The 52,527-nt window shown below is 45.3% G+C and overlaps 3 protein-coding genes across 4 annotated transcripts in view; 2 read left to right on the plus strand and 1 right to left on the minus strand.

Moving 5' to 3' along the window:
* Nucleotides 1-6,173: 6,173 nt before the first annotated feature.
* On the plus strand, nucleotides 6,174-6,613 carry LOC139009835 (thymosin beta-10-like). The gene has a single exon (XM_070413956.1). It carries the CDS (start codon nucleotides 6,223-6,225, stop codon nucleotides 6,352-6,354), a length of 132 nt encoding a protein of 43 aa, XP_070270057.1. The 5' UTR covers nucleotides 6,174-6,222; the 3' UTR covers nucleotides 6,355-6,613.
* A 6,959-nt stretch (nucleotides 6,614-13,572) lies between these two features.
* On the minus strand, nucleotides 13,573-31,825 carry LOC139010976 (zinc finger protein 709-like). Its single transcript, XM_070416113.1, is given in 5 exon segments — nucleotides 13,573-13,687; nucleotides 13,690-15,100; nucleotides 15,473-15,533; nucleotides 15,789-15,915; nucleotides 31,710-31,825. Coding segments are annotated over 5 exon segments (1,620 nt in total). The 5' UTR covers nucleotides 31,713-31,825; the 3' UTR covers nucleotides 13,573-13,669.
* Nucleotides 31,826-41,557: 9,732 nt separating this feature from the next.
* LOC139010973 (zinc finger protein 14-like) overlaps nucleotides 41,558-52,527 on the plus strand; it is a 25,040-nt gene continuing 14,070 nt past the window's right edge. Inside the window, exon 1 of one of the 2 annotated variants that reach the window (XM_070416109.1) lies at nucleotides 41,558-41,693. In XM_070416109.1, coding sequence (XP_070272210.1) covers nucleotides 41,691-41,693 — 3 coding nt within the window. In that variant the 5' untranslated portion in view covers nucleotides 41,558-41,690. The remainder of the gene's footprint in view (nucleotides 41,694-52,527) is intronic. The other variant, XM_070416110.1, reaches the window with a different exon arrangement.

Raw genomic sequence — 52,527 nt, forward strand, 5'->3', positions numbered from 1 at the left:
CCTGTCCCCATGCTGTGAGCATGAAGGTGACTCCAATTTAATAAGAATTCTCCCACCCCCTGACTCCGCTCACAGTCCCAGCCTGGCTGGAAGCCAGTGCACTCAGAGTATTTAAGTCTGGCTTCTCACCTCTTTACCAGTCTCCTCATTTTATTGGACCCATTCTGTTCTGGCCCCAGGGATCTCAAGGCACCTCCCTAGGCATCCCATTTATTGTCATCTCCTGTACCGACCTTCCTTAGGCCCAAGGATGATGGGACAGCCACCAGAGTGGCCCCAGTCTGCACCCTCCACTCTGACCCCGTGGTCCCCAGGCTGGACAGGGAGTGGCTGTACTGTGAGCTAAGCCAGCTGACCCGTATTGTGTCAGTCAGCTGGGCCCATAGTTTGGGCCAGGACAGTCTCTACATTATCGGTGAGAATCTGCCATCTCATTTAGCATCTCAGCAGGTCACACATCCTGCTTCTTTCACTTCTCCCTTTCCCCCACCCCTTCCCCTCCTCATCCTAACTCCCTCTACCTCTGTAAGTTTTATCCACCAGACCCTGACCACACCCCCTCCCCCAGCAGTGAGTATTCTAAGGCTTTAGAAGTCTCTAGGACTCTGTAGGTCCCAGCTCATAGTAATGGAAGAGGGAAGGAGCCCAATGCCTCAGGTACCCACCCGGCCTCCCTCCAGCCTCGGGAAACTGTGCCAATTCCCATAAAACCCTAGACAGAGTCACTGCTCTTTGCCAGCTTTGGGATGATGAGTTCCTTAACCCAAGCAATTGGGTGTTTTCTTCACAGCTTCTATGATGTCAGCGTCTACATCATTGGTGAGGGGCTGTGAGGGGTGGGTGGGCCTCCTCCTTCCCACGGAATGGGCTCCATGGGAGCAGGTTCTGGCTGGACTTCAGACTCTCCTTGGGCCCTCCCATCACAGAGTCCTTTGAGAAAGGCTTTTGCCTCTCTGCCGCTGGGAGTGTGGATTTTGTGTCTGCCGGAGGAGCACTCTGTCTTTTAATGAATCCCAGCTGTGCCGGTCTAGTTGCCATCTTTCCAATGGCTGAGTTGCCCCCCAGCGCTCGCCCTGATGCCAGAGAACTCAGTTCTGTAGGTCTCTCACTCCTTTCGAGCTGCTGCCCCCATGCTGGAACTCAGAGGCAGTGAGTCCGAGTAAGTCCAGGCAGAAGGTCCTTTAAGACAAACTGCCTACACCCTCAGAAGGCCTCCGTCTCCCTCAGCCACAATCCACGCTGGTTTTTATAGCCAGAAGCGATTGGGACTTCTCCTCCTGCCCTGGAACACAGGGCTGGGGGGCCTGGAACACCTCACTCCTCAGGGGGGACCTCCACAGGGGAGATATCCCTCCCAATTTTTAGCTGCCACATGTGGGTGTAGGACCAACCCGTTCCGCATCTCTGCCCCTCTAACTAGTCTCAGTGTGATTTCTTTTTTAAATCCCTAGTTGTAGGACTTCCATTCAGCTATATTTCAGGTCGTTCTAAATGATGGTTGTTCTATAGTTTAGTTGGAATTTTTAAAAATAATTTTTTAAATTTAAATTCTTTATTGTTTAAAGTATTACATGAGTCTCCTTCCCCCCCTTTCTCCCTGGTCGCTCCCATCCCCCATAAATTAAATTTTTTATTTATTTTAGAGAGGGAGGGAGAGAGCGATAGAAACATTAATGATGAGAGAGAATCAATCATTGGTCGGCTGCCTCCTGCACACCACCCACTGGGGATCACAACCCGGGCATGTGCCCTTGTCCGGAATCGAACCCAGGACCCTTCAGTCCACAGGCTGAGGATCTATCCACTAAGCCAAACCGGCTAGGGCTAGTTGAAATTTTGATGTGGTTGTGGGAGTACTGTGTTTACCTATGTCTTCATCTTGAGTGGTCAGAGCAACTTATTCATTTTCTTGATTTACCCAATAACCAAACTACTTTACCTGCATCTGAAAAACAATCCCTGCATAGAAACAACTGCACATACACACCCAAATCTCTTCTCACAGATCTCCTGTTCCTAAAAATGAATACAGATAACCTTCCAAAACATCATTTTTAGGCTGGGAGGGCTCTGAGGACATCCCTGGTCACTCTCATAAACTAAGGGCAGAGAAGAGAGACTGAAAAAGAGAAAGAGCCCTGGACGGTGTGGCTCAGTTGGTTGAGCATCATCCCATGCACCAAGAGGTCCCAGGTTTGATTCCCCGTCAGGTCACATGCCCAGGATTCCGGCTCCATCCCCAGTGGGAGACGTGCAGGAGGCAGCCAATTGATGTTTCTCCCTCACATCAATGTTTCTCTCTCACTCTACCTCTCCCTTCCTCTGTAGAAAAAAGAAAAAAAACTTAAAAAAAAGAAAAGTGAGAGAACTCAAGGAAGTGAATAAGGAAAGTGACAAATTATTGCACGTAACATCCCATCCCCTTGGTTGTATTCTGTTCTTCAGAAGCCAGTTGCTGAGTCCTTAGTGACGGCACAAAGATATGCATACCAGGAAACTAGGACCATTGGAGCCTTTGTGGAGACTCCCACCACGTAGGCCCACCTGAGGCACAGATCTGATTCATAGACGGTACGGATGACAACAACTAAATTTTACTAACTTTAACCCCTTAAAGGTGAAGGCCTTAAAATATTGCCTAACTGGCTGGTGCTTCTGAGAGGTTAAGCATTGACCTATGAACCAGGAGGTCATGGTTCGATTCTTGGTCAGGGCACATGCCCGGGTTGTGGGCTCGATCCTTGGTATGGGGCATGCAGGAGGCAGCCAATGGATTCTCCCTCATCATTGATATTTTTTTTTTCTCTCTCTCTCCCTTTCTCTCTGAAATCAATAAAAATATATTTAAAAAATATTGCCCAGAGGGGTATGACTTTCCAAGATTACATGGCTGAAACCCAGGCCTGATTTAAGTGGTATTCCAGGTTCCACCCCACGTTTCTTGTAATTCTGCCGTCTCTGAAATTTTGCATCAAACACATGTGCCACCAGTCCACAGATGTTGTAGGTTTTATGTCATATACTAGAGGCCTGATGCATGAAATCCGTGCATGGGTAGGGTCCTTAGGCTTGGCTGGTGATTAGGGCCGATCTGTGGGACGACTGGTGGGGCAATCGGGGGTGGGGTGGGTGCCCTCCCTGGCACTCGCCTTGGCTGGCCTGGGGTCTGTGGGCTGGGGGCAGCTCCTGCATTGAGTGTCTGCCCCCTGGTGGTCAGTGTGCATCATAGCAACCAGTCATTCCACTGGTCGTTCTGCTGTTGGGTTGATTTGTGTATTAGGCTTTTATTCTTTAGGATACCTGCTAATGTCCCTAGGAAGTAGTTTCCAGCATCATCCCCACTGTGCATGTTGGAGACAGGGGAGGCCCTGAGGTGGCAAAGGCTTTTCCAGGACACAGAACTGGAAAAAAACAAAAAGTGTGAACTCAATTCTATCTCCTCAAAGCTGACCCTGGTTACATTCCCAGGGAGTTGTGGGGAGGGCTGTGTTGGATATCTGTGTACCCTTATGAAGATTACATGGGTAAGGAGTGTGAGCAGCCGACAGCCCAGTAAGAGCTTTTAGTGGGTCTGATTGACGGAAGGAGCCCACGTAATGGAACCTTGAAGAAGTGACCTCACTTCCTTGGTGACAGAACAAAACAGAAGTTAGAGCTCTGGTTACCAGGTACCCGCGTTCTAGAGACAGGCCCCTGGAGGCAGCTGAGAGAGAAGGATGTTCCCCAGTTCTCTCCTGACTTTCTGAAGCTGTGGCTTTGCAAAGCCTATAAGGAAAGTTGTGTTACTCATTGCAGACAGTGGCTTCGACCTCCCCTCCAACGCTTATAGTCATTGGGCCGTGTGTAGCCTCAGGTAACTTTATGACAGCCCAGGGCAGGCCAGTCCAGGCAAGGCCACAACTGTGATCGCAGGTGGGCAGCCTTTCACCCCTGTCCCTTCTCGTGTGTGTATGGGAGTTGGGTGAATAGCAGGAGTGCAGGGGGGCCCTGCATGGGCAGGAACCGTTGTTAGATGTTGGGAGTGGTGGGTCTGTTGTGTGTACTCCAGGCCACAGCTGGCAGGATAAGTGAGTGAGGGGCACCATATTTCCTTGGGACCTTGATGTGTCATTTTGTTCCCTCACTGGCTGGAGGTCTATGCAGATGCCCCTCTATACCAGATTGGAGGATCAGAATTTATGGTGGGGTTCCGCCCCTGTGGTGATGCCCAGGCAGGCACTTGATGTCTTTTGGCCTGATTACTGGGCACTGTCTATACAGAGCTTCACCCAGGAGATCATGGAGGAGCAGGCGGACAGGTATAACTTCTTCACATCCTTGGACAGGGGCAGGTGCACAGGCCACCAACAGTCTGAGCTGGTCAAAGGTGAGAGTAAGCACAGAGAGGTCTGTACCCCCAGGACCCCAAGAGGACCTGGGCAGGCCAAGACCTGGCCTCCAATCGTGGAACTCCATGGCTTTCCCACTAGTGTCCCACTGTCCCACTCCCCAAGGAATCCGGACCTCCATTCTCCCCACCACCAGCTACATGAGAGTCAGTCCTCACATATTTGTGGGAATATTAGAGAAAAGCGTATGTTGTTTGACTTCACACTAGGCCATGAGCATCTTGTATTTTGCTGTGTTTTTTAAAAAAAGAGTAGTTTATTGATTTTTTTAGAGAGAGGAAGGGGACGGGAGAGAGAGAAACATCAATGTGAAAGCACAACATTAATTGGCTGCCTACTGCATGCTCCTTTCTGGGAATCCAACTGATAACCATCTGGTGCACAGGATAATGCTCAACCAACTGAGCCACACCAGCCAGGGCTTGCTGTTGTTTTGGTTGGTTGAACTACCTGCCCCAGGTATCTTGTGTAGCAGTCAGATCCACTGTCTCTCTAGACCAGGGGTGGGCAAACTTTTTGACTTGAGGGCCACAATGGGTTCTTAAACTGGACCAGAGGGACGGAACAAAAGCACGGATGGAGTGTTTGTGTGAACTAATATAAATTCAAAGTAAACATCATTACATAAAAGGGTATGGTCTTTTTTTTTTTTTTAGTTTTATTCATTTCAAACGGGCCGGATTCGGCCCGTGGGCCATAGTTTGCCCACGGCTGCTCTAGACCAAACATGTCAAACTCATGGCCAGTAGGTCACATGCCGAGGCCGCAAGTTTGACATGTTTGCTCTAGACCTTACCCATTATCACACTTAATAGGATGGTTTATACACAGAAAGGGGGGATGAGATTAAGTCATCCTGCAGGTTTCCATGCAACTTGTCACCTCACAAACCAGGACTCCCCAGATCAGGACCTAGGGTTCACTTGTTTTCACAATGTCCCATAAGGAAAGCCATTTGCCAAAGTGATGCAATTTTTCTTTCTTTTTCTATTTTTTTTTAAAAAATTATTTATTGATTTTAGAGAGTGAGAGAAACATCATTTGTTGTTCCACTTGTTTATGCATTCACTGGTTGATTCTTATATGTGCCCTGACCAGGGATCAAACCTGAAACCTTGGCATATAGGGACGATGCTCTAACCAACTGAGCTACCCAGCCAGGGCGATGCAATATTTCAATGCAGTTGGACCTCGACATGATTCAATTGAGTTGCCATGTGAGCAGTTCTGTCCGTTCTGTCAGGAACATCTTAAGTGTGTCCTGATAGATGGTATTAGTTTTCTTGTACTTCCAAAACATGGTGTCACATTAAGGTGGTGTAAACAGACATTTATTTTCTCACAATTCTGGTAGCTAGAAGTTTGGGATCAGGGTCTGGGCAGGATTGGTTTCTCCTTAGTCTCCTTTCTCTGGTTTGTAAGTGATAGTCTTTTTAAAAATTTTTTTTATTGATTTCAGAGAGGAAGGGAGAGGGATAGAGAGATAAAAACATCAATGATGAGAGAGAACAACTGAGTGGCTGCCTCCTGCTCGGCCCCCACTGGGGGTGGCGGCGAGGAGGGGGATCGAGCCCGCAACCCAAGCATGTGTCCTTGGCTGGAATCGAACCCGGGACCCCCCCAGTCCACAGGCTGACACTCCATCCACTGAGCCAAACCAGCCAGGGCAGTAGGTGATAGTCTTTTATCTTTGTCTTCACCTGTGCTTCCTCTGTGCTTCTCTGTGACCTGACTTCTTCATGTAAGAATACCAATCACGGTCTCTTGCTGCAGCGACGTGAGTGGGATCCAGGGACCCCGTCTGGGAGCGAAGGCCTAGGGTTGTTTCAAGAAAATGGCAGACAAGCCAGACATGGGGGAAGTCGCCAGCTTCGATAAGGCGAAGCTGAAGAAGACGGAGACGCAAGAGAACACCCTGCCGACCAAAGAGACCATTGAGCAGAAGAAGCGGAGTGAGATGTCCTAAGACCCCGAGGATTCCCACCCTGGCGTCTTCGGGATCCCCTTGCGATGTGGAGGAAAAGGCCACCTGCAAGGACACGAGCCACAAACTGCACTGTGAACCCGGACACTCCGCGCCCATGCCATCGACCTGTGTGTGGGTCCCTCGGGGGACCCCCCCCCCCCATCGGACTGCCAAATTCTCCAGTTTGCCCTGGGATATTGTTAGAACATTATTTGTATGGTTAATGAAATAAAACACACCTCGTGGCAAAAAAAAGAAAAAAAAAGAAGAATACCATTCACATTAGGTAGGACCCACCCCATGAACTCACCTAACCTTAATTATTTTTTTAAAGACCATTAATCCAAATACAGGCACATTCTGATGTAATGTGTTTTTATTTTTTAAAAAAATATATAGTTATTTATTTCAGAGGGGAAGGGAGTAAGAAACATCCATGCTGAGAGAGAATCACTGAGTAGAACAGGTCAATGGGAGAAAAAAGTGGGAGACCTATAATACTTTTAACAATAAAGGTAAATTTAAAAATCCTATCTAATAAAAGAGAAACATGTAATTAACCATAACTTCGCTACCCTTCCCATTGGCTAATCAGGTTGATATGCAAATTAACTGCCAACCAAGATGGTGGCCAGCAGCCAGGCAGCTGAAGTGAACAGGGAGGCTTGCTTGCTCCAGTGACGGAGGAAGCCAAGGTTCCCTGCAAGCCTCTGAGCTTGCTCTCTAAGAAACATTGTTGCAAATATAGAAGCTAAACAAAACTCCAGAAACCTGCTTTCAGCCATCAGAGCTGGAGCGAGCAGGACCAAAACAGTGTTACAATTATAGAACCCAAACAAACCCAGATCCCTGCTTTCAGCAGCCGAGGCCTCAAGCTGGAGCCGGCCTCAGAGCTAAAGCCAGCTCTCAGCTCCAGTGACAGCTATAGAAGGTAAATAAATCCCAGAATAAAAAAAGAAAAGAAAAAAGGAGAGGTTGGGAGCTTCAGTCGCCTGTCAGCCTGAAAACGGCCCTCAGCCCCTCACCCAGACTGGCCAGGCACCCCAGTGGGGACCCCCACCCTGAAGGGGGTGTGACCAGCTGCCAACAGCCATCATCCCCTCACCCAGGCTTGGCCAGGCAACCCAGTGGGGACCCCCACCCTGAAGGGGGTGTGACCAGCTGCAAACAGCCATCATCCCCTCATCCAGGCTGGCCAGGCACCCAAGCGGGACCCCCACCCTGATCCAGGACACCCTTCAGGGCAAACCAGCCAGCCCGCACCCGTGCACCAGGCCTCTATCCTATATAGTAAAAGGGTAATATGCCTCCCAGCACCAGGATCAGCAGAGCCTCGAGGCCTCCCGAACCCAGGATCAGCAGAGCTGTGAGGCCTCCTGGCCCCTGGAGCAGCATGACAGGGGGCAGCACCCAAACCCCCTGATCGCCCTGCGGCTCTGTGTATGACAGGGGGCAGGGCCACAACCTCCCTATCCGCTCTGCTCTGTTCCTGACAGGGGAAGGAGCCCCAACCCCTGATCGGCCCTGCTCTGTGCCTGATAGGGGGGAGCTTCCCAACCCCCTGATTAGCCCTGACCACCAGGGGCAGATGCTCTGTGTGTGACAGGGGAAGGCGCCCTAACCACCCCATGGGCCCTGCTCTGTGTGTGACAGGGTAGAGCTGCAACCTCCCCATCGGCCCTGCCCTGAGTGTGACAGCAGCGGCGCCCCAACCCCCTGATCGGCCCTGCTCTGTGGGTGACAGGGGTCAGTGCCCCAACTCCCCTATCGGCCCTACTCTGTGCGTGACAGGGGGTAGCTCCCCAACCCCCTGATCCACTCTGCTCTGTGTGTGACGGGGGAGCTCCCCAACCCCCTGATGGGCCGTGCTCTGTGCATGACAGGGTATGGAGCCCCAAACCCCCTAATGGGCCCTGCTCTGTGAGCGACAGGGGGCGGTGCCCCAACCCCCCAATCGGACCTACCCTGAGTGTGACTCAGGGTGGCATTGCAACCTCCCGATCCGCCCTGCTCTGTGCATGACAGGGGGTGGCGTCCCAACTCCCCAATCAGCCCTGCTTTGAGCCCGACCAGGGGCTGCACCTAGGGATTGGGCCTGCCCTCTGCCACCTGGGAACAGGCCTAAGCCAGCAGGTCAGTTATTTCCAGAGGGGTCCCAGACTGTGAGAGGGCACAAGTGGGGCTGAGGGACACTCCCCCACCCCCCCACCAGTGCACAAATTTTTGTGCACCAGGCCTCTAGTAAAATAATAAAACATAAAGAGAACTTGTTATCTAAAGAAGAAAAAGAAAAACTGAAGCAGAATCAGCAATGTGGGCATTATTGAAATTTGCCAAAGTGTTTTGAATTGTGCAGATATTAAAGGATAAAATTATGAAACACAATCCTCAGGTAAAGCACATCTTTAAAATCACCTGTATGATCACCAAAGATCACAACCTCTGAAGCAACACTTTGATGAGTTAAGAAAAAGACACCAACTTCTGAATACACTGTTCTTTCAAAAGACATTAGTCAAAACCCCCCCACAAAACAAACCAATACCCCTCTCCCCACAAAAATATCCCCTTCATCATCATCTTCTTCTGCTCCTGACACCCAACCATCAAACTATCATGGTTTGATAATCCAGGATCACCCGAAGCAGGTGATTCTCCTGACATGTCATAAGATTAGAAGTAGTCTAATGCAATACAATGCCTGCATCATTCACCTCACTTCATGTCTTCATGTAGGCATTTTGTCACCCACATCATCACAAGAAGAGTCACTACAGTACAATAAAATATTTAGAGAGATAGACCTCATTCACATAACTTTTTTTTTTTTTAATCCTCACCTGAGGATATTTCTTCCATTGCTTTTCAGACAGAGTGGAGGGGAGAGAGGGAGGGAGAGAGAAACATTGATGTGAAAGAGACACATTGACTGGATGCTTTTTGTAGGTGCTCTGACTGAGGGTGGGGAGGGAACTGCAACCCAGGTATGTGCCCTTGACTAGGAATTAAATCCAATACCCTTCTGTGGGTGGGCTGATGCTCTAACCACTGAGCCACGACCAGAGCTCACATAACTTTTATTACAGTATCTATATATATAAAAGCCTAAGCAACCAAACAACTGAACAACTGAATGACCCTTTGACCAGTTGCAATGACGCACACTGACCACCAGGGGCAAATGCTCAACACAGAATCTGTCCCCTGGTGGTAAGTGCACTCCCACAGTGGGAGCAATGCTCAGCTGTCTGATGGGCACCAGACGCTGGGATCACGGCTGGGGAGCACAGCTGCAGCTGCAGAAGCCTCTCCTGCCTCCACGGCAGCACGTTACTGAGCAGCAGCGGCAAGTGAAGTGGGGCCGGGATGAGCAGGAGCAGCGTGGCACCTGGTCCGGGCTCCTCCCCGGCCGCCTACCACTTCACACACTACTACATCCCTTGGGGGATGTCGGACTGCCGGTTTCAGTGGGATCCCTGCAGGCCCTCAGGTTGAAACTGGCAGTCACATCCCCTGAGGGGTCCTGGATTGCGAGAGGGTGTAGGCCAGGCTGAGGGACCCCACTGGTGCACGAATCCATGCACCAGGCCTCTAGTATTCCTATAATTGTTCTAGTTTATTATTAGTTGTTCCTGTCTTACTATGCCTAATTTATAAACAAACTTATTAAAGGTATATATGTACAGAAAAACATTAGTAAAAAAAAAAAATATATATATATATATATATATATATATATATATATATATATATATATGTAGTTTGGTATTATCCATGGTTTGGTATATCCACTGGGGGTCTTGGAACATCCATCTCAAAGATAAGGGGGACTACTCATACTAAAACTCAAACACCTCTCAACTACAGATGTGATCTGGTGGTCTTTGGCAGGAGGGGATCGAAACAATTATGGTTTAATATTTTGGTATTATGAATAAGTAAGAAACTGGCCTTGTGACAAAAATTATAACAATAAAAATAATTTGTTTGAGGGAAAATACCTGAATTTGTATGCAAATTATAATATTGATTCAGAATATATAAAGGTTAAATAGATTAAATTACACATCGACCTAAAAATCCATAATTACAATGGAATTTTAATGTATACACTCAGGAAATAAAAAACACAATCATATGTCTTAGCATATGAATGTTAAAAAGTTAGTAAAATGTCTTTAAGAAAAGCTACAGAAGCATTCACTGGAGAAAAAAAGCACAAACTTTTTGTTTGTTTCTTTGTTAAGTCTCACCAGAGGACACTTTCCCATTGATTTTTAGAGAGTGGAAGGAAGGAACGGGGAGAGATAGGGAGAGAAAAACATCAATGTGAGAGACACATTGATTGGTTGCCTCTTGTCGAGCCTGCAACTGAGGTACATGCCTTTGGAATGTAACCCGGGACCTTTCAGTCTGCAAGCTGATGCTCTATCCACTGAGCCAAACCAGATAGGGCAAAAGCACAGACTTTCTCTCAATCATGTACAATAAAAATAATTGAATGGCCCTAACTGGAGTGGAGTTAGTGTTTCAGAGAACACTCCCAATGATGAAAGTCTACATTTATTGCCTTATAAAAAAATGAGGGCTTGTAGGAGAATCCAAATGCATTGGATCTTTGATTTTGAACTTTGGAGACAACTGTAGAAGCCAAAAGCTGAAATCAAATGGAAGTCAAGTGGCCACTGGTGGTTTTGAGGATATTCTTTTCCCCCCCAACTAGTCTATACTCAATGCTAGAGGCCCGGTGCATGAAATTTGTGCATGGGGGAAGGGGTGTCCCTCAGCCTGGTCTGCACCCTTTCCAAACTGGGACCCCTCAGGGGATGTCCCACAGGGATCAGGCCTAAACGGCAATCGGACATCCCTCTCACAATTTGGGACCGCTGGCACCTAACCACTCACCTACCTTCCTACCTGATTGCCCCTAACCGCTTCTGCCTGCCAGCTTGATCGGCCCCTAAATGCTTCCCTGCTGGCCTGATTGACACCTAACTGCTCTTCTGTCAGCCTGATCGCCCACAACTGCCCACCCCTGCTGCAACCCACCTCCTCTGCCGGGCCCTGCCTCTGCTATGCGCATGGCCATCTTGTGACCATGTTAGGGTGTGATGCGTAAGGGTGTGCCGTCTACCTAGGCTGCTATTGTAGATTATTTTGTATTGGTTTCAGGTGTACAGCACAGTGGTTAGACCAGGAGTGGGCAAACTTTTTGACTCAAGGGCCACAATGGGTTCTTAAACTGGACCAGAGGGCTGGAACAAAAGCATGAATGGAGTGTTTGTGTGAACTAATATAAATTCAAAGTAAACATTATTACATAAAAGGGTACGGCTTTTTTTTTTTAGTTTTATTCATTTCAAACGGGCCGGATCCGGCCTGCGGGCCATAGTTTGCCCACGGCTGGGTTAGACAGTCATATACTTTGTCATATACAGTGTCTCCCCCAGTATTTCCAGTACCCACCTGGCACCATACATAATCATTACAATATTATTGACTATATTCCTTATGCTGTACTTTATATCCCCATGCTATTCTGTAACTACCGATTTGTTCTTAACCCCATTATCTTTTTCACCCAGATCCCCAATTCCCCTTCCTTCTGGCTACAATTAGTCTATTCTATCTAGAGTCTGCTTCAATATTGTTTGTTTCTTTTGTTCTTTAGATTCCACCTATCAGTAAAATCATATAATATTTATCTTTCTCTGACTGACTTACTTCATTTAACAAATTACCCTGTAGGTCCCTCCATTTTTTATAGCAAATGGTATCAATTCATTCCTTTTTATGGCCAAGGAGGATATTCTTGATTGGCAGAGCAAAGAATGAAGAAAATGGTCTAGAAGCAAGTGTTCACAAAGGCCCTATGCATCTGTCTGTCTTATCTATACAGGTGCCTCCAAAACCTGCCTAATCCTATTTCGCTTCTGTGTTCCAAGTTGCATCTTCGGAGAATTCTAACATGGAACCAGAAAGGCAACATTTGTATTTCACAACATTACTCATGTTGTTATAACAGTTAAGAAGGCTTATTTCAAAGTCTAGATTTTATTGTCTTATCACAGATCTCTCTTCTTTTTTTAAAAAATATATTTTATTGATTTTTCACAGAGAGGAAGGGAGAGAGATAGAGAGTTAGAAACATCGATGAGAGAGAAACATCGCTCAGCTGCCTCCTGCACACTCCCTACTGGGGATGTGCCCGCAACCCAGGTACATGCCCTTGACCGGTATCGAACCCAGGATCTTTCAGTCCGCAGGCCAACGCTCTATCCACTGAGCCAAACCGATTTTGGCAGATCTCTCTTCTTAATGCACACTCCATAGTCCAAACAGAAGGAATCATAAAGAACGAGGAACAACAGATGAAAATAATTCATGAGACTATACTCCATGATGAACTTTGCACACTTACAAATGTATTTATTGGCAAGAAAAACAATAAGGCTCTTCAGGCAAATGAAAAAGTAGTTTTCTATTAAGAAAGAAAGGTAGAATACACACGTATATAAAGGGTAAAACATATCCAGTACTTGTCACCATTGGCCAGTAGGAAAACAAAAAACAAATACCAAATGTCATTTTTTCAATGGTCCCTTTCTTATGGATCAATTACAAAATTATATAAAAATTAAACCTACTTGCATGCTAGAAATACACTTCAATTCACCCACAGATCTACAGAATTACCTCACTTCAATATTTACTTACACAAGTAGGACCCCATACTACAGAAAATTACTTAAAGAATAAGTCAGTAATAATAAGACCATATATCTATAACCTTTATAATATTTCATTCATATCATGAAAATTTTATAGTAACCTCATTTTCAACAGGTTACCCATATTAGTTACATTAATAGGATTTATTTCCAATGCAATTTTCACACCACTTTGAAAATATATTAAAATTAAAAATTATGTTTTTTTCACTTATACAGTTTCTACTCAGTATTCATTCTCACATGGTTTTGTAGGGATTTGAGACAAGTGAAGGTTTTCCTATATTGTTTACTTTTAGAACTTTTTCCACTGTGAGGTTTTTGTTTGTCTGTTCTTGGGTGTGGCTTCCCAAGGAAATGAGATAGCTAAAGGCTTGCCACATAGGGTATCTCTTCAGTGTGCATTCTTATGTGTCCACAAAAGGTTCTCACACATTCCTTATATTCAGACTTTTTCTTAGTTATGAGCTCTTTCATGACTTCGTAAAGAACTGGCACGACTGAAGGCTTTACCACACTTTTTACACTGATAGGGTTTCTCTCCAGTGTGAGTTCTTTCATGTGTTCGTAATGAACTAGGACAATCAAAGGCTTTCCCACATTCCTCACATTTACAAGGCCCATCTCCAGTGTGCTTTATCATATGTCTTCGAACATTGGAAAGGGAAATGAAGGCTTTCCCACATTCCTTACATTCATAGGGCTTCTCTCCACTATGAGTTCTTTCATGTTTTTTAATGGAACTGCGACAAGTGAAGGCCTTCCCACATTGCTTACATTCATAGGGTTTCTCCCCAGTATGACTTCTTTCATGTTTTTGAAGGAAACAGGGAAAACTGAAGGCTTTACCGCATTCCTTACACTCATGGGGTTTTTTTCTGGTATGAGTTCGTACATGATTTTGAAGGGATCTGGGAGTACTGAAGGATTTACCACATTCCTTACATTCATATGGCTTTTCTCCACTATGTGTGCTTTCATGATATTGAAAGTAATTTGGACAATCAAAAACCTTCCCACACTCCTTACATTTGTAAGGCCCATCTCCGGTGTGCTTCATCATGTGTCTTTGAAAGTTGGTAAGAGAACTCAAAGCTTTCCCACATTCCTTACACTCATAGGGTTTCTCTGCAGTATGATTTCTTTCATGTTTTCGAAAGTAACTTGGACAACTGAAGGACTTCCCACATTCCTTACATTCATAGAGTTTTTCTCCAGTATGACTTTGTTTATGTTTTCGAAAATAACTTGGACAACTGAAGGCTTTGCCACATATTTTACATTCATAGGGCTTTTCTCCACTGTGTCTCCTTTCATGACTTCGAAAGGATCTGGGACAACTGAAGGCTTTACCACACTGCTTACATTCATAGGGTTTCTCTCCAGTATGAATTCTTTTATGTTTTCGTAAGTAACTTGGACAAGTGAAGGCTTTGCCACATTTTTTACATTCATAGGGCTTTTCTCCACTGTGTCTCCTTTCATGGCTTTGAAAGGATGTAAAGCAGCTGAAGGCTTTACCACACTGCTTACATTTATATGGTTTGTCTCCCGTATGTGTTCTTTCATGTTTTCTGAAGTAACTGGGACAAATGAAAGCTTTACCACATTGCTTACATTTATACGGTTTCTCTCCTGTGTGAGATAGTTCATGAGTTCGACAATAACTGAGAAAACTGAAAGCTTTACCACAGTGCTTACATATATAAGGCTTCACTCCAGTGTGAATCTTTTCATGCCTTTGAAAGGACTGACGATACTTGAAAGCTTTCCCACATTCCTTACATTTATATGGCTTTTCTTCATATTCCTGATACTCACATGGTTTGGGTGTAGTGTGAGATCTCATGTGCCTACTAAAGAATGAATGATTCATGAAGACTCCACACACACTGCATTCACACAGTTTTAGTCCAGAAGTTTTCTTTTTCTGATTATGATTTGGAATTTGGCTGAAGTTTTCTCCATATTGACTACCTTGTTTATTTTTACCCGGTCTCTTTACTATATGAATGCTGTAAAAAGTGAAAAGGATTTTATTTATTAATGTATTTATATTAATAGTTATTAAATGACCTTTTTTAACCATAATTAAGGAAACTATAAGTGTTTAGTGCTTTCTGATTGTTTGAAAGTTCTAAATGTTTTGCAAGAGAGCTCAATCATAGCTATTATTAAAAGTTTATTCATAAATGGAGTTTCAAAATACTATTTCCAAATGTACTAATTTTGAAACACTAAACATCTAAATCACATGTGAGAAAAAATTATGATGAAAATATTGCAAGAATAAAAAAACTTGGCTGATTTGTTTTATGTGCAGTTATAAATATTTCAAGACTTACTGAGATTCATGGAACACTGCTTCTCATGTCAGTGTGACTCACCTTAAATTTGTCCCATGATTTTCATATTGACTTTCAATGTCATGGTCGTTGCATATTTCTCCTAAAATGCAGACCAGGAAAAATTATAAACATAAAACCTCTTGGAAAAAACAATAACACACACCTAAAAAAACCAAAGAAAAATAACTTATAGAAAAATTGATACATAATAAATCCATGATGAGCTGTGACCATGCCTGGTTTATTTACCAATACATCTCCTTTCCACATTCTACTCTTTGGAAATCCATTGATGAGCAAACAACACTGGTGTTCTAATTGACTAAGCAAGTAAGTAAGAAGTTGTCACCCTTACCTATGGAGGCCAGGTTCCTGAAGGTTTCCCTCATCACATCTCTGTAGAGTTTCTTTTGTGAAGAATCCAGTAAAGCCCACTCCTCCAGGGTGAATTTCACACTTACATCCTCAAAGGCCACAGAATCCTAAAGCATCCCAAATATGTATACAGGAGAATGGGTGAGATGAACAGCACTAGGAATTGATACTTAATTCATAACAAGTTCACATATGACACTGTGGTTTCCCAACATTTATTTTATAACTTTGTTGTCAGAACTATTATTTATTGGACACACTCACTTCCTCATAAATTTTTTTTTAACCCTTACTTGAGGCTATTTTTCCATTGATTTTTAGGGAGAGTGGAAGAGAGAAGGAAAGACAGAAACATTGATGTGAGAGAAACACATCGATTGGTTGCCTCCTGCAACCAAGGTTCGTGCCCTTGACCAGAATTGAACCCAGGGCCCTTTGGTCCTCAGGCTGATGCTCTATCCAACGAGTCAAACCAGGTAAGGCTAGCCTCTTGTTTAATATAAACAAACTGGAGTCCAAGATGGTGATGGGGTAGGCCCCTGCCATGAGCAAGCATCAAACATACATGTATAAACTCCTGCAAAATAACTGAGGGCTGAATCAACAAAATTCTTTTTAAATTTTTATTGATTTCAGAAAGAAAGGGAGAGGGAGAGAGAGAGAGAGAAACATCAATGTTGAGAGAGAATCATTGATCGGCTGCCTCCTGTACACCCCCTACTGGGGATCGAGCCCACAACCCAGGCATGTGCCCTTGGCCAGAACTGAACCCGGGACCTTTCAGTCTGAAGGCCGATGCTCTATTCACTGAGCCAAGCCGACTGCCGTGGTCAGCAAACTGTGGCTTGCAAGCCACATGTGGCTCTTTGGCCCCTCGAGTGTGGCTCTTCCACAAAATACCACGTGCGGGCGCGCACGTACAGTGTGATTGAAACTTTGTGGCCCATGCGCAGAAGTCGGTTTTCGGCCTGTGCTAGTCTATTTTGAAGAAGTACTGTTAATATTTGGCTCTGTTGACTAATGAGTTTGCCGACCATTGGGTGAATCAAAAACTTCTGAACAGCAAAGGAGAGAAAGAAATCTTAACAGAGAAAGCTGGGAAACCGAGGTCATCAGGGATTTGGAACAGAAGGAACTTTCTTGAGTTGTCAGTGAGTGCCATTGGTTACACCCCTTCCACTTCCACTGGGTAACAGGAGCTCTATTCTGGTGCTCTGGCCTACCTGCAAGGTCACTGTCGATTTTTTTGGATACATCACCTGAGACCATTTTGGCTCTGAATAAATGGAGCAAGCAGGGTCAACAGAGCATAACTACATGCACCTGGCCTCCACACCCAGCGATGCTCTGGCTTGGTATGCCAATATCGCAGACAGACACCTTAGGCACCTGCTCAGCTCCTCCCAGCCTGCTGAAACCACCTAGCAAACAGCCTACACAGAGGTTGCATCTACAAAAGGCCACTTTTTCAAGACTGGGAGAGACAGTTATTTTGTTTAATTATATAAGCAAACATAGAAAGTTAAACAAAATGAAAAGACAGAAGAATATCTTTCCAATGAAGAAACAAGAAAAACCTTGGGGGGTGAGGGGTGGGGGTGGGGCAACCCCTACAAAAATGGAGATAAGTCATTTGCCTGATAAAAATTTCAAAGAAATGGTTATAAGGATACTCACCAAACTTAAGAATGGAATAGAAAAACTTAGGGAGAACTTTAACAAAGAGTTAGAAAGTATAATAACCAAGCAGACCCGAAGAATACAATAACTCAAATGAAAAATACATTAGAAAGAGCCATATCGAGACGGGTAGAAGGGGCCCACAGCCACATGTGGCAGTTTATAATCAGGAGGAATATCTTGGCTGTGGAGGTTCCTCATAAGGAGCAAGGGGTCCCAGCCCCTACACAAGATACCCAGCCCAGAGTTCCAGTGCCAGAAGAGAAGTCCCATAACTTTGGGCTGTAACTAAAGGGCCGCACACAGACTCATTTAGAACTCACTCCCTCTGAGCTCCAGCATGGGGCAGCATGTTACAAGGAACCAGGGACATAAAGGGAAGAATTAAATTGTCTGACATCAGGAGCTGGTTGAGCTGCTTTTTGTCAGACAAAAGTGCAAGCAGAGGCCATTCATTGTTCCTTTGCATAGCCGATTGGCCTGGTGGTCAATCTCTCCCAGTGAGGCTAACAGCAATAAAGGCTCACTTACAATAGGAAGTGTACGGAGCCCATAGACGGACACACCTGGAGCTCCCAGTGCAGGTGACTGGGGAGGCTGCACCACTGGGCCCTATAGGACACTTACTAGACAAGGTCACTCTAACAATTCCAGGAGAAATAGCAGTTCTACCTAATACATAGAAACCAACACAGGGAAGCAGTCAAAATGCAGAGACAAAGAAACATGTCCAAAGACCTTAGTAAGAGCTTCAACAGCATGAAAAAGGACATAGGAACTATACAAAAGAACCAGTCAGAAATAAAGGATACACTAACTAAAATGAAGAATAATTTACAGGGAATCAACTGTATAGGACACCAAGAATCAAATCAGTGATTTGGAATATGAGGAAGCAAAAAACCCAATTAGGCCCTGGTTGGTTTGTCCAGTGGTTAGAGAGTCACCCAGTGCACTGAAGGATTAGGTTTCAATTTCTGGTCAAGGCACATACCTGGGTTGTAGAAATGATCCACAACGCTAGTCAGGGTGTGTGCAGTAGGCAAACAATTGATGTATGTATGTGTCTCTCTCTTTCACTTTTTTCTCCTTCTCTCCCTGACTCCCTCCCTTTCACTCACTCTCTCTTAAAAAAAAAAAAAATCAATGGAAAAAATATCCTTGGGTGAGGATTAACAAACAACCAACCAACAACAAAAATACCCAATCAGAACAGCAAAAAGGAAAAAAGAATCCAAAATATGAAGACAGTGTAAGGAGCCTCTGGGACAACTTTAAGCATTCCAACATTTGCATCATGGGGGTACCAGAAGAAGAGTGCAAGAAATTGAAAACCTATTTGAAAAAAAAATGACAGAGCTGTAGCTGGTTTGCTCAGTGGATAGAGTGTCAGCCTGGGGACTGAAGGGTTCCGGGTTCAATTCTGGTTAAGGGCACATGCCTGGGTTGCAGGCTCGATCCCCAGTGGGGGGTGTGCAGGAAGCAGCTGATAAACGATTCTCTCATCACTGATGTTTCTATCTCTCTCTCTCTCCCTTTCTCTCTAAATTCAATAAAAATATATTTAAAAAATAATAATAATGACAAAAAACTTTCCTCATCTGGTGAAAGAAATAGACAAATAAGTCTAGGAAGTGCAAAGAGTCCCAAACAAGATGAACCAAAAGATGCCCACACCAAGACACATAATTAAAATGCAAAGGGTTTAAAATAAATAAATAAAATAAAATGTAAAGGGTTACAGACAAAGAGAGGATCTGCAAAACAGCAAGAGAAAAGCAGTTAGTTACCTACAAGGGAATTCCCATAAGGCTGTCAGCTGATTTCTTAATAGACACTTTGCAGGCCAGAAGGGAGTGGCAAGAAATATTCAAAGTGATAAAAAGCAAGGATCTATAACCAAGATTACTTTACTCAGCAGAGCTATCATTTAGAATTTAAGGTTAGATAAAGAGCTTCCCAGGCAAGGAAAAGCTACACGAGTTCATCACCACCAAACCAGTATTACATGAAATGTTAAAGGGTCTTCTTCAAGAAGAAGAAATAAAAGTTCAAAAATATAAACAACATGGCAGTAAATATATATCTGTCAACAATTAAATCTAAAATCAAAATAATCAAACAAGCAGAACAGAAATAGAGAACACTTCGATGGTGCCAGATGGGAAAGGGGTTGGGTGGTGGTGTAAAAGGTTAAAGGATAGTTATAGTATAGTCATGGGGGTATAAAGTAGAGCATAGGGAATATAGTCAATAATATTCTATTTTTCACTGATACAGCTCCTAGGGCACTTGAAACTAAAGAGAAAATGAACAAATGGGACTACATCAAAATAAAAAGCTTCTGCACAGCAAAAGAAACCATCAACAAAACAACAAGAAAACCCACTGTGTGGGAAAACATATTTGCCAATGTCATATTTGATAAGGGCCTAATCTCCAAAATTTATAGGGAACTCATACAACTTAACAAAAGGAAGATAAACAATCCAATCAAAAAATAGGCAAAGGATCTAAATAGACACCTTTCAAAAGAGGACATTCAGAAAGTCAAGAGGCATATGAAAACATGCTCAAAGTCACTAATCATCCGAGAGATGCAAATCAAAACACCTGTCAGACTGGCTATCATCAACAAATCAACAAATGACAAGTGCTGGAGAGGATGTGGAGAAAAAGGAACACTTGTGCACTGCTGGTGGGAATGCAGACTGGTGCAGCCACTATGGAAGACAGTATGGAGTTTCCTCAAAAAACTAAAAATGGAACTCCCATTTGAACCTGTGATCCCACTTCTAGGAATATATCCCAAGAAACCAGAAACACCAATCAGAAAGGATATATGCACCCATATGTTCATAGCAGCACAATTCACCATAGCTAAGATCTGGAAACAGCCTAAGTGCCCATCAGTAGATGAATGGACTAGAAAACTGTGGTACATCTACACGATGGAATACTATGCTGCTGTAAAAAGGAAGGAACTCTTACCATTTGCAACGGCATGGATGGAATTGGAGAGCATTATGCTAAGTGAAATAAGCCAGTCAATGAAGGAAAAATACCACATGATCTCATTCATTCATGGATAATAAAGACCATTATAAACTTATGAACAATAATAGATACAGAGGCAGAGTTGCCTCAAACAGATTGTCAAACTGCAGCAGGAAGGCTGGGGAGGGTTGGGGGGCAGGAGGGAGGGGGGTAAGAGATCAACCGAAGGACTTGTATGCTTGCATATAAGCATAACCAATGGATATAAGACACTGGGGGGTAGGGGAGGCCAGGGGATTGTCAAGGGCGGGGGGGAAAAAAAGGACACATATGTAATACCCTTTGTAATACTTTAAGCAATAAAAAAAAAAAAAAGAAAAAAGAGAAAATATATGAAACAACAATAAAAAAATGAGAAGAAAAAAAATAATATTCTAATAACTATGTATTGTGCTAGATGGGTATGAGATATTTTGGGAAGATCACTTAGTTTTATAATGTCTAATCACTGGGGTGTACACATGAAATTAACATAATAGTGTATGTCAACTATAATTGAAAAATAAAAAATTATTTTAAAAAATTGATGTTTCTCTTTCCCCCCTTCCTCTCTCTATCTAAAATCAATTTTAAAAATTTAAAAAGAAAAAAATATATGAGAGGAAAATATCTCATAGATAAAGCCAAGTATTTAATAAATACAGCAAATCAGTCATTTAAAAAACTACTATGAATGTCAAAAGATAGAAGCATCAAACTCAACTCAAACTACAATAAGTAGTTAGGACTGACACAATACAAAAAAATCTAAAACATAACATCAATAACATAAAACATCAGGGCAATGTTTTATATAGTACCTTGAAACTTAAATGCCTATCAGCTTAAAATAGACTGCTACTGATACAGAATAGTAGAGATAAACCTCATGGTAACTACAAACCCCAAACCTACAAAAGATAAAGAAAAAATAAAGAGAATGAAACCCAAACAAAACACTAAGGAAAAGTAGAAAACCATAGGGGAAGAGATCAGGAGAAGAAAGGAAGAGAGGAGAACTATAAAAACAACCAAGAAACTGAAAGGGCGAAGGCTACGCCCTCCACCTTCCCCCAGGGTAAGGGCTACGTCCTCTGCTAGCCACACCCAGGAACGGGACATCGACTTGTGCCTGGCCAATCGGCAAAGCACAGTCCTTTCTCCTCCCTTACTCCAACCCCCCCCATATAACCGGTCTCGGGGAGGGGTTCTCTCTCTCTTGGCCACTTGGCTAGCCGATGTGTCGGTGGGTCTGGTGGATAGAGAGCTCAAGTTAACTTGAATACAGATTCTTATGCTTTTACATCGAATTGGCTCCCTGATGTGGTTTCTTGGGAATCTTGTAATCTGGGCACAACATTTGGGGGCTCGCCCGGGGTTCCCAAGACCATGTAGGGACTCCCCCAATTCGTAGAATCTGCATGGCCGCGGTAAGTGTCTGTGTATTGTGTTTGTCTGTTCTATGTGCTTTATCTGTTCTGTGTGAGCTCACTTCTGAAATCTGTATCGCCCACATTGACCGTGGACGCACAAAGGGGTCAAAGGGCGGGAGGAGTCGGGGGACGCCTCGATCTTCCATCTGTATCTGTAGGGGTGTAATTTTGCTTCCGAAAAGGCGGAAGGTCTGTAGAAACCCCAATCTGAGACGAGGTGGGTAGTTCCCGCCGGTTTGGCGTAAGCCATCATCTGTCTCTTCCATGGAAGTGGAAGGCTGTTCTTTGGGGCCCTGTTTGTCTGTCTGTGTTTTTGTTTACTGTGGACTTAGTGGACGGATGTTATGGGACGGGACGGACTCAGACTGCTCCTTTGGGTATTGTGATTGATCAGTTCAAGGAGATTGCGGGAGGCTTTAGAGCTCTCTCAGAAATTGGAAAGTTGTTAGGAATTGGATGGATTATTTAAACTCTGAATGAATGTCTGGTGAAAGTATGTGAGTTTAAAGGCAGGGGATCATTGTGCCTCGGGCCGCAGAAAAGGAAAGATGCGCCTGGATGCGGAGGCTGAAGCCGGTGTGCGGCTGCCCCGGAGCCCGGCCGTGCCGCGAGCCCAGGCGGCTAGGCTGCGGCAGCGGCCCTGGGGGCTCGGCCTCCGGCCCGGTCGGTGGCGGGTGCTGGGAGAGACCTTGAGGCCACGGTTTTTCCCATTTGGGAGCTTCCTCGCCCTGCACGCGGCCAAGGGTCGAAAGGGTTGGGGTCTCGGGGCCCGTCACAGCGATGGGGTCCCCTTCCCCGCCCCGGTCATGCCGGGGTTGTGGCTCGCGCCGAGGCAGAGTCGTGCGCGGGGTCGCGCCCCGGGGATGAGACGGGAGAGGCGGCGGCGGCGGCCTGCGTTGGCCGGCGTTGGCCCCGGGCTTGTGGCGAATGAGTGGAGCCAGGTGGAGCGCGGGGGGGCGGGGCCGGCGCGTCGCTCACGGGAGGCGGGAGCAGCGAGGCCCCAGTCGGCATCGGGTCGGGGGAAGGTCCCCCGCGGAGCCTGAGGGCCGGACACCCGGGAGGCCGGGGGCGGCGGCAGCTCTGGATGCGAGCTGGCCTCTTCCCATGGAGATCGCCCCAGCTAGAAATGTAAAAATTTTAAAATACATGTGGGATTTCTGTGCACGTGTAAAGGGAAAGTACAGAATAAAAACCCGAGACTGTTTTGGCCTTAAAAATGGCAGAGATGAACCTAACAAAGAAAAGTTCGGATTGAATTGGGAAAAATTGTATTATTGTGATAACTAAATGCCTTTGCTTATTGGTACAGCCACCATTTTGGGCTCCAAGCCTTGGCAGCCGTGGCCGCATGGTTTGCTGCTCCCCTGGGGGCCGCCATCTTGAAACAGCAAAGGCCCCGCCCTCTGATTTACTCAGGGGTGGAGCTTTAAGGCGGAGTTTTATGGGGCTGCAAGCGTGCTTGCTTCGAGGATTTATTTTTAAACTAATCTCTTAAATCTAAAAAACCCTGCTTTCCTTAAACTAAGGACAATCAAAGGTTATGTCAAAGTCTTTAAGAGGGACTGATAGCAGTAATCTAATTTCTAAAGTACGATTATTTCAGGTAAAAACTGGTTTCTGTAAATTGATCTATCCTTATTGCTTAAATATGTATCCTTGTTGTTAAATTTGAATGTATTGTTAATCTAAGGAATGTTAATTATTTACATATCACCTAAAAATTAAGGCTAAAAATTTTAACTAGAAAGCATGGCTTTGGTGTGATGGAAGAAAAGGAATATTAAATAAATAATAGACCAGTAAGCTGGAACTGGTCGCTGGTGGTGGATTGTGAGAAGGGCTGGACACTGCCTAACTTCTCCTTCCTCGGTACCCCTAAAACATCAGAGGGTACTTCTGGCCTTGATTTTCTTGGTTTTGGATTTGTTTGTTTGTAATAAAAACCGTTTCTATCTAAATAAAACATAGATCAAGAATCCTGTCCTGGGATGTGGGAAAGGCCCCCACATCTATTCCTGTCAGGCCCCCATCAGGGGACTTGGATGATATTCCTGTTATCTGCTCAAGAGCCCAAAGCTGTAAAAATACTTATTCACTAAAAAGGTGTAAATGTAAATATTTATTTGATATTTATAAGCATCTCTATTGTTTACTGGAAACTTTGATTTTCTATGTAATATTCTGTGCTGGGTTGGGATTTTGGAATTAATCAGATAAAGAAAGCTCTTTTGGCTACTCCAGCCCTGGGCCTACCAGACATTACAAAACCCTTTCGCCTCTTTGTAGATAAGCGCAAAGGAGTGGCAAAAGGGGTTTTAACCCAGGCTTTAGACCCCTGGAGTCGCCCAGTAGCATATTTGTCTAAAAAGCTGGATCCTGTAGCCGCCGGCTGGCCACCGTGCCTAAGAATCATTGCAGCAACCGCGCTCTTAGTCAAGGATGCTGACAAACTGACCCTGGGGCAGGAGATCTAGATCACAACCCCGCATGCCATTGAAGGGATCCTAAAACAGCCTCCTGATAGATGGATGAGCAATGCTCGCATGACCCACTATCAAAGCTTGCTGCTCAACCCCCCTAGAGTGCGGTTCCTTCCCAGTGCGGCCCTCAACCCTGCTACCCTGCTACCTGACCCTAACCTAGATGCCCCACTACATGACTGTGCGGGAATCCTGGAGCAGGTATAAAAGCAGCTTCGTGCGGAACCGGTGCAGGTACGCAGGTGCGGCGGTGGTTGCCAACACAAACACTGTGTGGGCGGAGGCTCTGCCCCCTGGGACATCAGCTCAGCGAGCAGAACTCATTGCACTCACCAAGGCACTGACACTGGGAGCTGGAAAGCGGCTTAACGTTTACACAGACAGCCGTTATGCATTTGCTACATTGTGCTTATAGACCCCAGAGTTCAGGTCAGGTAGAAAAAAATGAATAAAACTCTAAAAGAGACCCTTACCAAATTAACCATGGAAACTGGCGGGGACTGGGTGGCTCTCCTACCATATGCCCTTTACCGGGTAAGGAACTCCCCTTATACCCTGGGCTTTACTCCCTATGAAATCATGTTTGGCAGGCCTTAAAAGGGCTCCAGAGGGCACACGAGGACATTTGGCCACGCCTTCGTGCCATCTATGAGACCAGCCCAATTCCAACTCCTCATCGACACAGACCAGGAGATTGGGTCTACGTCAAAAGGCCTCATCAAGAAACTCTTGAGCCACGTTGGAAGGGTCCCTACACTGTGGTGCTAACGACCCCCACTGCTAGACGGCGTTGCGACCTGGATCCATCACACTCACGTCCGGTCAGCGGACCCATCCACGGTCCAAAAAGACTTCATCACCAAATGGAGCGTCGAAAGAGATCAACGCAACCCACTGAAGCTCAAGCTATGGCGTGCTCCACCTGCCTGATGCTGGTGACATAACTCGCGATCACTCCTGTCGCCAGGAGCCCCCACAATAGACTTAAATGATGCCTGCATCTTCATGGACAGGACATAGCTCCAAAGAGACAAGGACAATTTATAAAATCACATGTTTAGTAGCAGAAAATGTGACTGCCTGAAGCGGCCATGATACCAATATTATATTTCATTGTATTAATATGTTATATTGACCTTTAGTTCTCTTGCAGGTTTGAATATATATTGGCTGTCCTGAAAGAAAACTATATGGGGTGATCCCCAAAAAGTAAAGGGTGCCTAGCTGCCAAGAGGGCAGGTGCCCACCTGGGCAGGGAACGGTGCCCATCAGGTTTTGGTCTCTGTTGAAAGACAGCTAACAGTTGGCAGCCTGTGTACTGCTTGCAGGCCTTTGTGACCATGCCCATGTCAGGGGTAGTCTGAAAAAAGCCTGTTTAGAGTAGAAGATCTGAAGCATGGTTATGCATAGAAAGAAAGTTTAATACCAACAATTAAAAGGAATTGGCAAGGAAAGTCAGAAAATCTTAGAGTAGAGCAGTATGTCTTTCTTCTTATGTAATTCCTCCAAAATTTGGCAATGCTAACATGGCAATACATTTCTTTGCATAGATTCAATAAGACCGATTCCTAATAGTGGTTTTATTAACGAAAAACTTTGACTGGAGTATCATATTTTAAAGAGCCCTGTCTGAGCTCTAAAGACTTGAAGCCAGTAAAAATGCCACGAAGAAAGCCTGGTATCCTGCTTGGAAGCCCTGAAGATGGCTGACGCTGGAGCGTCAGGCCCATGCCCTACCATCACTGGCGGTTGGTAAGAGTAGAAGGGGAGCAGTAGGGATGCCTCTACATTCCTGCGGAACCCCCACACACTCTGGACTGCAACGGGTAGAAGGGCTACTGAGATGGGCCTTAAAACCTGGAGCATGGGCTCAGGTGGAATTGCTACAGGTGAAGAATTCACCTAACTCAGCAGATACTGCAGGCGGGCCTGATGGCAGCTGGGTGGCGTGGCTTCCTGGCCCTACGGGGCACATTAAAATTCAACCATGAGATTCCAGCAAAGGTAGTCAGTTACCATTCTTGTTGTGTTTATGCAAACATCAGGACAGTAGATAAATTAATCTTAATTTGGCTTTTTAATAGCCATGGAGGAATTTTAAGAAAAAAAATCCTATTTCAATAGAAGTTGCTAAAGCTAAAATAGTTTCTTTCCCCTCCACCAGACCATTTGTTAAAGTATATCCAATATAAACCTCTAGCAACGGTGGAATGGAAAAGCAGTCCGTCTCATGATTGAGCCGGAAGTTCCAAGACAAAGGGGGGAATGAAAGGGCGAAGGCTACGCCCTCCACCTTCCCCCAGGGTAAGGGCTACGTCCTCTGCTAGCCACACCCAGGAACGGGACATCGACTTGTGCCTGGCCAATCGGCAAAGCACAGTCCTTTCTCCTCCCTTACTCCAACCCTCCCCATATAACCGGTCTCGGGGAGGGGTTCTCTCTCTCTTGGCCACTTGGCTAGCCGATGTGTCGGTGGGTCTGGTGGATAGAGAGCTCAAGTTAACTTGAATACAGATTCTTATGCTTTTACATCGAATTGGCTCCCTGATGTGGTTTCTTGGGAATCTTGTAATCTGGGCACAACAGAAACAATGAACAAAATGGCAATAAGTACATATGAATAATTATAGTAAATGTAAATAGATTAAATAAAAAGACATAGAGTGGCTGGCTGAATTTTAAAAAATATGAGGTGTTTTTTCTCTCTCTTGAGCATGCCCACACCTTTCCCCACCCTTTTCTTTCTTCAGGGCAGGTGTATCTCTCTGGAGAACCATCCCCCACAACCTTTCCTCCTCTTCCCCCCAGGCGTGTTCTCTCTGCCTTTCTTTTGCCTCTTTAACTTGTTTTCTGAGCTTATGCAGCCCAGTTGGCTCACCTTTCCTACCTCTGTGACTTTCTAAATAAACTTTTTCTTATAATTTGAAAAAAAAAATCTATCTACATACTGTTTACAGAAGACTTCAAATTAAAAGACACATGCACACTGAAAGTGAAGAAATGAAAAAGAGTAATCATGCAAATAGGAACAAAAAGAGAGCTAGGGTAGCAATACTCATATCAGACAAAATAGACTTTAAAACAAAAAATATAAAAGACAAAGAAGGACATTACATAAAGGAGTCAACCCAAAAAGAGGATATAACAATTGTAAATATCTATAAACCCAATGGAGTAGCACCTAAATATATAAAGCAATTATTAATGGACATAAAGGGAGAAATTCACAGTAATGTAATAACAGTAGAGGATATTAACATCCCACTCACATCATCCAGATAGATCAACCTAATAGGCATCTTAGAAACTTCATTAAAAAACTGCAGAATACACATTTTTCCCAAGTGTACATGGAACATTCTCCGGGATAGATTACATAATTAGGTCACAAAACAAGCCTCAATAAATTCAAGAAGAATGAGATCATATCAAGCATCTTTTTCTATCACAATGGCATAAAACTAGGAATTAACTAGGAAAAAAACTGGGGGGGGGGGGGGGGGAGAGGGAGGAAACACAAATATGTGAAAACTCAACAACATTTTAATAAACAAACAATAGATTAAAAAGAAAACGGATATCAAAAACTATCTGAAAACAAATTAAAATGAAAAATAAGTCAAAATTCACAGGATGCAGCAAAAGCAGTTCTAAGAGGAAAGTTTATAACTATACAGGCCTACCTAAAGAAACCAGAAAACTCCCATATAAATAATCCAATTTTACACTGAAAGGAACTAGAAAAAACAAAACCCAAATTATACAGAAGGAAAGAAATAATTAAGATCAGAACAAAAATAAATGAGATAGAAAATGTAAAAAACAATGAAAAAGATCACTAAAACTAAGGATTGGTTCTTTGAAAAGATAGACAACATTGACAAACTTTAGCCCAACTCATCATGAAAAAAAGTGAGAGAGCCAAATAAAATATAAATAAAAGAGAAGTCAGAACAAACACCACAAAAATACAAAGATTACTATGAACAATTATCTGACAAGAAATTCTACAATCTAGAATAGAAAATTTCTTAAAGTTTATAACCTTCCAAGACTGAACGGGGAAGAAATACAAAATCTAAACAGACCAATTACTAGCAATGAAATTGAAGCAGTACTAAAAAAAAAAAAAATAACAAATACAAGTCTAGGACCAACCAGACACCTTCATTGGTGAAGTCTACCAAACATTCAAATAAGAATACCTACCTTATTTCTATTTCAAAAAATTAAAGAGGAAGGAATGTTTCTAAACTAATTTTACAAAGTCAGCATTACCCTGATACCCAAAACAAAGACATTATAAAAAAATAAAATGATAGGCCAATATTCTTGATGAACATAGATGCCAAAATTCTCAACAAAATATTGGCAAACTGGACTCAACAATATATTAAAAGGATTATATACCACAACCAAGCGAGATTCATCCCAGGGATGCAAGGATGGTTCAACATCCATAAGTCAATCTATGTAAGATCTGAAACCATAAAACTTCTGGAAGAAAACAGGCAGTAAACTCTGACATTGCTCTTAGCAATATCTTTTTGGATATGTCTCCTTGGGCAAAGGTAACAAAATAAATGAATAATTAAATGGAATTACATCAAACTAAAAAGTTTTTGCACAGTGAAGAGGACCATCAACAAAACAAAAGGACAACCTGCTCAATGGGAGAAGATATTCACAAATGATACATTTAATAAGGAATCAATATCCCAAATATATAAGGAATTCATAAAATTAACACACCTCCCCCATCCAGTTAAAATATGGGAAGAGTACCTGAATAGACATTTCTCCAAGGAGGACATACAGATGACCTACAGACATATGAAAAGATGCTCAACATCACTAATCATCAGAAAAATGCAAGTGAAAACAACAAGAGATATCACCTCACACTATCAGAATGGCTATCAATAAATCAACAAGCAATAAGTGTTGGTGAGGCTGTGGAGAAAAGGAAAGCCTTGAGCACTGTTGATGGGCTTGCAAATTGGTGTAGCCACTATGTAAAACAGTAGGAGGTTCTTCAAAAAATTAAAAGTAGCCGAAACCGGTTTGGCTCAGTGGATAGAGCATCGGCCTGCGGACTGGAGGGTCCCAGGTTCGATTCCGGTCAAGGGCGTGTACCTGGGTTGCGGGCACATCCCCAGTGGGGAGTGTGCAGGAGGCAGCTGATCGATGTTTCTCTCTCATCGATGTTTCCGACTCTCTATCCCTCTCCCTTCCTCTCTGTAAAAAATCAATAAAATATATTTAAAAAAAAAATTAAAAGTACCTTTTGACCCAGCAATTCCACTTCTGGGTATAAACTGAAAAAATCCAAAACACTATTTTAAAAATATACATGCACCCATATGTTCCATACCCAAGTTTTCAGGGACACTAAAGTCAAAGGCCTGCACTACTCAGTGGATAAAGGATCCGAAGGAAAGAAACACAAACAAGTATTGGAATCAGCTCCGAGGAGCAGCCTGCTCCCCACAGGACAGGAGAGCCACTTTCAGAAGGTTCCACATTCTGTACTCTCCCGGCTGAGACAGAACCCCTGGAAGGAGGGAGGGACACCTGAGCAGCCCCAGGAATGAAGTCTGGGAGCTCCAACACCCTCTCCTCCCCAGGAAGACACACTCCCTCTCTCAGGCTTCATCTCACAGTGAGGAAACATTCAGCTGGATTTAGTAGAAGGTTCTGATCCAAATGAACTCCCAAATTCATGAACCTAACCCAGGACACAGAACTCCTGACTTTTACAGACTTTCTCAGTGCGCATGAATTACACTCGGAGTGCACCTACACCCTGGATGCAAAACGCCAACCAATATGCCTAGAAACAGGAGCAGGGGGACCACAGCTAAAACCTCAGAAGGAGCATCAACCCCTCTCCCATGTGCACCTGCACCCCCAGCTTCCCAGGGCTGTAGCTTCTCAGTGTAAAGGCTCCTTCCATGACGGGGTGAGCAGGTAGGACACCTGCAGGGGGGAGGAGGACTCCCCGGGAAGAACCAACTGGGCCTTCAAGTACTTACTTCCCGCTGAAACCGGTTTGGCTCAGTGGATGGAGCGTAGGCCTGCGGACTGAAGGGTCCCGGGTTCGATTCCGGTCAAGGGCATGTACCTGGGTTGCGGGCACATCCCCAGTGGGGGATGTGCAGGAGGCAGCTGATCGATGTCTCTATCATCGATGTTTCTAACTCTGTCTCTCTCGCTTCCTCTCTGTAAAAAATCAATAAAATATATTAAAAAAAAAAAAAAAAAAGCACTTACTTCCCTTTGCAGGTTCTGGGCATATGTGTGCTTAGTTTGGGTCACTGACCACAGACCTCTGCTCCCCACTGGAATAGCTTTGGGCAACCACTGATATTTTAAGGCACAAACCCAGTGTTTGAACAACCCACAAATAAAGGTGACAAACCCAAAGAGAGGCAGTGTTGACAGGACAGACCACCCAGGAAAGTTTGCCAAGAGGAACGTGCACCCAAACATCCAAAGAACTAGCCATGGGCTGTCCGTGTCCAGGAATGATCCCGGGAGGCCGGGCATAAGAATTTCATACAACGTAGTTGCAAACGATTGATTATTCGCTACTTTCCTCTCATGTAAAATATCCACAAACAAAAAATAAACTTTACTAAAAGACCATCCATTGACTATGGGAAAATGATAAACAGTTAAAATATGGGTCTGTTTGAAACGCGCCCCAGAAGACAAATAGTGGACTCTGATGCTTGAATTGGGGAGGGGACGTTGGCGTTTGGGGGCAGGGGGAGGGATTTGGAAATGGAGGCAGATTGGGGTGGGAGCAGGGCTGGGGATTTGAGACCCTGCTTCCTAAGCATGGGGAAAACTCAGGAGAAAATGGGACCCCCCCCCCCCCCGCCCCGGAGAGAAAGCAGGGACCGGGGACCCCACAGATGAGTTCCTCTCCCGCACGGCCCCCCGATAATAAGTTACGACGGTTCTCCGACGACCCGTCCCGTGGCCGCCGCACCATATGGGCGGACGCGGGGCTGCGGACGCGGGGCTGCGGGCGCAGAGCTGCCCAGCTAAGCTGCAGGGTCGGGCCGAAACCGCCGCGCGCAGAGACGGGGCAGGACGCCCGGGGTCGGCTGCTGGCCCAGCCCCCACGCCGCGTGCGGGAGCAGGCCGAGGTCCGAGAGGCGGCTCCGAGGACTCTGGGCTTGACCTTGGGGAGGCCCGGTCCAATAACGCCGGGTCCAACCAGCATCTCGTCCCCGTCTTCGCACCCTGGCCTCACGCACTCACCATTTTGGGGTTTCTTGGGTCCCCTGGCGTCCCCCTGAAGATTTCTGGTAACCGTACGGGTCCCAACGCGACAGAGCCGGCGGCAAAGCGACCCGGGGCCCTGGAGGGAGAGCGACCCCCTAGCTCCCGGAGGCAGGACGTCCGGGCTGATGGAGGGACATCGCCCCGCCCACCGTCCCGGGGCCACCCCTGATTGGACAGTTCGAAAGGCCTGTTCTTTTGCGCCTGAGTGACAGCTGGACAGCGCTTTCGCCACTGGGCAGAAGGCCCGCGGGAACTCGTCCTCTGGGACTTTTGCGTTGAAATATAATGTGCGAGGCCCCCGGCGGAGCTGGGATCCTTTTTTTTTACAAGTGCACACACTTAAAAGTCACCTAACCGTATGCAATAATGCAGTGGTTCTCAACCTTTTGGCCCTTTAAATACAGTTCCTCATGTTGTGACCCCAAACATACAATTATTTTCTTTTTTTAAAAAAATATATTTTATTGATTTTTTACAGAGAGGAAGAGAGAGAGATAGAGAGTTAGAAACATCGATGATAGAGAAACATCGATCAGCCGCCTCCTGCACATCTCCTACTGGGGATGTGCCCGCAACCAGAGTACATGCCCTTGACTGGAATCGAACCTGGGACCTTTCAGTCCGCAGGCCGACGCTCTATCCACTGAGCCAAACCAGTTTTGGCCATACAATTATTTTCGTTGCTACTATCTAACTGTAATGTTGCCACTGTTATGAATCGTAATGTAAATATCTGATATGCAGGATGGTCTTAGGCGACCCCTGTGAAAGGGTCGTTCGACCGCCAAAAGGGTCGTGACCCACAGGTTGAGAACCACTGCAATAATGTGTCTGGCTCCATTTGATTGCTTATGGTCGACAGCGTTGAATCTTCCACCCATCACCACCCCACCTCCTATTTCGTATTTTAAAAAATCCCCTGGCCTCCCAAGCCTTCGGCTCTGGTGGGAGGACAACTCTCAGTCTAACCACCAGCTATGAGATATGTTGATTAGATTCTCAGCTGTGCGGTTTACACTAGAAGGAAATTTATTTGAGATCATTTTTAAAAATGTATCCTTAGAGAACTTTGAAATGTAAAAGGGCATAATTTCCCTAAGGTAGCGATTTTCAACCTTTTTTATGGCATACATAAACGAATTACTAAATTTCTGCTGCACACCAAAAAAAGTATGTTATTTATTTATTTTTTTGCCAATCTGACAAAAAAAAATAGGTATAATTTTGATTCATTCACTCCGCAGGCAGCTATTGTTGTGTTGGCTGTTGTCATTACTTAAATTTAACAATCTAAGGGAAAAGAGGTCAGTGCCTCTTTTCATGTTTTAAAAATTCTTGCAGCACACCTGTCTGTCTCTTGCTGCACACCAGTTGAAAATCGGTGCCCTGAGGTAATCAATTCCTATTTGGCCTGATATAACAAAAACACTATTTTTAATTTGACTATTTTTGGTTTTTGTGTCATCTATACTAATAAAAGCCTACGTGGTCCTTACGCCCTCACGCAATGCCCTCACGTCATCACAAGATGGCCACCACAAGATGGCCAGCAGGGAATGGCAATTGGGGGTGATCGGGTCAGCAGGGGAGCAGTTAGGCGTCAATCAGGCCAGCAGGGGTGCCAAATCAAAGGTCATATTTCCCACTATGTGTGTTTCTAAGAATGTTATAATTTTACTTCAGATTTAGGTCTTTGATCTATTTTGGTAAATTATTGTATGTGGTGTAATGTAAGGATCCAACTTAATTCTGTTTAAAAATATTTTTTTTATTGATTTCAAAGAGGAAGGGTGAGGGAAAGAGAGATAGAAACATCAATGATGAGAGAGAATCATTGATTGGCTGCCTCCTGCACACCCCTTACTGGGGATTGAGCCTGCAACCTGGGCACGTGCCCTGACCTGGAATCTAACTGTTGTGCCCAGATTTCAAGATTCCCAAGAAACCACATCAGGGAGCCAATTCGATGCAAAAGCATAAGAATCTGTATTTCAAGCTAGCTTGGGCTCCCCATCCACCAGGCTCACCGACACCAAGGCAAACCAAGTGGCTGAGCGAGCGAACCCCGCCTGGAGACCGGTTATATAGGGGGGTTGGAGTAAGGGGAGGAGAAAGGACTGTGCTCTGCCACCTGGGTGTGGCTAGCAGAGTAGGACGTAACCCCTACCCTGGGGCAACCTAGCCCTCGCCCTTTCATTCCCCCCTTTGTCTTGGAACTTCCGGCTCAATCATGAGACGGACTGATTCCACCATTGCTAGAGGCCCGTACTGGGCATATTTTAACAAATGGTCTGGTGGAGGGGAAAGAAACCATTTTAGCTTTAACAATTTCTATTGAAATAGGATTTTTCTTCTTAAAATTCCTCCATGGCTATCAAAAAGTCAAATCAAGATTAATTTATCTACTGTCCTGATGTTTGCATAAACACAACAAGAATGGTAACTGACTACCTTTGCTGGAATCTCATGGTTGAATCTTAATGTGCCCCGTAGGGCCAGGAAGCCACGCCACCCAGCTGCCATCAGGCCCGCCTGCAGTATCTGCTGAGTTAGGTGAATCCTTCACCTGTAGCAATTCCACCTGAGCCCACGCTCCAGGCTTTAAGCCCATCTCAGTAGCCCTCCTACTTGTTGCGGCCCAGAGCGTGTGGGGGCTCCGCAGGAACGCAGAGGCATCCCTACTGCTCCCCTTTTACTCTTACCAACCACCAGTGATAGTAGGGCATCGGCCTGACGCTCCAGCGCCAGCCATCTTCAGGGCTTCCAAGCAGGATACCAGGCTTTCTTCGTGGCATTTTTACTGGCTTCAAGTCTTTAGAGCTCAGACAGGGCTCTTTAAAACATGATACTCCAGTCAAAGTTTTCCGTTAATAAAACCACTATTAGGAACTGGTCTTATTGAATCTATGCAAAGAAACGTATTGCCATGTTAGCATTGCCAAATTTCGGAGGAATTACACAAGAAGAAAAATATACTGATTTACTCTAAGATTTTCTGACTTTTCTTTTATGCATAACCATGCCTCAGACCTTCTATTCTAAACAGGCCTTTCCCAGCTTACTACCCCTGACATGGGCATCGTCACAAAGGCCTGCAAGACAGTATTATAGGCTGCCAACTGTTAGCTGTCTCTCAACAGAGACCAAAACCTGATGGGCACCGTTCCCTGCTCAGTTGGGCACCTGCCCTCTTGGCAGCTAGGCACCCTTTACTTTTGGGGGTCACCCCACACAGTTCTCTTTCAGGATAACCAATATACATTCAAACCTGCAAGAGAATTAAAGGTCAATATAACATATCAATACAATGAAACATAATATTGGCATTATGGTCTCTTCAGGCAGCCAAATCTTCCGCTATTAAACATGTGATACTAAAGTCTATTCCTGATCTTCCTATAAATTGTCCCTGTCTCTTTGGAGCCATGTCCATGAAGATGCAGGCATCATCTAAGTCTACTGTGGGGGCTCCTGGCGACAGGGGTGATCGCGAGTCATGTTACCAGCATCAGGCAGGTGGAGCACGCCGTAGCTTGAGCTTGAGTGGGTTGCGTTGATCTCGATCGACGCTCCATTTGGTGATGAAGTCTTTTTGGACCATGGATGGGTCCGCTGACCGGACGTGGGTGTGATGGACCCAGGTCGCACGTGCAGGGCTGCCAGGGCCTCGTCAGGCTCAGGACTTTCTGGCAGAAGGCTGAGGCTTCGGGGCTGGCTCCCGGTCGGCGTAGCACACAGATGGGCACCAGACTGCAGATGAGTGTGAGCACCAGCAGGAGCACCAGGGTCCCCAACTTCACCTCCAGGCCCACAGGCAGTGGGGGAGCCGAGGCTACTGCCTCTGGGTGCCACACCAGGAGCTCTGGTTCTCCCCAGGGCTCCATGGTGGCCGGCTGCTCCAGTGACTCTCAGACCTCGAGAGGGTATCACTCCATGGCCCCCACCAGGTTCCATGGTTTGTTTCAAGGGAGTGCGCTAGGAGGGGGTATCAGCCCCTCCTTTGCTAGCAGCAGACAGGTACCAAATCCTTTCAGTACATTAGACCAGCTTCATTCCCGCCTATCTTTACAGATTCCAAGGCCCATTGTCTTAGTACTGGCCTGTATTATCCAATTCAGCACAGGCAGGGGGAAGGGCCCATTAAATCTTTGCCTTGAGGAACTGTGAGCCCCATCCTTAAATGTCCCAATCAGAAATACCTTTTAAATTTATCTTAGAATTCTAAAATCCCAACCCAGCACAGAATATCACATAGCAAATCAAAGTTCCCAGCAAACAAACAGATAGAGATGTTTACTAGTTAGGCGGGCTGATTCCACCTCTGGCAGAGAGCAAGCGCCCTTGGGGAAAGATCCCAGCGGCCGCTCAGGGTGCTTTGCTATCGGTCAGAGCACTCAGCCTTAAGAAGTCAAGCTTGTGCCTTTCTTTTTTTTTTTTTTTTTTCAGACTTTCATATGTATATGAACAAACAATTATATCCAAGTAGATATACAAATATTAAATAAATATTTATATTTACATTCTTTCAGTGAACAAGTCCTTGACCTATGTTTTATCCAGATAGAAACGGCATTCATCACAAATAAATAAACAAACAAATCCAAAACCAAAACCCAAGAAAATCAAGGCCAGAAGTACCCTCTGACGTTTCAGGGGTACCAAGGGAGGAGAAGTTAGGCCACGTCCAGTCCTTCTCACAATCCACCAGTGACCAATCCCAGCTCACTGGCTTATCATTTATTCAACATTTTATTTTATTTTTCCATCATACCAAAGCCATGCCTTCCAGTTAGAACTCTTGGCCTTAATTTTTAGGTGTCATGTAAATAATGAACATTTTTCAGATTAGTAATACATTCAAAATTTTTAAGAGACACAGATATTTTACTAGTTATATATATTTAAGCAATAAGGACAGATCAATTTACAGAAACCAGTTTCTACCTGAAATAATCGTACTTTAGAAATTGGATTACTGCTATCAGTTCCTTTTAAAGACTTGGCTATAACCTTTAATTGTCTTTAGTTTAAGGAAAGCAGGGTTTTCTAGATTTAAGAGATTAGTTTAAAAATAAATCCGCGAAGCAAGCATGCTTGCAGCCCCATAAAACTCCGCCTTAAAACCATGCAGCCAACGTGGCGGCTGCTAAGTCACACAGCTCAGCATTGTGGCTGTCTAAACTGTTCTCTGATAGAAAAGGTGATTTCTCTATTTTCACAATAAACAAGGGAAGAGCAAACCAAAATCCCTAAAAGATAGATGGCCAACATTATATTGTATCAATGAGTACAAAAACAAGTTATACTAGTAGAAAGCTGATTTCAAAGGAGCCACCTTTTGGCCGCTTGACCTTTTCTGGGAAGGCTGGCCAGCAAAAGGTGTAGCCATTGAAATGCAAATTAACATTTCTAAAGATGACTGCTGGCAGAACCGGACCACCTGCATGCTAGGGGAAGGGCGTGTCTACCCTGCCCTCCACCAAAAAAAGGGTGTAGCTTCAGACTTCCCAACGGTGAGAGAAAAAAAAAGACCTTAAACTTTTAGCTGGCAAGTTAAATATTCAGTCAACCAATAGATTTAATTCTGTTCTTTAGATTTCTCATGAGGCAAATTAGAGTAAACTGCTTGCTTTTTTTTTTTTTTTTACTTCCAATGGGCTCTGGAAAACCACATTTGAGCCCTGCAAACAGATTCTGGCCTTCCTGGTCTTTTCAGATGTAAATTGACCACATTCTTTAGGACCATCTTTTTAAGGCCAAAACAGTCTCGGGTTTTTATTCTGTACACAGCAAAAGGTCAGGTTCAGCTCAAAACTATGCGCACTCGTTTTTAAACTGGCCCTTCCCCTCTACACGTGCACAGAAATCCCGGATGCATTTTAAAACTTTTATATTTAACTTTTATGATCCAGCTGGGGCGACCTCCCCCACAGACCCGACGCCGCCGGGGGCCTTGCCGCTCCCACCTCCCGTGAGCAACGTGCCGGCCCCCCCCCCCCCCCCCCCCCCCCCCCCCCCCCCGCCCTCCACCGGGCTCCACTTGCTCGCCACACGCCCGGGGGCCGCTGCCAGCCCGCCGCTGCCGCCAAGCCGCCTGGGCCCGCAGCGCGGCCGGGCTCCGGGGCGAGGGCTGCGCTTCTGCACACCTGCCCCCGGGCGCCCGCCCCTACTGTGCAGCAAGCAGCCTTGGTGCGCTGGCCTCAGCCTCTGCGCACCGGCTTCAGCCTCCGCATCCAGATGCATCTTTCCTCTCCTGCGGCCCGAGGCACAGTGATTCCCAGCTCACCTTCCCTGCCTGGGATGCGCGCGGGCGGGCGGGGATCCCTCCCCTGCCTTTACATTCACATACTTTTACCAGACATTCATTCAGAGTTTAACAACTTCCCAACTCCTGAGGGAGCTCTAAAGCCTCCCCCAACCTCCTTGAAATGATCAATCACAATACCCAAAGGAGCAGTCTGAGTCCGTCCCATAACATCCGTCCAGTAAGTCCACAGAAAACAGAGAAACAGGCACAGACAAACAGGGCCCAAAACAGCCTTCCACTTCCATGGAAGAGACAGACGGTGGCTTACGCCAAACTGGCGGGAGCTACCCACCTCGTCTCAGATTGGGGTTTCTACAGACCTCCCGACTTTTTGGAAGCAAAATTACACCCCTACAGATACAGATGGAGGATCGAGGCATCCCCCGACTCCTCCCGCCCTTTGACCCCCATGTGCGTCCACGGTCAATGTGGGCGAATACAGATTTCAGAAGTGAGCTCACACAGAACAGATAAAGCACACAGAACAGACAAACACAATACACAGACACTTACCGCGGCCATGCAGATTCTACGAATTGGGGGAGTCCCTACATGGTCTTGGGAACCCCGGGCGAGCCCCCAAATGTTGTGCCCAGATTTCAAGATTCCCAAGAAACCACATCAGGGAGCCAATTCGATGCAAAAGCATAAGAATCTGTATTCAAGCTAGCTTGGGCTCCCCATCCACCAGGCTCACCGACATCAAGGCAAACCAAATGGCTGAGCGAGCAAACCCCGCCTGAAGACCGGTTATATAGGGGGGGTTGGAGTAAGGGGAGGAGAAAGAACTGTGCTCTGCCGCCTGGGTGTGGCTAGCAGAGTAGGACGTAGCCCCTACCCTGGGGCAAACTAGCCCTCACCCTTTCAGTAGGAGGTCATTTATTTGAGGGTTCTCGAGATGGGAGAGGAAACAAAATAAAAAGCCAGAGGTATTCCAGAGTAGAAAATCAGAATGATTTCTAGAAAAAAAATGCCTCGAGACTATTGTTTTCCAGATAGCTGTGAAAAGGAAGGTGAAAAAAAGGTGATGAAATACAAATATATTCTCCATCTCAGTTCATGGTGAATACCCACAGACCGTTCTTCCTGCTGTGTATGGTGACTGATGCCGCTCCTCCCCGTGTGGTCCTCCTGGTAAGCTGAGTCCTGGGTGAACCGTGTGCCCTCCTTTCCTCTCTCCATGGAGGTCACCTGTGGTTCTGTGGCTCTGCCCTCAGGCTGCCTGTGTCAGATGGCCTCCAGGTTCTCCTGTGTCCCAGGCTGGATGGGTTATTGCAGCTGTTTGGGTGGGGCTGTTTGTCTCAGATGAAACTAAAGGTGAGCATTTCCTCAGGAACTGGACAGAGGCAATAGTCAGAGCCAGGGATCTGACCTGGTTCATCCAATGAACAGGATGCCTGGCAAGGAGTGATTTCATCATTGTCAGAATGAATGTTATGCTCGTATCACAGACTCACCAATCAGGGGGTTATTACTTCGATGAAACCCAGATTTCTAAGTCTCCTTATTGTGGATTAAACAGTGTAACCACAAATAAGTGACTGAGTCACAAGTGAGAAAACCTAACCACCTACTTGTATTTTCCAAGGAACATTTTATCTCTTTAATTAAAAATGTCTTTTAAATTGTTTTAGGTCGGAGAGAGCCCAGGATCGGATACATGCAGACATGTGACGAGATAATGGACTCCCCCTGGCATTTCTAACAGGTCAGCGTGCCAGACACAGATACTGGCTTCTCCCTGAATCCACACCGACCCCCACACACATACTGACTCCTTCCTGAATACCTTGCTGACCCCCTGCAGCTGAAACTTCCTCAGCTGAATACCTCAGCTCATGTCCCCGCCCCTCAGCCAACCACAGTATAAAAAAAAGCGCCCCCCTCCCTGTTGGCGTGAATCCACGTGCCCTGTCCTTGGGACTACGTGGGTCTCCCTGGGACGCAGAATAAACTTTCCTTCCTTCTCCCTTTTCTGATCAACTCTCTTTATTTCCTTCGCCTCCTCCTGAGCCACCTAACCTAACAAATTGTTTTTTAAATTCTTTTTAAAACATGTGTTGTTTTTTTTTACATGTTGTTAATCCTCACCCAAGGATATTTTCCCCATTGATTTTCAGAGAGAGTGGAAGGAAGGTATAGAGACAGAGAGAAACATGGATGTGAGAGAGACACATCCATTAGTTGCTTCCTGCAGGTGCCTGCCCAGGGGCTGGATGGAGCCTACAACCAAGGTAGTGAAGTGCCCTTGACCTGAATGGGACTCATGAGCTTTCAGTCCAAGGGCTGATGCTCTTAATCACTGAATAAAGCCAGCTGGGGCTAAATATGTTTTTATTGTCATAGAGGAAGGCAAAGGGAGAGGGAGATAGAAATATCAATGATGAGAATCCTCCAGGGCTGCCTCCGCCCCCTAATGAGGATCAGTCCGCAACCCTGGCAAGTGCCCTGACTGGGACTCAAACTGTGACTACCAATGAGCCACACGGGAGGCTATGTCAGGAACATTTTTTTAAAGTTAACCATTCTTTCCAACCGGCATGGCTCAGTGGTTGAGCGTTGATGTATGAACCAGGAGGTCACAGTTCGAATCCTGATCAGGGCACATGCCCGGGTTGTAGGCTCAGACCTCAGTGTGGGGTGTGCAAGAGGCAGCTGATCAATGACTCTCTCTCATCAGTGATGTTTCTGTGAGATCCATGCCGAAAGGAGCCAGGCCAAGAAACGTTGTGAGAGTTTAAGAAACTTTATTACCTTGTCTCACAGCGGATGAGAGTATTGTGTGGGCGTCAGCCGGACAGAGTAGGGAGAGCAGGATATTTATGTCTCTAGGGAAGGTCAGTCAGAGTAACCAGTCGGACCAGGTACAGGTGGGGGCCAGGTGTAGGCGGTCCTCTGGGAACTGGGTGAGGAGGTTTACTGCAAACCGAAGACTGTTATCATGAAACCTACAATGAGAATGATAGGAAAATCGCAGGGAGGGGCAAGAGCCCCCAGCAGGGCACAAGGGAGTGCAAGAACGTGCCTAACAGTTTCTATTTCTCCCTCTCCATTCCTCTCTGAAATGAATATTCTAAATATCCAGAAGTCACCTTTATTTTTCCACGGAAAGGATGGCTTGTTTTTGGTTTCAATGCTCTTTTTGGGAATCTGACTGTAGTTCTGGAAAGATACCCACCTAATGCATCCCTACCTGAGCCTGTGCACCTTTTTGTAAATCCACAAGTCAGACTCCAGTGTCAACAAAGATGAAAATGGAGCCAGATTCCTTAGGTGCCTTTTCAGTGTGTGTGTTTGCAAGGAAGGACCGCTGTTCCCTGGGGACTCTCAGCGCTGCCTCTCATTGCAAACGTCCCTGGACAGGAGATCTGGCTGCTTTGGGCTCAGGCCTGTGCACCTCAGGCGCTAGGGGGCGATGTCCTGAGAAGTGTCGGTCATCTGAGCTGGGCGCCAGGTGGGTGGGGCTATTGGGAGCGGGTGAGGGCACCTATAGCTGCAACCGCGCAGAAGGCCTGCTGGCTGCGGCTGAGATCCGGCCGGCACTTTCCTTGCCCTTAAAACCCTAAGGTTGCTCTGTCCTCTTGTGTGGAGCTGCGATCCGTAAGGTGGTGGGAGCTGCGTGCGGGACTCGGGAGGCCCAGGAACTAGAAATGGTGAGTGTGCGGCCGGGCGCGGGGACGGGGAGGAGGGGCGGGTGGAGCCGCCGTGGCGGGGCCGTCTCTCCACGGTCAGGTCCGGAGCCTGCGGACCCGAGGCGCTCGGGGCTCCGCTGAAACTGCAGGCCCCTCGGGCTCGCAGGGTGGGGCCCAGCCGGGACCCGGGCGTCCAGTGTGTCCCCGCGGCAGGGCCTTGGGCTGCGGAGCGCGTCTGGGCAGCTCTGCACCCACATCCCCGCGGCTCCGCAGTCGGTGCGGTGACCACGGGGAGGGTCATTGGGGACAATGGTGACTCGGTCCCCGCGGTTCGTGCATGGGAGGAGCTGTGGTCTGTGGGGCCCCCTGTCCCTCCTTTCTCCCCAGAAGGACCCCGTTTTCTCCTGAGTTTAGATGTTTGTGGAGCAGGCTCTCAAGTCCACCCCGTTCCCCCCAGGCCTAGCTCTGCCACAAATGCCTGCATTTTCAGTCTCTCTCCCGAATCCTAAGCGCCATCTTTCTTCTCTGAGTCACAGCATCTTTATCCGCTATTTGTTTTGTGGTGCTTTCAAACGGTTAAAAACAAAATTCAACCGAGTAAATTGGAAGGTCTAACTGGCTTGATTACCCTTTCAGGAATCAGGCAGCATCCCATCTAGAAAATAAAATCTCAGAGCAGCTGTTCACAATGGAAGGCGTTTACAATAGGCAGAAAGGAAGTTGCATTGGGAGGTTAAAGGATTGCTTCAGGCAGGGTCACCGTTCCTTAGGGGAAGGAACAGCTGGAGTCTTGTCAGGCAGATTAGTCTTGATTAGGAATTACAGAGTGATTGGTATACAACTTTATTCCTGGGAGAGGTTGAAGCTGCACACCCAGCTGGTGTGCTCAGTTGGTTGAGCATCCGCCATTGCATCAGGAGGATTCAGGGTCAGGATGCCAGGATTGGGGGCTTCCATCCCCAGGAGGGGACCTGCAGGAGGCAACCAATTGATGTTTTCCCTCTCAAACATGTTTCTATTTCTCCATCTACCTTCCTCTCTCTGAAATCAATTAAAACTTAACACTAAAAAAAATTTTTAAAAAAAAATACACTCATATACCCTTTAGCCTGGGGAGTACATCTTAGGCAATTTACACAATTTGTACAAACCTGCATGGTGTAGCCTACTGCACACCTAGGCTATATGGTATAGCCTTTTGCTCCTAGCCTAAAAACCTGTACAACATGCTACTGTACTGAATACTGTAAGCAATTGTGATGCAGTGGTAGGAAGCATTTATGAAAAGGTGCAGTAAAAATGTGGTGTGCAAGGTAGAAAATGGTACATCCGTGTGGGGCACTGATCCTGAATGGGCTCCAGGACTGGAGGCTGCTCTGCAGGAGTCAGTGATCGGTGAGTGAATATGAAGGCCTAGGACGGTGCTGTGCAGGACTGTAGACTGTATCACACTGTACACTTAGGCCAGGAACTTTACAAAAAACAGATTCAATCAAGCCCAGGAGGCAATGATGCAATCAAAAGGCACAGTCAACACAGGACCTGTGAGGTTGCTGCCTGCATAAAGGAGCATATTGTTGTTGTTGTTTTTTAAAAAAGAGCATATTGTTCAACAACAAACTTTTTTATATTTTATTTCTCACCCCAGGATATTTTTTCCCCATTGTTTTCTAGAGAGAGTGGAAGGGAGAGAGGAGTGGAAAAGACACAGAGAGAGAAACACTGACTTGAGAGAGACCCATCAACTGGTTGCCTCCACATTTCTGTTATTCCCCGGGGAGAAGAGAGTGTTGGAGCTTCACTCCTGGGGGGCTGCTCAGGTGTCCCTCGCTCCTCCCCCAGGGACTGGCCCACTCCAGGGGTGCTTTCTGACTCAATCTGGAGAGTACAGCATGTGGAACCTTCTGAAAGTGGCTCCCCTTCTGTCCTGTGGGGAGCAGGCTGCTCATCTGAGCTGAATCCAATGTATGTGTTTCTTTCCTTTGGATCCTTTATCCACCCAATAGGGCAGCCTTTGAATCTAGTTTCCCTGAGCGCTTGGATTCTGACAATATCAGTTCATTGAAGGGTACAAGGTGAAAAATCAAGGAAATTGTAAAAGCAAAGAGTTTTTTCTTTTTCTTTTTTTTTTTAGGCTATAGAAACTCAAGATGTGTGAAGAAGGTATTTAAGTTTTCAGGCACATTTTTATTACTTTTAGATCAGTGTTTGGCATGTCTCTAGAGACCTCTAACATTTAAAATGGTAGCAACTGCATTTTTATTTTAATTGATGTGAGGACAACTATTAAAAGCTTATGTAAAGCTCTGAAACGTCAATACATTTTAGGAGCTAAATTCATACCCCTATTGCATTGTTGAATATGTTACTTATTCATGAAAATATCCCTGTGAGACATAGAGGAAGGGCAAACTAGATGAATATCCTCTTAGCAAGAGATTTGGAAATTTACATTTTGTATGGGTTATACCTGTTATTATAACAGGTCTGTACCTGTTATTATTTAAAGCAGGGGTCCTCAAACTATGGCCCGAGGGCCACATGCAAATACAAATATTGTATTTGTTCCCGTTTTGTTTTTTTACTTCAAAATAAGATATGTGCAGTGTGCATAGGAATTTGTTCATAGTTTTTTTAAAAACTATAGTCCGGCCCTTCAATGGTCTGAGGGACAGTGAACTGGCCCCCTGTTTAAAAAGTTTGAGGACCCCTGATTTAAAGGAATTAAAGCCTAGAATGGTTCCCTAAGTACAAAAGATAAAAATAAAGGATATGAATTTCTACATTAAAAAAAAAAAAATCTGCAGGCCCTAGCTGGTTTGGCTCAGAGGATAGAGCATTGGCTTGTGGACTGAAGGGTCCCAGGTTCAATTCCGGTCAAGGGCACATGCCTGGGTTGTGGGCTTGATCTCCAGTAGGGGTCATGCAGGAGGCAGCTAATCAATGGTTCTCTCTCATCATTGATGTTTTTATCTCTCTCTCCCTCTCCCTTCCTCTCTGAAATAAAAGCGTATATATGTGTGTGTATATATATATATATATATATATATCTGCAGGATAGAAAAGTCCAACTTAAGATTCACTGCCCACATATGCTGGTCCCTCCAGCACTTGTTACTCCAGTCCCCTCCAATACAGTTTTGATCATTTCTTAGCAAACGTCCCAGTGTATACCAAGTCTAGCCACTACCCCTGGATGCTCGCACACCTTTGTGGTGGGGCAGAGCCCCTGGAAGTCCTCAGGATGAGGCCAGCAGAGTTTATCAGGTGCAAACAGACCAAAATTTGGCCATGTGAAGGGAGGACTCTGTACGGGTTGTGCCTGGGAAGGAAAAATGGCCCCAGACCTAGAGCCACACAACTCAGTCTGTGCCAGATTCTCCAGGAGGCCCATCTCTGCAGGGCAGAGCCACCTAGAGTCAGAAGGGTGGGGCTAGGGAATCTCCCTTGAGGGGGGAGGTGCCTATCAAGCTTTGGGGAAGGTGGGTGGAGTGGCCCTCAGCCCTGCACAAACAACTCAGCCTGTCCAGGATTCTGCCCAGACCCCTGAAAGGTGGAACCACCAGGAGTCGGGAGGGTGGGGCTCCATGGAGCCCAGGGAGTGGGACTAAGGGATCTCTCCTGAGGGAGGCACAGTCAGGTTCACGGACACTTTGGGGAATGACCCCTGCTTCAGAGCCACACAACTCAGTCATTGACACCTCAGAGCCTGCACAGACCTCTACACCTCTGCCCAGGCAGCTGACTCCTCAGCAGAGCGCAAGCTCCACAGGGTTTTTCTTGCCTTGTGATAAGCAGTTGGACTAGGCATTTTTTGGTGGTTGCCTGCTACAGCTTGAGCCACAGTCTGCACTTGTCCCTATTGCCTCCCACTTGAACAAGCTGATAAGAAAGCCTGGGTGGTGTCTCCTATAGAGCAGGCAGGTGATTCCAACCACAGGGTCCCTGTCTGTGCAGAACTCTTGCCCCGGACCCATCTTTGAAGCCCCACATGACCTCACCAGGCTCCATTTCCGGCTCTGAAGCCAGGTCTCAGCTGCTTGAGAGGCCAGCCCCGCCCTCCTGAGACCTCTGTGTGAGTCCTAAGGCTTTTCTTAAAAATATATTTTATTGATTTTTTACAGAGAGGAAGGGAGAGGGATAGAGAGTTAGAAACATTGATGAGAGAGAAACCTTGATCAGTTGCCTCCTACACTCCCCCCACTGGGGATGTGCCTGCAACCAAGGTACATGCCCTTGACTGGAATCGAACCTGGGACCTTTCAGTCCGCAGGCCGATGCTCTATCCACTGAGCCAAAGTAGTTATGGCTTAAGGCTTGTCCTGCTCTCCTGGTGTGGGTGTGAGGGGTGTGACACACCAGCATCACTCTCATTCACACCTCTGCAGGTGAACATGACACTTGAAGTTGCTGCCAGGAACAGCACATCCCAACATTACCAGCTGTGTGGGTCTGTCTTCTGTTTCTCAGACTTGCTGACCTGTGGCTGCTGGGTGCTGGGCGGATGGTGCTGGGAGCTGTGCTGCCCCACGTGGCATGGCTGAGCCTGTTGTGCCTCAATTCTGTGTACCAGAGTGGGAGCTTTCATGCATTTCTAGGCAACTGGCAGGCTGAGTATTGTATCGGGGCCCTCTTTAATGTGGTCCTGATGTCTTTGCCAGAATTTATCTGTGTGTTGGAGTGAAGCTGAGACATACTCCAGGGATGAGGGTTGAAGAAGGTGAGTACACCTGTACAAGAGGTGCCAATCAGGTGGTCACTTCTGAAAGAGCAGTTATTTAAATAGAGAGAAAGAGAAGAGAAGGAAAGGCAGCCATTCCACCCCTCTAATACCAGAAGGCTCCCCAGGACTCTTAGTACTACCTCTGCTGCTGCTGCCCCTGCCTTTACTGCAACACAGATCCTGACCCTCAGGGTTCAGGGGACAAACCCATGGCCTCACTGTGGTACAGCCTCACACCTGACTTGACTCCAGGGTCTTTATGTTATTTTATTTAAATGTATTTTTATTGATTTCAGAGAGGAAGGGAGAGGGAAAGAAACATCAGTGATGAGAGAGAATCATTGGCTGCCTCCTGCATGGCCCTCTACTGGGGATCAAGCCTGTAACCCAGGGCACGTACCCTTGACCGGAACCGAACCCAGGACTCTTCAGTCTTCAGGTTGATGCTCAATCCATTGAACCAAACTGGCTAGGGCAACTCCAGGTTCTTTAAAACTTGCAAAGCAACTACTTGTCATGGGGAGGTTCCTAACCCTGATGGCTTTGCTATGAGGCCCTCTGGAGGAAAAACTATATAAATGCCCTCCCTGGTAGAGAGGACACCCTCCCCCAAGTATATCCAACAAAAACTCAAATCAGGGAAGGACAAAAGGAAGGAGGCACGCGCGCCCCCCCCCCCCCCAAAAAAAAAGAAAAACAAATATTCAGAATTAGAACCAATTGAAAATTAAAACTATATTTAAAAATTTACACAACAAAACAGGTAAAGGTACACTACTTGGCTGTGGGGCCTCTACAACATAGGTTCTGAATCAATTTTGCTGTAATGCACTTATTCACAAACCTTCAAGCAGTTCATCTGTACTAGGCCTCAAATTACAGTTATACCTGGAGTTGCACTAAATTTAAGCCAGGTGCCATTGATGATCTTAGGTGGTGCTAATGAATATAACATAGTGAATGAATAGGACAATGTTTCTCTTTAATTGTCAGAATTCTTGTCTTGCTTAAATTCTTCGTGATTATAACACCTGTTCTAAAATATCCCATACTGAGGAGAAAAACTCTGAACCAATGATTCATGAATTAAAATTAAATGAAGTCTTTTTTATGTCCAAATGGCTTGACAAAACGGGACCTCATAGGCCAAACCCCTCAAATAAATTAGTATGGCCAATGTAAATGAGACTGGTACTTGAAGGATTGAAAAGTGTACGCATAACCTAGTTAGTGAAGGGTTAATTATCCCCAACGCTTCTCCTTTGAACAGCTTGTTCTTAAACCACAGAATAATGGATTACATCTTACTGTGGGTTACTGTAACTTTCAGGCAGTGGTCCCACCAAAGAGATCTCTATTCCCAGTCCCCAACATTATGGAAATTACTGACTCCATCTGCTGATCAACTGGTCAATATTCTGCTGTCCCAGGTTTGACCAAGCCTGTTCTGTTGAGTGCCCATTTTAATAGGCTCTCAGCTGCACTTGGCCTTCACCTCTGAAGAGATGATACACCTTTTCTGGTGCATCATGGACCTTCACCAGCTTTGCCCTCCCACGCATTCATTACAGGCAAGATCCTCACTGCATCTTGGTTTCTCCAAGAACACAGGTACATTCCATTCAATGCATCCTCCTCTGAGGACATATGGGACATGCAAATATTGAAAAAAGAGGGTAGCAAAAGTGGATGGATGCATATTATGTGAGGCCTCGTTAATTTTGTTCAATTTTTGGAAGTTACTTCACTCACTCCATCCCTGGCATGAAGAAATAGCTGTTGTCCCCATCAGCACGCACAAAATCTACTACATTTTTTTGTTGTTCCAAATTGTTTACAAATTCTGCTTAAACCTGTTAGTGCTGTTACTTGCACATTAGCCCATCTTGAATGGGCACCCCTATGACAAAGGCTGAAGACTCTCTTTAAATTGCCACATAGCTGGAACTCTTGTTGGTGACCTCAGAGAATTCTTCTCTATAGAGACTTCAGTGGCCTCCTGTCTTAACCCCTGGAGTTACCAGTGATGGCCTTAAAGCAGCGGTTCTCAACCTGTGGGTCACGACCCCTTTGGGAGTCGAACGACCCTTTCACAGGGGTCGCCTAAGACCATCGTAAAACACATATATAATTACATATTTTTGTGACTAGTCACTATGCTTTAATTATGTTCAATTTGTAACAATGAAAATACACCCTGTATATCAGATATTTACATTACAATTCATAACAGTAGCAAAATTACAGTGATGAGGTAGCAATGAAAATAATTTTATGGTTGGGGAACACCACAACATGCAGAACTGTATTAAAGGGTTGCGGCATTAGGAAGGTTGAGACCATTGCCTTAAGGTGTCCATTGGCTTCTGATAGAAGAGCCTGCCCTGGGCCCCACACTATATGTCATCAGAGCTGCAATTACCTCTGCTTAGAAGCTAACTTGAAAGTAGATAGCCCTGAGCATGTGACCTCAGAATCCCTTTTGCCTGGGGACCTGGAAACAGCATCCAGTGGCTCATGACAGCTACCGAGATCCCCTTGGACATGATGAAGTGAAACAGGGGTCCTCGGGGATAGCCTCCTGCAGGTGAGGATTGTCTTCTCATTCCTCTGTCTCTTGTGAGATGCCTGGAGCTGCACAAGGTCCTCCATACCTCTAGGCTTTCTGAGGAGCTTCTTAGGATTTTGAATGAAAAGCAGTGGGAGTGCATAGACTTTTAGGGACATATCCTCTCATTTGTATACAATGGAGCTGAGTCTAAGTAGCTCAGGCAGAGATGCTGCTTTTCATGTCTTAATTGGAATGTCTCTGATAGTGGAAGGGACCCAACAATCATCAAAACTCATCACAGACGTCATCTTAGCACCAACCAACAGTTGGCACCATCTTCACATATTTACCACTTTGGGGCAGCTCTCTAAGAGTTGCCCCTTTGGCAAAAGAGTTCTGGGAATCTTTTGCCTCAGTTATACCCTCAATATAAGTCAAAGGAATAGTTTTCTCTACATATATTCTGGGCATATGTTGAAATGACTGCTTTTTTGCCTTTCTTATTTTGGAGACCCTGTCACCTCAATTGTCTGATAGAAAAGTTGTTGCTTTTAAGTTTCTTGGCTTTTTCCTTCTGAGGACTGAAAGCTGGCTTCTAAGCTCCTTCAAGACAGACCAGAGACCAGTTTCTGACTCCTTTTATTTTTATTTTTTAAATATATTTTTAAATTGATTTCAGAGAGGAAGGGAGAGGGAGGGAGAGAGAAATAGAAACATCAATGGTGAGAGAGAATTATTGATCGGCTGCCTCCTGAACACCCCCCAGTGGGGATCAAGCCTGCAACCCAGGCATGTGCCCTGACCGGGAATTGAACCGTGACCTCCTGGTTCATAGGTCAACACTCAACCACTGAGCCATGCCGGCTGGGCTGAAACTAACCCTTTTATATTGCATGTCTTATAGATATTTTTCTCTCCCTTTTTTGTTTACTTTTTAATTACCTTAAATTTAATATATTTAAATTTAGCACTTTTTTCTTTTTTTTTTATTTTTTTTATTTTTCGCTAAAAGTATTACAAAGTGTATTACATAAGTGTCCTTTTTTCCCCCAGCACTTTTTTCTTATATGAGAACATTCTCCCTTTTCTTGTGTCAATAAATCATTTACCTGTAACTCCTAGAAGTGGCCCAGTTTTATCTTTCACATTTAAATCTAGAATGAATTGGCTATTGCCCATGGAATAGAAGGGAATACAATGCATTTTTTCCAATTAAATAACATCTATACCTGTCCCATGAATAAAGTGTCCATAATATTTGCCATTGCTCTACAATGTCTGCTCTGTCCTTGACCAACTTAAAGAATTATCTTTGATCATCTTAAATGCTAGCCCATGGAAGACACCTTTCTTCCCCTTGGTCTGTTTGTTTTTCCCTCTACTAATACTGTACCATCTGGAATATTTTAGCTTAAAAATATTTTATGTATGTTAGGTAAACCACTGCTTTCTTCCTTTTTTTTATATTTATTGATTTTAGATAGAGAGAGAAAGGTAGAGAGTGAAACATCGATTTGTTTTTTTACTTATTTAACCAGTTGAGTTACCCGGCCAGAGCCCCTTTTATTCTTCAGAGGACTGTCCACTTTTGGACATTTTTTCCTCTATTAGTTTTGAAGGTTAGCTTTTGTTGATGGCAAAAGAGTCTGGTTTGGGGGTTTTTGAGATTTGACACAGATATTATTTGGGAGACATGACATCTGGGTGACACATACCATCTTTTCACTTAATTCATTCTACTCTGACATTATCCAATACACAATTTTTCCCATTAAGGTCTTCTTCTTCTTTTAAAAAAATATTTATTTATTTTAAATTTCAAAGAGGAAAGGGAGAGAGAGATAGAAACATCAATGATGGGAGAGAATCATTGATTGGCTGCCTCCTGCACGCCCCCTACTGGGGATGGAGCCCGCAACCTGGGCATGTGCCCTTGACCAGAATTGAACCTGGGACTCTCCAGTCCGCAGGCCGACGCTCTATCCGCTAAGCCAAATCAGCTAGGGCTAGACAAGATACTTTGTTATGCACCGTGTTATGAACAAGCACTAGAGATCCTCTATAGAAAAAAATACTTAGGGCTGATCCAGGCAGCTTATCTTAATCCTTACTCTCCCTGGACCTAAGATAAGAGGTTTTCCTATTTTGTCATTGCTCTACTGAGTAAATCATTGGGTTTTTTTTGCATGAGACGTGGTGAGTGGGAGCCTTTTCTCTGTTCCCTACACACAGACGTCAATGGGTTATTGATCTCTTTCGGAGACCAGCATTTAGGGGAATTATGCTGTTGATTCTTTTATAAATAGTTATTCCAGTGACTTTCCAGCTTAAAATTTGGAGGCTAATTTTCCTTAGTAGAGTATCAAGTACCAATATCTTCAAATGTTGATACGCTGTTACATCAAAGTCCCACTAACTCACAATTTAATATCATATATACTACATAATCAAAGTTCCAATCTTTCACTGCACATTAACAAACGTACTAGGAAAACTGCCACATCAATGATGTTACAGAGGCACAAAATTCTGATAGGGAGAGCCCAGGTCAAGCAGTGGTTTTCTTTAGGAAACAATTCTACCAAAAACATGTGAATAGAAGTAATTTAAAATGTTCAAGATAGCCCAGCTGGTATGGCTCAATGGTTGAGCATCCACCTATGAACCAAGAGGTCATGGTTCGATTCCAGGTCAAGCACATGCTCAGGTTGTGGGCTCAATCCCCAGTGTGGGGCGTGCAGGAGGCAGCCGATCAATGATTCTCTCTCATCATTGATGTTTCTTTTTCTTTCTCCCTCTCCCTTCATCTCTGAAATCAATAAAAATATATATTAAAACAATGTTCAAGACATAGCAAATGCATGACTGATCCCAAATTGCCATTTAGTATGCTTTGTATTATTGGATATAAAAACTACCCCCATCTATGAAATGTTAAGCTGACACCCAAGACAATCAAAACCTCCCATATTCAATATTCCATTTTTTTTTCTGGTTGTACTGAAAAATAAACAGGCAGCAGATGATTTCATCTTTTTTTTTTTTTTTAAATATATTTTATTGATTTTTTACAGAGAGGAAGGGAGAGAGAGAGTTAGAAACATCGATGAGAGAGAAACATCGATCAGCTGCCTCCTGCACATCTCCCACTGGGGATGTGCCCGCAACCCAGGTACATGCCCTTGACCGGAATCGAACCCGGGACCCCTCGGTCCTCAGGTCGACGCTCTATCCACCGAGCCAAACCGGTTTCAGCTCATCTTTTTTTTTTAAAAAAAGCATTTACACTTTAAAAAATGGAATGAGGTGGAATTCCCTCCTTCTTAACAATGTTTCTAGAGCTACTAAAAACATGCATTTACAAAATAGTTGATAAAAATATTCCTCTGGATTGTACAAGAAGGGAGACAGGGACCACGGATAAGACATGGTACGTGATATTAGTCAGACTTGGCTTCTTTTTCGTCTGCCTCATTGGAGGCTGGCATTTCCTCCTTTTAGTCTTTCTGTTTTCCACAGGTAGTCAGTTGTGGGTCAGCCACTTCTGCCTGCTTTCCCTTTGTTCCCCCTTTCCCTTTCAT

Source organism: Myotis yumanensis, unplaced genomic scaffold (genome assembly GCF_028538775.1).
Source record: "Myotis yumanensis isolate MYYU_CA2020_CCGP unplaced genomic scaffold, mMyoYum1.0.hap1 SCAF_5, whole genome shotgun sequence".
Lineage (NCBI taxonomy): Eukaryota > Metazoa > Chordata > Mammalia > Chiroptera > Vespertilionidae > Myotis > Myotis yumanensis.

Bases quoted from the DNA above. Each gene is read 5' to 3' on its own strand.
- LOC139009835 (XM_070413956.1), top strand. From the start codon at position 6,223: ATGGCAGACAAGCCAGACATGGGGGAAGTCGCCAGCTTCGATAAGGCG.